Genomic DNA, 72,089 nt, shown 5'->3' on the forward strand with positions numbered 1-72,089 from the left:
GTTGTACGATGTATTACCTACCCGGCCCACAACTTAGAAGCCCAACAGGACAATGTATAGCCCAATAAACAACAATCCGGAGTGGCCCAGTTCGTCTTGTGCGACTGGACAACTCTTGTGCGATCAGTGTGGGTTTGTACGACTGGACCAGCTTGTGTGATCCAACAACCTTGTGCGGTTAAAACATCTTGTGCGGCCGGACAACTTGTGTGATCGGGTCAGCTTGTGCGTATGGGCCTCTTGTGCGACTAAGAGACCTTGTACGAGTGGGCTTGTGTATTTACTCTTGTGTGATTGATTAACCAACTTCCAAGATTTAAGCAAATTAGTTACACTAATTCAAGGTTTCCAAGTTTACTAAAAAAATCAATTAACAGTTTCTATCTAGCAATCATCGATCAAAACATGGCTGTTACATCCAAATCACATGAACCCTAATCAAACAAAACATGAACACTAATCCATACCATACCATTTAATTGAATTAACCCTAGAACTTTACACATAACATTCGGGTTCAATTCATATCACAGCCGATTGCTTGTTTATTTGGTAGTATCACAAGATCATCAATCCTTATGTAAATCATACATGACATTTAAGCAAATCAAATAGCAAGAACATCAACAGAAATCAAACATCATCACTCGCATGCAAGGCATAGCAACATCAAATCGGTTTTAATAAAATCATGCAATCACAACATCATTTAACAAGATCTCAATATTAAACACTAACCGTTATCAAAGAGGGTGAACAAGAATTGATCCAACTTGTGATCTTGGTGCCGTCGGCTTCCAAGCAAAACGAGAGAGAGAGAGAAAGTCGTCTAGGGTTTGTGTGTGTGTTGTGAGAATTGTAACAATGAGAGAATGACCTCCTAAGGTGTGTGTGTATGTTGTACGTATAAGATAAGTGGGCCGAAACCCCCTAATGGGCTGCCCATTGGTTCCGGTTACAAGGAATACGGCCCAAGGCCTTGTGCGTTCAAGTAGAGGTTGTGCGTTCGAGAGTCTTGTGCGGTCGGGTCACTTGTATAAATATACATTCACATAAAATAAACATAACATTCACATAAAATAACCCTAACATTCACCCAACATAGTTCACGTGAGCACGTAACATTACACCAAGTGGGTTTAAATTACGAGTTGTCACAAACTTCGTGTTGACCATAGGCTGGTCAACGCAGAAAGTCAACAAAACGTTGACTTTCGGACTCGAAAAGCGAATAAAAGAACGAAAGAATACTTACGGAGGGTCCCCGAATGCTAATCTAGATCAAAATGGCTCAGGTATGAAACAAAGGTTCCAACTTAGAGCTCTTGATCAGATTGTGTGGGTTTTTGCAACAAAGGGGGGGGGGTATTTATAGGAAAAGCATAACTGTTAGGATCGTTTATCGAATATCGTGCCACGATCTTGTGCGTACACTTGTCAAAATATTGTGGTAAGTCAGAACTTGGCCCTTGGCTCTTGATTGGGTGAAAGGGCATTGCCCCTTGATCGAACGAAAGGCCAACTGCATTGAATGCAAGCATTGAATCTGGTCTGATAGTCCCACGCGGCCCGCGTGAAGGTGCAAGCCAATCTTACGCGGGCCGCCTGGCCCCGTCTGATCTGCACCAAGTTTCAAAATTTGCAGTTTTGGTCCCTGTTGCGTGTTTAAGCCTTTTCCGACACTTCTAAGGCCCGTAAAGCCAACTTTAAGGCCCTAAAATGATGCCTAAACATTGTGGACATGAAACATGCTCAAAAATGTTCCGGATGTTGGTTCGTTTGGTCGTACGAACGCGACGTTCACTTAATTACGACGGAATGCGCATAAGCGCGAAAAACGGTCCAAATTGCGCGACGAATGGATTTTTCTCATGCCAAACACTAAGGCATAATATAAGGATGCTTACATAAATTTTTGGATGTCCGGATGTATTCAGAACGTAAGTTATGCGCGAAAGTGCAAACTTGTGCACTTTTTGACACTTTTAGTCCCTGAATGATCCAAAAGTTTGTTTTAGCATACCAAACCCTTCAAAGCCTATTTCTAAGCTATGTAAAGGATATTTATGGTATGTTTAACTTATGGACATGTTCCGGAATGTTCGTTACAGTTCAAATTGGCGTACTTTCGCAGTTTGTCAAGTTTAGTCCATGTAAGCGAATTAACTTGTTTTTGCTATACCAAAGCCTTCAAAACTTATTTCTAAGTTATGTAAAGGTTATTTAAGGTATGTTGAGTATATGTTGATGTCCCGGAGTATTTGTCGCATTAAACTGAGTACGTTTTCGCACCAGGTTGCGTATAATTCTCCAGAAAGTGATGTAAAGTTTGAAATTGAACCAGAATTTATATGTGCAATAGATACACATATTTATACAAGATCCCAAGTATGAAATACGATATTTCATCGGCTTGGTATTTGTTTGATGGTCGTGGTGACACAGGTGTCATAGTCTCCCCTACTTTAGGAAATTTCGTACCGAAATTTATTCGTAGGAGTCTATTTGTGACTTTGTGTCAAATAACCACCAAAGATATGCAAGGCAATATCCTGTCATTTTCTTAACGGAGACTTTTCAGAAATGGAAATGAAGGAAAAATTCAAGGATATTCATTTTCCCTTTGATGGAAAATTTTCAGAAACGAAAATGCACAGAATGAGTCATTTTCCTTAATGGGTATCCTTTAGAAACGAAAATGCACGGAATGAGTCATTTTCCTTAATGGGTATTCTTTAGAAACGAAAATGAACGGAATGAGTTATTTTCCACAATTTCTTCAGAAACGAAAATAAACGGAATGAGTTATTTTCCACAATTTCTTTAGAAACGAAAATAAACGGAATGAGTTATTTTCCACAATTTCTTTAGAAACGAAAATAAATGGAATGAGTTATTTTCCACAATTTATTTAGAAACAAAAATGAACGGAATGAGTCACTTTCCACAGTTTCTTCAGAAACGAAAATGAACGGAATGAGTCATTTTCCACAATTTCTTCAGAAATGAAAATAAACGGAATGAGTTATTTTCCACAATTTCTTTAGAAACGAAAATAAACGGAATGAGTTATTTTCCACAATTCCTTCAGAAACGAAAATGAACGGAATGAGTCATTTTCCACAGTTTCTTCAGAAACGAAAATGAACGGAATGAGTCATTTTCCACAATTTCTTCAGAAATGAAAATGAACGGAATGAGTCATTTTCCACTTTGTTCAGAAACGAAAATGTACGGAATGAGTCATTTTCCACAATTTCTTCAGAAACGAAAATGAACTGAACGAGTCATTTTCCACAATTTCTTCCGAAACTAAAATGAATAGGGTTAACTCTAGATACACGACAAAACTTGCTGTGATTTCTGTGCACTAAATTCCATAATTATGTATGCATCCATAATTACGTAATCCCTTGCACAGTCCGCACAGTTTGTTTTGTAATGTTTTGGGGAAGGATATCATACTTGTGATGAGGGTGACTAGACTTCCACCGGGCCCCTTTAATTAGATCGACAGGGGATCTTCTTAGTTAGGCCACCAAGGAGTCCTTTCAGCTATATCATCACATGATATTCCTAGCCAGATTTTTTGGATTAATCTGCTTAACTAGACCACTCAAGGGTCTAATTATGAAGTAGTATTTATAATCCAAGGAACTTAACTGTAACGTAGAAGTCCATTGAGGATTTTAAGTAACACCCTTGGGTATCCTACGATAAATCTCTTGTACAAGGATACGTAAGATTTTACGAGGATTTGGATAACATAATTTGGATTACACAACAACACATAAGGGAATACGTAAGCACAAAGTCACATAGTTGTTTAACTTTGTTATAATTTGTTATTAACTTGTTATCGATTGAATACGGATATGGAAACCTGTCGACGGGTCTCAATGTTCACTGGAATCTATCTGAGAAGATAGAAAGATCTCCCAAAATTCGATTTTTGATTACAAGGAATTATCATATTCGAATTAAGGTATACAACAATTAAGGACTTACAGGAAATCCTTAGGTACCCTATTAAGGATTTATAGTGGTACTTTGGGTATTCGTCACGTGTTATAACTTGCGCCTTGTATTTCGTTTTCTTTAGAAGAAACGGGTACTTAGGAATTTCGTGGAAGACGCAAGAGATCATAGAATGGGAGAATTTTGGGGGTAGTTTGTTCTTCAAGGAATATGGTTCTTTGATTGTCGGTATTGTAAGGGATATGTCGTTTATACATGCAACCACAGAAATACATTGCAATGTAAATAAAAGATTTATTTATAAACAATGATAACAACTGTTTCATGGACCTTGACAACAAAAGAAAATAATACACAAGACATGATTATTTATAAAGGGTGTTGTCTTCTAGTCGGTCAGATGCTCATCACGGTGCTGGATTAGCATTAGCAAGCTTTGGGCAATTTCTTCGGAAATGACCCATCTCGCCACAATTGTAGCAAGAACCTGGTGGAAAGCGAGCTTGAGCAGGATTGTTGTCAGCTTGATTTGGTGCAACTGCAGCTCGGCAAACCTTTGCTGTGTGACCTTTAAGTCCACAAATTTGGCATTCGCGGCACTTCACCCTAGCATGATGATGAAGGTTACATTGGTTGCACAAGGGTGAAGTTCCATTGTATGGCTTCCTAGCAGGGGGTTGAGCTGGTTGGTTGGGGACAACTTGATCATTGTGAGTAACCATGGCGAAGTTTTGAGAAGCCTTCCGCTTCTTTGACTTCTTAGGGGATTCAGTCTGTTCATCCATGGTCTTTGATTCCTCGATTTGTTTCGATTCCTCGACCGGTTTCTTGTCACCCTTTCGGAAAAACTTACGTTTCCTGATCTGAGATTCAGTCAAGGTTGCAGATAGCTCAATGGCCTGCCTAACCGTAGTGGGGTTACTACCAGTAACAATGTCCTGAACTGAGTCAGGGAGGCCATCAATGTATTTTTCGATCGCCTTATCCAAAGGCGTAACCATGGAAGGACACAACAGGCTCAGCTCCTCATATCGATCAGTGTATGCTCGATGTTCGCCGCTGTCTTGCTTAAGATCGTCGAATTCCCTTTCTAAGGCCCTGATCTCGTGACGAGGATAGAATTCCTTCATCATCAGTGCTCGAAGTTCTTCCCACGTTTGAGCCAGTGCCACTTCGGCACCCCTATCTCTCATCACACCGTTCCACCATGTTAAAGCTCGTTTCTCAAAGACACTAGATACAAAATCTACCTTTCGCTCGTTTGGACATTGAACATGTCTGAAGGTGCTCTCTAAACTCTCGAACCATTGCAGAAGTGCAGTCGCTCCTTGAGACACAAAAAACTTTAATGGCTTAGCCGAGTTGAACGTCTTGAAGCTGCAGGGGGCATTATTGTTGTTGAGGGCTTGGTTACATTGGGCAACGATGTTCGGGATTGCAGCAGTTATTTGCTGTGTAATCATGGTTGATGGTCATTTGTTTGAATCCACGAAGCAAACAAACAGTACCAAGGCTGAATCAAAGTAAATAGATCCTCATAGTGTATCGTGAAGACATGCTCGCCTATAAGTGGACACTCACCCCAAGAGTTCCCAGGTAAGAGTGACTGGTCCGATTATGTGGATTTGTACGAACACTCTAACCTTAGACAGAAAACCCTGGGTACAGGCATTCACTCTTCCAGTTTGCACGTGTTCACACTATTTAGGACCCAAAACTTCGACGAGAGTTTTGAAAATTCAAAGGGGTTCAAAACCTTATAACAGAGGGTTCAAAACCTAGTAATCAATCATCCTAGAATAGATGATTAGTTTTCAAAGCGGTTTTAAAATTTATGTTCTTGTTGTGGTCGTCGCCTAAGGATAGGCGACGGTATTTTTTTATGACTAAACGCAAGTAAACTCGCGTTAGGGTCCTAGGAAGGTTATAGACTAGGTCAAAGCATTACTAATAACCTAATTCCCTATAACCATTGGCTCTGATACCAACTTTTCTGTCACACCCCAACCGCGTAGAACATACAAAACGTGGCGGAAACGTCGGGGAGTGTTGTAACAGAATCAATTGTTTCAAATCCATGGCAATTGAAGTTTCGTTTTATTGATCAAATATGAAAGTATACATTGTTTAAACAAGAACCAAAGAGTACATAACATGAATTAACTAGTTCTTGTCTCGTTTTAAGTCACTAAGGCACAGGTCCGCCTAAGTATGTCTTGATAAGTCCTATGCATCATCTCCTGAAAACACATGTGAAAGTAGGTACGTCAGCATAAAAATGCCTGTGAGATACATTGGTTTTGTGAAAACGGGATTCATGATTTATGTTTGAGAAAGTGTTTAGTCATGAACCTTGTAATTTGCTTTGTCTTGTAAATCATTTAAAAAACGATAAGATCAGATGATATGTATAAATAAGAGAACACTGTATGGTTAAACGGATAACCATGTAAAATGAGTTTGTAAAACAATGTCTCATGAAAAGTGTGTTATTTGTATAAAATGTCACATGTCTCAAATTGAAATGATTCAAATAACGCTACGATATGTAATACCATACAAACACTTATATATAGGAAGTACCAGCGGCGTATCCACCATGCTTGTATCATATTACACACGCCTCGTTACTTAATCACTTACTCAAACCAAACCATCAAGATGAAATGTTTAACAACGGTAGAAATGTTTATGTATAGTCAAATGTCTATTGTCAAATGTATATCATGTCAACGGATACAACTGGTTCACACGGTTCAATGGTTACAAACGGTTCATATAATCAAACGGGTTTAGACGGTTCACATAGTCAAATGGTCACAACGGTTCAAAATGTAGCATAATGTGTTCATATACTGGATGAGCATATGCAACAGAAATGCAATGTAAAACAATGTACTAAGTACGCACACAATGGGCATACATAGCATGTAATGTAAAGCAATGTACTAAGTACGCACACAATGGGCATACATAGCATGTAATGTAAGACGATGTACTAAGTACGCACACAATGGGCATACATAGCATGAAATGTAAAGCGATGTACTAAGTACGCACACAATGGGCATACATAGCATGTAATGTAAGACGATGTACTAAGTACGCACACAATGGGCATACATAGCATGAAATGTAAAGCGATGTACTAAGTACGCACACAATGGGCATACATAGCATGAAATGTAATGTAAAGTGTTGTGCTAAGTATGCACACGATGGACATACATAGCATAAACACAATGAAATCATGTACTATATATGTACTATCGAACATAGCAAGTATATGATGTGAAAACAGGAAAGCATGAAAGTAACAGATAGGCACATGTGTTTCACTCCAAAACAGTTTGGAAAACAGTAAAAGAGGGGTTCAATGTACTCACATTGACTCCTCGAAAACATGTAAAAGATGGGTGATGTGTGTCGGTGTGTATATATTTTAGATATATATTTAAGCCCTTTTTACACTTTTAGCCAAGTTTTAAATTTATAAAACACGATATTTACTAACACTAAACACACATATGGGCAAGTGCACCCATCGTGGACGTAGTATAGTGTTGGTAAGATACCGAGGTCGTCCAAGGACACAAGAGCTTTTAATACCGGTTTATCCTCAACGTCTAATCAAATCAAAAAGGTTAGAAAAATGTTTTAAACTAAGAAAAATAAAAACTAACTAAATGCTGAAAATAAAAATAAAATAAAAACAGATAGACAAGATGAATCACTTGGATCCGACACGTGTATTAGTATAACCTTTGATTATTTTCGCACTTTTGCACTTGTTTAAGAGATTATCTTAGTTATTGTAGTAGGCCCCTCTTTTGAAGGCGACGTTACCCTCAACCCAGTAGTTTGAGTCAGCAAGGATACAATCCTAAAGGGTCGGATTATTGAAAGATAATGAATTAAGTTATTAATGCAAATTATGGTAGGCCCCGCTTTTGGCGGCGACGTTACCCTCGGCTAAGTAGTCTGAGTCAGCAGGGATACAGTCCTAAATAGCCGGGTTATAGTATTAATAGTAGTTAACTTATGAGGGGGTCAAAGAGTTTGGATCCCCACCATCCAATACCTATGGGCATTGAAGGAGATCCTACTAAATTTGACCCAGGTCCCAAGCAGGACCTCTAAACGCTGAACAAGGGCAAGACCCTTACCAAACCGTTCCCTTAACCCCCGACCAGGTAGCCAACATACCTCCATATAGACCGTGGAGATATGAATGGTGAAAATCTTTTATTTTATATAGACAGTAAAATAATGCCAAGACACCACGGACAAACGATAAGGAAAGATCACCTTCAACATAAGTAACTAGTTATTAAAGTCATTAATACAAAACCAAATAAAAAGTGCAAAAGATTAAAAATAAAAAGTTTTATACTAAACACTTGTCTTCACCAAGTGATGTAAGAGACTTAGGCAAACATGGCCTTGATTGTCAAGAACTCTTACGATCAATCTTGGATCCCGAGACGACTCACACACTCTACGATGGACAATGGATGCTGGTGGTGGATGATGGTGTTATGGTGGTGGTGGGTGGTGGATGAAGTGTGAGAGAGGTGGTGTGCCAAGGGATGAGAGAGAATGAATCCAAGCTCCTCTATTTATAGGCTGAACAGAAGGCTGGACACGGCCCCGTGTCCGCTGGACACGGCCCCGTGCCCGCCCGACACTCTCTCTCTTCATTAATTGTAATTGCGAATTACAATTAATGCGCCTGCTGTACTTTCACCACGCCCCCGTGCTCGCTGGACACGGCCCCGTGGTGGGCAATGGAAGCTTCTACTGGTTTGTCTTTTCTGCTGCTTCCTGGGCACGCCCCCGTGTTCGCTGGACACGGGGCGTGTTCAGACTCTGTTTCCTTCTTTTTGCCTTGGGAGGTGCCGTTGAGGGTCCGGGCAGTCCACTTTTGTTCCTTTTCTTGTATTTATGGTAGAATTAGTGGTCTTTTTGCTTCTTTTGTGATTTTGAGCTCATTTCATCCTGAAAATACAAAAGGAAGACAAAAACACTCTTTTCCAACATTAGTAATTAAAAAGGGTTAGTTTTATGCCTTAATTGATGTGTTTTATATGTTGCATTTTACACACATCAAATACCCCCACACTTGAACTTTTGCTTGTCCTCAAGCAAAACTCTTTAAATGTGGCTTACACTCCCAAATGGAATAGGTAGAAGAGAAGTTTTTTTTTAGCTTGTCCTAGAGTGTCGGGAATCCAAGGTTTTTATAGGTTTTATTTTTAGTTATTTACAATCCTATTCGTTATGATTTATTTTGAACTTTTCACAAGATAAATTACTTATTCGGGCATAACATGTTTTATTAAAATTCCATTTATATACAAGTTCACATACCTCACGGGAGATCACTCAACACTCGGCCGAAGGTGTATATTTTAGTGAATCACTCGAGAGCGGCACGGAACTTACGTCTTCCATAGGCTTGCCAAGCAATCAATCCTCCTCCTTTTTAACTTTTTACCTTTGTAAATATCAAGAGGACTTTTGGGGTGAAGGCTTGGGTTTAAAGGTGGGTGGTTGGTTAATGGTTAGTAAAAAGGGCGAAAATCGTAACAAGTGTCGGTTTTCGTAAAATACCTTGTTTTTAGTGACTTATTATTTTTGAAGTATTTCTCCAAACAAGCTTTTTGTAGCTTTTGTTTGTTTTTGACTTCATCATTTTTTTTATTTTTTTTATTTTTTTTATTTTTTTTTTATTTTTTTTTCGTCATATAAAAGGGTACGTTTATGAAAGACCGAGCTTGTTACTAAAATAAAGGTGAAAAATGAAAAAGGTTTTTGGTGGGTAAAAAATGTTTTGGGGGTAATGAAATGAAAGGTTTAGGCTCAAAGGGGGTTTCTAGGGGGATTTTGGGTAGGTAAAAAAAAATGAAAAATAATGGTTTTGAAAGAAAAATAGTTAGTCCTAATGCCTCCATCATTTACTTACTTGGGTTTAAGTTGGTAAGGACCGGGAATGTATCGTCGTGGCAAGTTCTAGATCTGTAAAGACCGAGCGGCTATTCACACAAGAAACGAAAAATGAGCATTTAATCTAAATATGTGTATTTTTATGCTCAATAAAGGCTCAAAACTCACTTTTGTGGGAATGGGTTTTTAATTGTGACCAAGCATATATAATCGAATTTTTAACTAGACTTGTTATGCCGTTTCATAATTTTCTTATGTTGGTTCCTTTTTTTATCATGACGCTATCGGTTGTAAACTTGTAAAAATATAACCTTTTTAGAACTTGTTCTTCCCAACTTAAACTAAGACAAGTAAATAAAAAAAAAGAAAAAGTTTTTTTTTTTGAAAAAATCTGGGGTGTTTAGCGGTTCCAATAGAGTTTTGTGTAAGGCTTGTGTTTAGGATTTTGCAAAATTTCAAGGTTTTAGCATCCCCCCCACACTTAAATTACACATTGTCCTCAATGTGTCCAAAAACAATATTTTTGGTTGATTAAAATGTATAAAAGTGTGTTAAAAAGCAAATATTTATGTTACTGGCACTCTGGACACGGCCCCGTGTTGACCGGGCACGGCCCCGTGGTCAAGTGCCAGTAACAAAAATTATAGAATTGAAACAGAAGCCTGGACACGGGGGCGTGTCCGCTGAACACGGCCCGTGTCCAGTTACCTGAACTGGGTGATTTTCTGCAGGGGGCTCAGCACGGGGCCGTGTTGGTTGAGCACGGCCCGTGTTGAGCCTTCTGTGACGGAGATTTTTGTCGGGTTGTTCTGTTCTTCGTGCATGGTTCCATTTTTCTCGTTCCCTTTTTCATCCATTACCACCAGGAGTGTGTTTTATTCTGCAAAAACTAAAAGATTAAACTAAACTAAGGATAGTTCCGCGGAATGCCTCCGTGGTGCGCCACGTTTATAAGGGTCCTTGGCTAGACCCGATTCCCGGTCATATGTCTTCAGAGTGGAGTGCCTTGCTTCCCAAGTTACACCGTCGGAGAGCGGCATCCAAGCTCGAGTCAATAACCTTCATGTAGTTGACCAGGTCGTCGTCCTCTATTCTCTTCCCAACTCCGAACTTCACCTCATCGTCCCCGTATCTCAAAGTCAGTGTCCCGTCATTCATGTCTACCACCGCTTGTGCGGTGGCAAGGAAGGGCCTCCCTAGGATAAGGGGGACCTCGGTGTCTTCCTCCATGTCGAGTATGACAAAGTCAACTGGATAAACGAATCTGCTTACCCTTACCAAGACATTCTCGATGACGCCTTGCGGGAACTTGACTGATCGATGAGCGAGTTGTATGCTTATTTTTGTAGGGCTCGTGGTTCCCAAGCCAAGCCTTTTGAACATCGATGAGGGCATGAGGTTAATGCTAGCCCCTAAGTCGGCCAAGGCATTGCGAACGGGTGATTCCCCTATTGAGCATGGAATCGTGAAACTTCCGGGATCGATCTTCTTTTGGGGTAGTTTATTGAGTACGAGGGCAGAGCATTCTTCGCCTAAATTAACTAATTGCAAATTTTCAATTTTCTTTTTATGTGTAAGGAAGTCCCTCATAAATTTAGAGTATTTGGGCATTTGGGTTAGGACTTCGATAAAAGGAATATTGACATGCAATTGTTTCAGCAAACTTTCGAATTTTGCGAATTGCTCATTGGTCTTTTGACGAATTAACCTACCGGGGTACGGAACTCGAGGAGCCTTGATAGGCTCTGGTGATGGGGGAGAGTTCTTTTCCTGCGGATGTGTTGGCGTTGTTTCTTCCGCCGCTGGAGGTACTTCTGCAGGCCCTACGGTGCGGTTTCGTAGTGTGATGAGGTGAACTTGCGCCTTTGGGTTTGTTTCGGTATTGCTAGGTAATGCGCCTTGTGGTCTCTCGGAAAAATTTTGAGCTAGTTGATTTATTTGTTTTTCTATGTTTTGAATGCTAGCTTGTTGATTCCTAAAATTAGATTCTAATTGTAGAAATCTTTCCGAGTTTTTCTTATCAGTGTCAGAGACGAGGCGAGATATAGTATCTTCGAGCCTTTCTCGTCCACCTTGTTGTTGAGTGAAATTTTGTGACTCATTTCTTGATTGCTGAAAGTTTGTTCGTTGGGTTTGTTGGTTACTACTATTGCCGGTTTCCCTCCAACCAAGGTTTGGGTGGTTTCGCCATCCTTGGTTGTAAGTTCCCGTTGGAGGACCCGACGGCCTAGGTCTATTATCAATGTAGTTTACCATTTCTTGTTGATCGTCCGTTTCTTTCATGCAACTCCAATTTTCATGTGACCCACCACACCCTTCACAAGCCATAACCGAGACTGTTTTTGTCATTTCTAGTTTTTTTATTTTTGAAGAAAGGGCCTCGATTTGGGCTTGTAAAGAGGTGCTTTCGTCGACCTTATGGGCGCCCGGGGCGATAGACTTATTTCCCCGGGGAGTGTGCCATTGAAAATTGGTTTGAGCAATTTCCTCAATTTGATTATATATTTCGTGTGGGCGTCGATTACCTAAAAGTCCCCGGAGCTAGAATCAAGTGTCTGCCTAGTGTGTGGCAACAATCCATTGTAGAAAGTGGATACTTGTTGCCATATTGCGAGGCCATGATGGGGACACTTGCGTAATAGCTCCTTGAACCTTTCCCATGTTTCATATAAGGATTCCCCGTCCTCTTGTGAGTATGTATTAATTTCAGCCATTAATTTAGCAGTTTTAGAAGGAGGGAAATACTTATATAGAAACTTTTGGGCTAGTTCATCCCAGGTGTTTACCGATCCAGCTGGGAGGGTGTTGAGCCAAGCTTTCGCTCGGTCTTTTAGTGAGAACGGAAACATACGGAGGCGTATGGCGTCGTTTGATGCTCCATTGATCCGAAAGGTATCACATATTTCTAAGAAATTAGTTATATGTAGATGAGGATCCTCGTCCGCAAGCCCGTGGAAGGTTGCGGAGTTTTGGAGCATTTGTATCAAATGCGGTCGGAGCTCGAAGTTATTGGCTTCGACATTTGGAGCATTGATAGCGGCGCCTAGATTACCTACGGTGGGCCGTAGATAATCCATAAGGGTACGTTGGTCCGCCATTGGGGGTGGATCACCCGAAACCTTCTCTTGGTTTTTGGCTTTTAACCTTTTTCTGAGAAAGCGTTCGGGTTCTTCTAGCGGTTCTTTTATGTCTTTATTGGAACTGGAGCTCATACACTACGTGAGGATGGTGTCGGGTTCCAAGTCCTGCAATAAAAACAAAAAAGAATGTCGGTCAGAAGGTTCACCACGGCCCCGTGTTGAGCGAACACGGCCCCGTGGTCGGAAATACAGTGAATGTTTTCCAGATCCCAGTTACTGGAAGTTGGACACGGCCCCGTGTTGCACCGGCACGGCCCCGTGGTCAACCTTCTGTAACTTGAAAAACAAAAACTGCCAGTAACTTTGCTGAGCACGGCCCGTGTCCGACCAGGCACGGCCCCGTGCTGAGCTCTGCAGAAGCTAAAAAATCAAAAAAAATCCTAAAAAAATAAAGAAAAATAAAAAGATGATTAGGCCGTTGATTCCTAACTTTCTTAAAATCCTTGTGTCCCCGGCAGCGGCGCCAAAAACTTGATGTGTGTCGGTGTGTATATATTTTAGATATATATTTAAGCCCTTTTTACACTTTTAGCCAAGTTTTAAATTTATAAAACACGATATTTACTAACACTAAACACACATATGGGCAAGTGCACCCATCGTGGACGTAGTATAGTGTTGGTAAGATACCGAGGTCGTCCAAGGACACAAGAGCTTTTAATACCGGTTTATCCTCAACGTCTAATCAAATCAAAAAGGTTAGAAAAATGTTTTAAACTAAGAAAAATAAAAACTAACTAAATGCTGAAAATAAAAATAAAATAAAAACAGATAGACAAGATGAATCACTTGGATCCGACACGTGTATTAGTATAACCTTTGATTATTTTCGCACTTTTGCACTTGTTTAAGAGATTATCTTAGTTATTGTAGTAGGCCCCTCTTTTGAAGGCGACGTTACCCTCAACCCAGTAGTTTGAGTCAGCAAGGATACAATCCTAAAGGGTCGGATTATTGAAAGATAATGAATTAAGTTATTAATGCAAATTATGGTAGGCCCCGCTTTTGGCGGCGACGTTACCCTCGGCTAAGTAGTCTGAGTCAGCAGGGATACAGTCCTAAATAGCCGGGTTATAGTATTAATAGTAGTTAACTTATGAGGGGGTCAAAGAGTTTGGATCCCCACCATCCAATACCTATGGGCATTGAAGGAGATCCTACTAAATTTGACCCAGGTCCCAAGCAGGACCTCTAAACGCTGAACAAGGGCAAGACCTTTACCAAACCGTTCCCTTAACCCCCGACCAGGTAGCCAACATACCTCCATATAGACCGTGGAGATATGAATGGTGAAAATCTTTTATTTTATATAGACAGTAAAATAATGCCAAGACACCACGGACAAACGATAAGGAAAGATCACCTTCAACATAAGTAACTAGTTATTAAAGTCATTAATACAAAACCAAATAAAAAGTGCAAAAGATTAAAAATAAAAAGTATTATACTAAACACTTGTCTTCACCAAGTGATGTAAGAGACTTAGGCAAACATGGCCTTGATTGTCAAGAACTCTTATGATCAATCTTGGATCCCGAGACGACTCACACACTCTACGATGGACAATGGATGATGGTGGTGGATGATGGTGTTATGGTGGTGGTGGGTGGTGGATGAAGTGTGAGAGAGGTGGTGTGCCAAGGGATGAGAGAGAATGAATCCAAGCTCCTCTATTTATAGGCTGAACAGAAGGCTGGACACGGCCCCGTGTCCGCTGGACACGGCCCCGTGCCCGCCTGACACTCTCTCTCTTCATTAATTGTAATTGCGAATTACAATTAATGCGCCTGCTGTACTTTCACCACGCCCCCGTGCTCGCTGGACACGGCCCCGTGGTGGGCAATGGAAGCTTCTACTGGTTTGTCTTTTCTGCTGCTTCCTGGGCACGCCCCCGTGTTCGCTGGACACGGGGCGTGTTCAGACTCTGTTTCCTTCTTTTTGCCTTGGGAGGTGCGGTTGAGGGTCCGGGCAGTCCACTTTTGTTCCTTTTCTTGTATTTATGGTAGAATTAGTGGTCTTTTTGCTTCTTTTGTGATTTTGAGCTCATTTCATCCTGAAAATACAAAAGGAAGACAAAAACACTCTTTTTCCAACATTAGTACTTAAAAAGGGTTAGTTTTATGCCTTAATTGATGTGTTTTATATGTTGCATTTTACACACATCAATGGGGTTCTATGTACTCACCTGAGATTGCTTTGAATTCCTTGTATAATAACCAGATAATGCTAAAGATCACGGGATATCAAACGGCACCTAATAGGTAGCTATGTTAATATACCGGACCTAAAGTGGGAGGAACGGATAGTATGCGGGTCCGTAAACCAAACGAGTATGGAGACTCGTGTAATATGGTTTAACAAAGCCTACATACTAAAATGAAACTTAACCTAAGTGCTTACGGCCCATCACGACCCGTTTAGGTAGCTTATGCTACCCTAACGCGTCGTTCGCGTAGAACGCGTTCGGAACGCCTAACATCGCGACCACAAGGTATAACCTTGGAAGGTTATAGCTATGGTCACCTAATGTGTTTGGTCGGATCCTAATGATCGACCAAATGGGTCGGGTTCGAAAGTATAAGCGATGGTTTAGATCGCTTACCTTACGACCCTATATAAGCACTAAGCTAAAAGTGACGAGCTAAGCATGTTAAAACATGCTTAACTAAGTTTAGAAAAAAGGTTTGGTATCAAAACAAACGGTTTTGATACCCACGAGTAGTTTGGTTACAAAATATGCAAGAACGCACATTTTGGCCGAAACTACGACTCGTCACTGAGCCTAGATAACGTGGTAATCAGTAGGTATAGTCACTACGGACTATAACCATCGTGATCACGCTCACGTTATGAAGTTCCATGAACTTCGTGTTGAACATAGGCTGGTCAACGCAGAAAGTCAATAAAACGTTGACTTTCGGACTCGAAAAGCGAATAAAAGAACGAAAGAATACTTACGGAGGGTCCCCGAATGCTAATCTAGATCAAAATGGCTCAGGTATGAAACAAAGGTTCCAACTTAGAGCTCTTGATCAGATTGTGTGGGTTTTTGCAACAAAGGGGGGGGGTATTTATAGGAAAAGCATAACCGTTAGGATCGTTTATCGAATATCGTGCCACGATCTTGTGCGTACACTTGTCAAAATATTGTGGTAAGTCAGAACTTGGCCCTTGGCTCTTGATTGGGTGAAAGGGCATTGCCCCTTGATCGAACGAAAGGCCAACTGCATTAAATGCAAGCATTGAATCTGGTCTGATAGTCCCACGCGGCCCGCGTGAAGATGCAGGCCAATCTTACGCGGGCCGCCTGGCCCCGTCTGATCTGCACCAAGTTTCAAAATTTGCAGTTTTGGTCCCTGTTGCGTGTTTAAGCCTTTTCCGACACTTCTAAGGCCCGTAAAGCCAACTTTAAGGCCCTAAAATGATGCCTAAAGATTGTGGACATGAAACATGCTCAAAAATGTTCCGGATGTTGGTTCGTTTGGTCGTACGAACGCGATGTTCGCTTAATTACGACGGAATGCGCATAAGCGCGAAAAACGGTCCAAATTGCGCGACGAATGGATTTTTCTCATGCCAAACACTAAGGCATAATATAAGGATGCTTACATAAATTTTTGGATGTCCGGATGTATTCAGAACGTAAGTTATGCGCGAATGTGCAAACTTGTGCACTTTTTGACACTTTTAGTCCCTGAATGATCCAAAAGTTTGTTTTAGCATACCAAACCCTTCAAAGCCTATTTCTAAGCTATGTAAAGGATATTTATGGTATGTTTAACTTATGGACATGTTCCGGAATGTTCGTTACAGTTCAAATTGGCGTACTTTCGCAGTTTGTCAAGTTTAGTCCATGTAAGCGAATTAACTTGTTTTTGCTATACCAAAGCCTTCAAAACTTATTTCTAAGTTATGTAAAGGTTATTTAAGGTATGTTGAGTATATGTTGATGTCCCGGAGTATTTGTCGCATTAAACTGAGTACGTTTTCGCACCAGGTTGCGTATAATTCTCCAGAAAGCGATGTAAAGTTTGAAATTGAACCAGAATTGATATGTGCAATAGATACACATATTTATACAAGATCCCAAGTATGAAATACGATATTTCATCGGCTTGGTATTTGTTTGATGGTCGCGGTGACACAGGTGTCACATGAAATGTCTATATACCCGGAATGTCTAAATCTATTTGGTGCTTGACTCCTTAGACTCGTGAAACTTGATCCTTGGTTGAACGAGAGACTGGAGCCTTGTCACTGGCGGAATCAGTCAATTTTGAAAACTCTCGATGAGCATGATATAAACTAGTTATTTTATTACCTATACGTAACGCAACGCCAAATCTAACGCGTAAACCAAATCAGAATCGGGGAAACGCGGAAGGATGGAATGGCCAGAGTGGCCATCCGATCGGATGACCAGCCGATCGGGTGACCATCCCAGCCGAACCACTTTTCCCCTCCTTTCCCTTTCACCTAAAAATAGGCTGTCACATCACCATTTCAAGTGATGTGACAGCTCTGCCCGAACCAGACGCACGCGCATGCTAATCTCTCATTTTCCCATTAATTGCGGTACGTTTCGAGCTAGATTCTTGTACTTTCTTACTCTACGCATCATTCTCTACGTGATTCTCACTTGAAATCACATTTTTCACCGTGAAATCTCTCGGATCTGAGATCTTGAGGATGATGTCATCATGGTGGTTGGTACAAAACGCCATATGACGTCATTCTTGGTGAGATCTAGCTAAGATCTAAGGAATTCCATGATTACTTCATCCAACCTAAGCTAAATCTAAGAGTTTTTATACTAAAACTTGTGTTTCTTCATTTCTACTTCAAATTTCTGAGTTTCTTCGGTGATAAACGTGACTGAACGGACTGTAGACTTGATCGATGGTCTAGAGTCGGTTTAAGAACGAATTGTTCACTGCTCAAGATGATCACGGGATGGATTCCAGCATAAACCCGTCGCTAACAGGCAACTGGTTGGACTGGGGTGGTTCCCGGCCGATCAGAATGACTATTAAACGATAAGTTACTGTAGTCTCAACACGTGCTGTGACGTCACCATTGATTTTCAAACTTAGAAATTTTACGAAAGTTGGTAAACAAGAACAATAGGCCAGACGATCGGACAATCGTCCGATCGGACAACCTTACTTCATGACAGGCCAGCCGATCGGACAGTCGTCTGATCGGACAGCCTTTCTTCACACTAGGCCAGCCGATCGGACAACCACTTTGATCTATTCTCATTCTTGTTCTCAACCGGACGGATGGCAACCCGATCGGATAGCCATCCGATCGGGCAACCATTGTCACTATGCACACACAACGCCACCCGGTCGACTGGCCATCCGATCGGACAGCCGTCCGATCGGACAACCATCCGACCCAATGACCTGTTAACTCTTTTATTCAACCTCGTTATGCTGCCCGACTCTTACCCTATTGAAATTTAATCAGGCTAATCCCAAAAGAGCTCCCTTTAATCTAATAATAGTTGCGACTGTTAAGCAATCACTGTGAGTATACTCGATCCCCTCTTACTTTAAACTTTTGGGGTGTAACATGTATTCTCTTAACCTATATACTTTTGGAAGTCTATACTCTATCCCTTGTGTTTGTGAAAACTCGTGCATTCTAGTATTCTATTTGTGCTATGTGCCGTTTAATCCAGGGTGTTTAGTTCCGCCTTAACAATAGTAGCGCTATAAGGGGTGCACCTCTCCCATTATTCTTCGGGGGTATTGTTAGGAGGATTCTAGTTTACCTTGAGTCTTGGGTAAACACTAAAGCATCGGGATACTTGGGCTATCACAGCGTGGACTGCGACACTAGCACGGCTGTAAACTATTTTTTATTGCTTACACTATGGATAAGAGTTGTTCTAATATACTATTCTAGTATCAAACTTGTGTACTCGCCAATAATTTTGTATTGATATTTTAATACATGTTGCAGGCTGATAGGTTGCTGAGGAACATGGAAATCAAGCTAGGGGAATGCCTAGAAACGTCACCTAGTGAACTTAGAAACTTATTTTGAATAATTTGAACAATCCTTGTTATGTTTTGGTACTTGATGTGACGTTGAATTTTGTTTAGACAAATTTATGCATGAAATCTATTAATCTCTATTGTCACAAATAGTGTTGTGGAAATCTCATGAGCAATCTGAACGCTTAGTGCTCGCACATCGATGTTTCCGCCATCGGTTGGGGTGTGACAGAAACAGTCTGTGAAAAAGGGACTCTGGCGCCCCGTGAGAGAATCACTTAATAAGGTCGCGCCCCGCCAGAGGCTATGGCGGCCCGCGAAAGAATGTTCAAAGTCTGTCGCGCCCCGCGACAGACTGCAGACTTGGGATTTTTGTGCAATTTGTTCGTTTTTGCAATTCAGACATGTTTTAACCAATTAAATGTTCATCAAAACTAATCTTAATGTTGGTTTTGATATTAGGTGTTGTAGGTGACATTCCGGATGGCGATCAAGCATACGACAAGAACCGAACGCACAACTTTTGAAGCTTCCGCGAATGATGTTGTCTAAGTAGTTTGTTTTAAAAACATGTCAACTCCTAAATGTTTTAAGTTACTACGAATTTTGTAATCTTGTACAACTTAACTACGAATGTGTTTTAACTTATCAAAGCTTTTATATGCACGTATTATATATAAATATATATAATTAATGCATATTTAATATAAATTTTGTCTATTATAAGACGGGTGTTACATCAACTACAAACTAACCTTCTTTAATTTACTCCTAACACTTAACCCTAATCCCCCACTATATATACACCCATTCTAACTCTCATTTTCACTTTCCATACCTCTCAAACACTCTCAAATCCTCTCTAAAACTCTCCAAATATTCTGATTTTGAGCAGAAAGTTTCAAGGATCTAAAAGTGAGTTCTAGCTCACTTCTTCCTTCAATCTTGCTTGTTTCTTCTTCAAACTTACTTGGATAACCTCTAGGAAGGTTTTCACAAGTTTTCCATGGCAAACTAAGGTGAAACCTCACCATATTTGAGGTCTAAAGTAAGATAAATTTTCTATTTTTGTTCATGTTATTGTAACTTCATTTTCTTTGCTAAAACTTGGTGGAATCTTGTACCCACCAAGCTCACAACTTAGCCTATAGTTGTGGGTTTGTGTTGAGGCGATTTCCATCAAGTTATGAGTTCAAAACTCTTTGCTTTTTAGGTCATACATATCATAATCAAAGTGTTGAAAACAGGCATGATTCATCATCTTTCATATGATAAACTTGTGACTTGTAAAGTGTGAACCGTGGGAGCTTTGGCTTTCAATCTAGTTCCACTACCTCACCTATGAACCTTGTGTATGAACACTCAAGTGACTTCCTAGTATCAAAGTAACATAACCCCGCCTAGCCCCCGTCACTTAGTTAACTCTTTCCATGTCGTGGTGGTTCACCCGGGTTAGGAATTACTTGGTCACTTGAACATGCATTAGTTAGTTTTAATTCTGGTTATTCATGACTCTCCGAATCATCCTTGTGATGATTTGAGTAGTGGTGAATCATACAAAGAGGTTAATCCTCCATGCTTGACTTATATGACAGTCTATGATGGACTTAGTTTTAGGTTAATATTATAACTATGTAAATAGATATCTATATAAACATGGTGGAATTTGTGATGATAATCGGGTCATTATTATTCGTCATGAACTTAGGCTATTATATCTACGAATCTAAGACTCTCGTTATTGATTCTAATAGGCAAACTAGGACCCATGAAATCACATATAACTTAGTGTCTAAAACGAGTACTTAGCTAGACTAGATAATACTTTTATACTTATATACTTTTGGTACTTTAAATTCAATCCGAATCTGCCGTTTAAATTCTATTACTTACACACCTTCGTTTCCCCCATGTAGGGTGACTTTGGTGTTCCATCCTCCAACTTACAAACTCTTCACGGGATTACAAAGGAAAGCTTTGCAAAACCGTGAGTACACTTGAACACCCCTTTTTACGCTTTACACTTTTTAGGTGCAATATGTTTAGCCTATTAAAATCACAAACACACTATACTTTATGCAATGCACAAACAATCCAATACATGCATACTTATTTGTTATACTTGATTCGTATATTTTGGGCGATTCTTATGTGATAAACATGTCATTAACTTCGTACGAGCATCCATTTAACATGTATAGGGCTATAGGAGTAACGCACCGCCCGTAGACTTGTGGTCATGTTAAATTTAAATCTTGCAGTAATCAGAGGGTTGACTTGAATATTCGCATGCCAATTGTACGTTAATCTTGATAACTTAGTTGCCATGTGGATTCGTTTAAACATTTTATCTTATGTTATGTATTAAAACTTGTGTACTCGCCAATGCCTTGTGTGTTGAACTATACTTTTATACATGTTGCAGGTTGATGATGATGATGATCTTGATGAAATCTAGTAGGGACGACTTTAGATACTCATAACGAAATGCTAGATTTGTTATCGTATTTTGATTAAACTTTGTTGTACTTTGAATTTCAAGTGTTGTATTTTGAGTTCTTTGATGTAATTGACAATTATTGTTATGAAATGAAATCGGTTTTTAATTAATTATTGTTACAAATAGTGTTATGAAGTCTCGAGCAATCTTGTTCGTCTAACTCTGATATTTCCGCCATCGGTTGGGGTGCGACATGTGGAGGGGGGTGATCCAAGTGAAGCCTCGGGAGCACCCTAAGACAAGCATCCGACCACACATTAAAAAACTCCTAGCACACCAACACCCTATCAATTTTACTTAACTTATTCTCAGTCATGTAAGTAAACCCCTTCATCTCGTATTCATGAAGACCCGACATAGAGATGAACTCATTGAAGTATCTATCATTGTCTAATTAAACTTGGGTTTTTTTTTCCTTTCCTCTTTGAACCAAACCGAGTTGAAATCACCCAGAAGAATCCACATACCCGGGGTTTAGGTTATTAGAGCCGAGATTTGGTTCCAGAGGTTTCTTTTATGAACCACCCCTTGGGAGGGGGGGGGGTAAGCACATTTAGAACATTTAGGACTATCCCACTTCCTTTAATTCTGTCTTTGACTAAAAGGAAGGACCTGTTTTTAACCGATTCAAGGTGCACAAACACATCCGGATCCCCCTACTCAGCACCCCCTGACATCTTCAAGTATTCCTACCATAAGTCGGAGCTAGTGTCGCATACAAGTTGTCGAATACCAGGCGTACATTTTTGTAACGACATGAAATCGGGTTTTTCTCTAGCGTCGCTTCTTTGTTGGAAAAAAATCAGAGCCTGCTCCAAATCGCCAACTATTCATACAAGTAGTTTGTGAATCATGCGAAAACGTCGCCTAAAATAGCTGCATCATGAACGTGATCTTTACAAAAATAGTCACATACTAGAAGTTCATTAGTGGCCTCACGAATGTGTTCAAGTGATGGTCGTCTGGTTAATGGTTGTGAACTACTTTCAGCGTGATTAGTTAAGAACTTCGTTGTTAATTTAGATGTCTCCATGAAAAACTCGTCTTTCTGCGATTCACCAGACAATAATGAGAATTCATTTTTTTTAATGGATATTATTAGCAGTGTAGAAACTTTGAGAACATTTTAAATAGGTTTTGAATGGAAGGCGTAGTGTACTAGAAGATTTAAGATTTAACTGAAATGTGTGGAGTTTTTTTTAATTAATATTGTAGTTTAAATACCTTTTCTAAAACGCGTGATCTTTTTTGGAACAACGATTTTTCGTAAACGGATTTTTAAAACAGCTCTGTTTTTAACGAGTGTAGCGATTCCCATGCACCCAACGATGATGATTCACTTGCCTAATGCTTGTGAGCTCACCCAAGCCCTGCCCCCCGCCCCCTCTAGTGCCACCAGTGACAGTGTGGCCACGAGCCCGCCCTACATGTCAACTTCCATGCCCTTATCGAAGCCTATTAGGGTGAGGGGGCACTCCCCTAAGAGGGGAGTCCCCTCTCTTACGCACACCCAATCAGGTTATGCCACGTCAACTCCCCTCTTAAACTCCCCTCACACCCCAATTTGATGGCGGCACTCCCCTCTTAGATGACTTGTTTTTTATTTAAAAAAAAAAATTCATTGGTTGATTGAATGGGGGGCCCACCTTCTCTCTCCTCCCCTCTTCGGTGCCCCCTCCCCGATCGTTCACCCCGATTTGGCCTCCCGCCTTGATGGCGGCACCGCCCCGATCGGTAAAAATGGTCCCCGCACGGGGTCACCGAGGGTGCCCCTCACCCTTAGATTTGTAGCTCTAAAAGGGTGATATGAGTTAAATAATGTTTATATTTGTAGAAGTTTAATAGATACATGTAATTCCATGTGTTAAATATTTATATACTACTTAAATAGTTAAATTAATTAAGATGTATAAAATTTCCGTTAAGGAGGGGCTTAAAATGAAGCTTAAAAATAATTAAAAAGCCATAGCCCTATTTTTGGCATGAATGAATGAATGATATCCTTTGAAAGTTGTCCAGAAAACATGGAAGCCACGGTTGCAAAATTTGTCTTCAAATTGATGCAACAATGGCCATTATTTCTTTGTCATCGTCCTTCAATTCTTATTGTTTGTTGCCTTCTTCGTTCTTTCTCCCGTTCGGATGAGACATAGCGTGACGCCCTGATCAACTCATATATAAACAACCCCCAAAGCGTTACGTTCATTGATCTCTCTGAACACCATCACCACCATCATCCTCCTCCTCATTCCTCATCTAAATCATTATCATCGCCATGGATCCCAACCCCAGCCCAAGGAAGATGCGAATCCTCAAATATGTCATGACCAAAATCCCCAGCTTCAAACGCCGGCAATTGCAGGAGCTTGAGAACGAAAGACTAGCTCGCCCATACGCCTTGCCAGAAACCTACACCGAGCTATCTGAACGTGAATCATATACCGAGTTAGCCGAACGTGTGTCTCATTTAACAGAAGATGATATTCTAGCCAACATCCGTGCGGTTGTTGTTGAGGTTAAACAGATCCGTTCGGTTATTAAATCTCTAGGTGACCGTCCCGACCCAGAAACCGTTGATCTGGCTAGGTTGCGGTACGCAGAAGCCGAATCTCCAGTCGCGGGTCAATTCGATGAGAATGCTGAATACGATATGGAGATGGAGAAGAGGAAGAGATTGGTGAAAAGAGAGAGGCAGATGTATAAGGCATTGATTTCTTTAGATGAGATGCATGAAACGTATAGCGATCTGCTTGTTGTCGCGGAGAGGAGGCTTCAGAAGCTTTATGATACGGCTAAATCAGCTGGGAAGTTATCCGCGCTTGATAAGAGGGTGTCTTCTATGCTTCCGACGATAGCTGAGGAGGTGAAGGAGGAGATGGCGGATATTCTTCAGGATGCGTTGATGAACGGTGTTGAACGGATTGATTTGTCGCGCAGGCGGTTGCCGTTTGTTCCTGAAGCTTTTGGGAAGCTTCATACATTGGTTTCTCTTGACCTCTCCTCCAATAAACTTACGGTTAGTTGTTTTGCACCATCAACGTTCTCAAAAGTTGAAAACGTTTTTTAGCTGAGGTAGCAGGTGACATGGGAAAATGACCATCTGCTGTTTAAGTAGCACGTCTCAAATTAGTTAATGTAATTAAAAAGTTCAATCTTCTAATTTGAGACATCCACTACTTCAAGCAGCGGATGTCGTGGTCACTTTTTGTCATGTCACCTGCTATCGGTCAGATTACACCTGCATGGTCTCATAAACCAAACATGTTTAGAAACTTGACCATAAACCATATAAAAAAACCTAAAAAATAAAATAAAAAAAGGATTCCATCTTCATATATATGTTCTTATATTTGAATTATTGACGTTTGCTTACAATCGTTGTTGCAGGCTATACCAGAATCACTTGCGGGACTTACGAGTCTCGAGGAGCTTAATCTTTCTGCTAATCTCTTTGAATCACTACCAGATACCATCGGCTCGTTGCAACATTTGCAGTTTCTAAATGTCTCAAGGAACAAACTCACTTCCTTGCCCGATGGCATTTGTAAATGCAGGTAATTGCTTAATCCGTAGGAAAACTTGTGTCAGAAATGCGTAGGAAAAGTTACAAAAAAAAAATAAAAAAAATAAAAAGGGGGTCGAAAATGCCTTTTCACTAATTTTTTTCCCGCAATGGTTTTTCCGACGATACTTCTTTTGTGAGAAAAGGGTGTTTCCTAGGCCTTATGACCTATTTTAGCGTAGAAAACGTCCCAGTTATCTATTAGTGTCAAGAACTAATTAAATATCACATGTTGGTGCAGATCATTATTAGAATTGGATGCTAGTTTCAATCAGATTACATATCTTCCTGCCAACATTGGGTATGGACTAATCAATCTAAAGAAGCTTATAATGCCTTTGAACAAGCTGCGCTCTCTTCCTACCTCCATCGGCGAAATGATATCTCTTCAAGTCCTTGATGTGCACTTCAATACGCTCAGAGGCCTGCCACCCTCAATCGGAATGCTTAAAAAACTCGAGGTTCTTAACTTGGGCAGTAACTTTAACGACTTTACAGCACTCCCCGAAACAATCGGGAGTCTAACTCGCCTAAGGGAACTCGATATATGCAACAATCAGATTCAACAGCTGCCCATTACATTTGGGCGGTTGGTGAGCCTGACCAGACTGGTGGTGGACCATAACCCGTTGACGGTTCCACCACCAGAGGTGGTGGCAGAAGGTGTTGAAGCTGTGAAGGTGTATATGAGCAAGAGGTTATATGATATGATTGTAGAAGAAGAGAGAAGGGTGATGTGGGAACGGGAAGAACAGGCACAACAAGCTGGGTGGTTTACGTTTTTGTTTTTCGGGCCGGCTTATGGCCCGGGCGCAACGTATCCTTACCTCACTCATCGACTTTGATCAAGTTATAAAATCCTACCATATATAGTAGCTTGGGTTTATTCTTCGTTCAACCTTGTTATTCATTGTTTTTTAAAATGTTATGTTTTTTCGGACCGGAAACAAACCTGAAAACATGTATGTAAAGGTTGCACGCAGGATGGATACATGTAACATCCTAAATTTTATTCCATTCCATGTGTTAAGGACGATTTATTGAAATAAATGGCCTCCTTTATTTGTTGATGTGTTTGATGGAGAAATTCTAATTGTTAATATATTTTATATGTTATTTTATACATAAATTATAAAACCACGTATCTAGGATTTTGTCCAGGGATAGTTAGCAAAACAATCAAGGTTGACCATAACTTTTCAAAAAGGGGAATTTACGAAAATCTGCGTTGACCAACCATGTTTTCGAATTTGTCACGCTAATGCGTTCGTGGAAGGACCTCTAAGTATGGGATGCGTCGACGTATCATGTTGAAAAGTCCATGTAGTAAGTATCTGACACGTGTCCGACAGACCACTCCCGTGCGTAGGCGGACCACTCCCGTGCGTCGCGGACCACTCCCGTGCGTCCGCTGACAACTCACAATGTCCGCGGACCACTCCCGTGCGTCGGCAGACCACTCCCATTTTGGCTGACTCGGAAGTGGTCCGCTGACGCACGGGAGTGGTCTATCGGACATGGACGCATCAACATAACATGCGGACTCTTCCGAAGCTCAGTGGTCCTTCCAAGGACGCAGGAGGGTGACAAAATTGAAAATCCTCTTGCTCAACCAACAATTTCGTAATTTTCCCTTCAAAAAAATAGAGATGTAAATTTAGCTTTTACCAAAGGAGTCGCCTCTTATTTCCTCTAATTAGATATCGCCACAACTCTGCCGGCTAAGAAAGTTAGGAAAGCGCCAACTGAGCTCCCGGCCTCTCTTTCGGTGAAAAGTGTCGGTTGAGCCTGCACTTTTGGAGACGACTAAATTAATTCAATGCTTGTTTTTGAGAAAAAATCAACTTTGAGTATTTTGGTGATTTTTCCTTTTTGTTTGTATTTTTGTTATTATTATATAATATTTAGTTAAGTTACATGCGCGCACCGGGCACAGAATAAACTACATGTAGGAAAACTATGTTGGCCCAGAGTCTGATGTTTATATTTTTAATTTCTAGATAGTCTTTATGAAATTGCTGATATATATTACAAGTAAAATATGATATCTTTGGTTTGGACAGCGTCTGATGTCATGACATACTTTTAGCATGGCATGCATAAATGCAGTCGGTTGCATATCAAATACACTGGGTCAACCTAACCCACCGTACTACTACATCTAAACATTTTTCAAGAAAATGGGTGTGTCACTTTGAGGGTATAGGTAGGTAGCAATGGATCAAGAAAACCCAACAAATCTTCTTCAAGTCCCTCTTATTGTTCAAAAATCTAGAGAAAGAAGATGGGTTGAGATCAAATCTAGCATTAGTTCATCAGAGCCAATAGTTGAACTGAAACAACAGTTGAAGTTAGCTGGACCTCTTTGTTTGGTTAGTTTTTTGCAGTACAGTTTGGAGATCATTTCTGTCATGTTCGTTGGTCGTCTTGGGGAGCTTTCGCTTTCTGTTGCTTCCATGGCGACCTCTTTTGCTTCTGTCACTGGCTTTAGCTTCATGGTATTAGTATTACACTTTTTAGTTTTCATCATTACTCTGTTTATGGGTCCTATGTTTTTTACTTTGATGTGTAAAAAACATGCCTTTGAAGTTTGATTAATGGTGGTTTTTTTGTTGTTGTTATTATATGAGACTGTTCATGAATCATGACATGCTACATATGGTCATGGGTTGTTGCAAAAAGTAGAATCTTGCCTTTCCTTTTTCGTTCAAGATATGATTTTCTGGTAGTATTCATGATGGACCCACAAATAAAAGCAAGCAAAATGTTATAAACCAACTTATATAATGGAAAGTGGTAGATTTGTGTTGAAGCTTTTTTTTTTTGGGGGGGGGGGGGGATTATGTTGACCATATTAGGTCAGGTCAAAATGGACCACACAAAGCTGATCCAAAGGGGTTGCAACATAGCTTGTTGCTCATTTACCTACCAATACCTTCTTATGTTATTTTTTTCTGTCGTTAATGAATATTAGGTATAAATAAATAAAAAATCTTTATCTGTGGCCCGATTTTGACTATAACGATTTCTCTCGATATACGTTTATTTGGAGAACACATGAATCATTGGTTCGCGCCGGCAGTCTAGTTTCCATTATATGTTGATAATATATTCCTAGTTTTGGCCATACATGTCAAATTATATATATTTTCCCTATAAAAATGGCATAATGTACTAATTATTTCATTTAGAAGTTTATTCACATGTCGAGTCAAAATTGGTCGGATAAAAGCAATAGAAAAATGCAGAATTGTGTTAAAAATAAGGGTTGTTTCTTGTAAGAAAATTATTTGTTTAGTAAATTACCTCCAATGCTGCAAAATTTACTAATTGTCAATATATGTTTGTGATTAGCTTGGAATGGGAAGTGCACTAGAAACATTATGTGGACAAGCTTATGGTGCAGAACAATATCACATGTTAGGCATACACACACAAAGAGCAATGCTTGTACTCATGCTCATGGCTATTCCTACATCCATCATATGGACCTTCACGGGCACTATCTTTACTTGGTTCGGTCAAGATTTGGAAATCTCAACTTTAGCCGGATCATACACCCGTTGGCTCATTCCGAGTATTTTCCCTTACGGAATTCTCCAGTGTCAGTTCAGATTCCTACAAACTCAAAGTAAAACAAAAGTGTTGATGATAAGCACCGGGTTCACGAGCTTTGTTCACATTCTTGTTTGCTGGATTTTCGTTTGTAAGATCGGGTTAGGGTGTCAAGGGGCTGCACTTTCGTGTGCTGTTTCATATTGGACCAACGTGTTGGTTTTATCGGTTTATATCAAGTTTTCATCCGATTTTGAGAAAACATGGACGGGTTTTTGTAAAGAAGGGATCACAAATCTTGGCGAGTTTTTTGTGTTGAGCATACCATCTGCACTTATGGTCTGGTTAGTTGATTATATATGATGATATATGATGTCACATAATCACTTATCCCTATAATTGTCTTGTTAAAAAAACTAACATGATTTTTTCTGTATGTGATTAAGCTTGGAGTATTGGTCTTACGAGTTCCTTGTTTTCATGTCCGGTCTTCTTCCAAATCCAAAACTTGAAACCTCAATGATGTCTGTCAGGTATATTATTAAGCGGCCTCAAGTAGATTACAAACGAAATGATGCAATCATCACATTATGTTGTCTTAAAGACTTAAACTGTTTTCATCACCAGTCTTACTACAAGTTCGGTGATCTTCAGAATCCCTTATGGTTTTGGGAGTGCGGTAAGGTACAGCTAATACCATAACTATCTTGAGATGTTCCTTTATAATGCATAGACTTTTGTTATTTATATGTTCATCTTATATTCGCAAAGCACAAGAGTTTCAAATGAGCTAGGAGCAGGGAAACCACGGGCTGCACGGCTTGCAGCGCGAGTTATGATGTTTCTAGCTGTAACAGAAGGTGTTTTAGTAAGCCTGTTTTTGATATCTGTTCGACATATTTGGGGATATTTGTTCACAAATGAAGAAGAAGTTGTGAGTTATATGTCTAATGTCATGCCGGTTCTTGCATTATCCAACTTCATGGATGGAATTCAAGGTGTTCTATCAGGTAAAGCTTCAACTTTGTGATACTTTATGCTTCAAAAGATATACATATACGATCGAAATCTTTTAAGTACTACTGATTGATGCACTGTATAAAGGTACTGCGAGAGGATGTGGGTGGCAAAAGATTGGTGCAGCTGTAAATCTTGGAGCTTATTACATCATTGGTCTTCCTTGTTCAGCCATCTTGACTTTTGTGTTCCATTATGGAGGAATGGTAACAAGAAATGTCATCTTATTGTTACATTTTTCTGGTGAATTATTCGGCATTATTTTTGTTTTTGATGCAGGGACTCTGGATGGGGATCATAAGTGGAAGTGGGCTTCAAGCGATACTTCTTTTGGTTATTACTATGCGCACGAACTGGGAGCAACAAGTATATACATAAACTCTATATAAATCAACTTTATTGTAAAATTATCGATGGGTTTTTATAATTTGTAAATCTTCTTTCACTTTTATTTCAGGCTATAAATGCAAGAAACAGGGTGTTTGGCACAAGTTTACCTAAGTGATGGATGCTTGTTTGGGCGGGTTTTGTAGCCAATGTGATTATGTCTATGGTTATGCTGATATTCCTTCTTGAAGTGGAACAGAAGTTAGTGATGAAAAATGTAAAAAAGTTTGATCAAAGTAACCATGTTCTGTTATTTATGTGTGTTAGTTTATATATCTTACCACTTACTACCCAGGAGGCTTTATATTCTGTTTTCTTTTAGGAACATTTTGCGCGCCGCAATTAAATAGGTTGTCGCACCTATATTGGTAACTAATCAAGATTGCATAATTTCTAGTTTTCAATCATTTCTCCACAATATATTGTATATACACAATTCATAAAGGAACTTTTATGCCTAGAAGCTTTTCCAAGTGGTTGGTTCTTTTCCTTCAACTTCAATAATGCGATATATATATATGGAAAAGTTACAAGATGGTTTAAGTTTAAATAGACATACTAGTGCTAATGACTGAGTCACCAACAGTATAAGCCTAGTCATTATATATATCTATGGAACCCATTAAGTCTAACCACCATCCAAGTTAATATCCACCGTTGGATCATGCTGAGATGAAATCTCAGCCGTTTAAACTAGCAAAAATAACCACTCTGATGGAGGTTATTTGCAGTTTTCTGCTGGTGGTTTTACTCCAGAAATTTAGGCCCATGATCTCCACTCCTTTTACAAATTTTCTCCAGCAAGTCCTGATGATCGGAGCAGTTTAAAGTGGTTAAATTAGCAGCAGTTCATGTCAGTTCCACGCTCTCTCTCCTAGAATACAGCGGTTGGCGACAGTTTTACTATATCAGCGCTCCCACTTCCGGCGAACTGCACACGTTATCCTCCACCCACGTTTGCCGCTTTATCCTCCCAACCACCCTAGCCCACCCATTATATAAACCCTCCAGGCCAACACCAACCAGCATCGCCGAGTTCATATTCATCTTTCTCACCCACTACCAGTAACGTTGAAGAGGGCTTTGATTCTTCCGGTGGATTTATCGAGTTCGTAACTGATGACGCCGATTGGAAGAATACCCTTCAGGAACCCGTGTGTAATTAGCAGGTTTCATCTCATCTCACCTCAATTAGAAATTAGGTTAAGTTTTTCTTTTCATCAGTGTGATTCTTAATGTTTGTAAATCAATATTAATGACCAATTTCTTTTCAATTATCATAGCCCCAAATCTCGCTTCTGTTGCATTCGAGTTCCATACGGACACCACTGCCTCCCAACCATGAGATTGAAGAGCGACGAAGGCGAAATTTAATGAACAAAGGTCCTCTATCTGATTGATTTTAGTTTTTTTGGGCTTTTAAGCAATTTATTTGGGTTTTATGGGTTTAGTTTATTGTAGTCTATTTGCACATCGTAGGTTTTTTATTTCATTTGCAGATCACTTTGTTTTGCATATTTGTAATAAGTAAACAAATAACCATAGAACATAATAAAGAAAACAATAAACGAGCTTATAGGATGAACGAGCTTGTGATCAGATCACTCGTATCTCTCATTCTTGAATCTTGACAACATGTTTAGTTTTTCAGCTCTTGTAGTACCTTATTCAGATATCCAGTTAGTTTCACGTCTATAATCCTAAAAGTCATTTCATTAGATGCAAACACAGAGCATTTATTTTCAATTTTAGTGCAAAAAGACGTTCTTAATTATCAATTATTTTTATCTTACGTGTTGTCATGCATATTTTGTTCAGTCAGGCAGGCAGGAAGGAAACAGTTTTGGATTTAGCCAAGTTTGTTGACAAGGGTATCAAGATCAAGCTCACTGGGCGAAGACAAGGTTAGCAAATACATATCTGTCTTTTACTATTTTGTTTTATATTACTTACAAATGAATGTAACTGAAGTAGGATGAACGGATGGAACTGCTTGAAAATGATTATTAGTTATGAAGTATTAGCCATTAGGTGTTCCATCTGTTCTTACAGAGTATGAACTTTAACTGCTTTATGAAATCTCAATCTATCAGGTATAAAATTTTTCTTTATCTTTCAAAAGATAAGTTGGCATGTCAATACAATGCCTACATGCTTTCTATGTTGGTAACCTGCCAAAAACGGTTAGGGTCGAAACTGGTGAATTTTCATGGTGATCGACAGGGGTCCAAACACTTTTTGTTAAGTTTTTTAAAGTTGGTATAATTAGAAATTTTTATCTTCAATAACAAACTAATTTTTTTATATAAAAAGATATACACGGTTTTAAGTACTATAAAATACACTTACATCACTCTGAACATGTTTGACCTGTTACCGTTAAGTTATTATTTTTACCTGTTAAAACGGTAAGAGATATAACCTAACCCGAATCGACCCATTCATAAGTAAATGGGTCAAAGTTACCAACTCGAGTTGTCACGGATACGTGATTTACCTTATATACATGCAATTCAATTAATTATCACAAAAAATATGTACCATGGTTTTTATTTTTTATCTTTTTTTTTTTTTTTTGTAAATAGGTTCCAGGTGAGTCAATTTATAATTTTGATTTCTTTTTAAGTTCAGTTTTAGCAAATCTAATAATATTCTCAGCATAGTTTATAGTTTATTCTGATATGTAAATTACCTGCAGAAAGGTGAAAGGGAAGAGAATGCATTGACAAGTGAAAGTTTCGAAGAAAAAGTAACCGAACTTCCTGGAAACCAAGTGAAGCAACTTGAAACTAGCAGCCTAGTGGCAACAACTGTATATACACCACTAGAAACCGGTACCAGTAAACCAACCGATGAGAGTGGAATTTTTTATCAAGCACTCTCAGTTACCATGGTCATTGCTGATGAACACAGCAACACACCAGAAAGTTACAAGGCTGCAAAACCAACAGAACCTGAAGAAGAAACCATAAAGATTGGAGAAAAGGCTATTGAGAGTGAAGTATGTGGAAACAGTGTCCCCGAGAAGTCTGAAACCGACAGCGTCGAGCAGGGTAAGAAAGAAGCTTTCAACGTGTTGGAGAAGAACCAAGGTGATGGTTATGGTGTTACAAGCTCACAAGATGCTGCGTGTGAGGATATAAAAGAAACAACAGAAGAACATGCGCTCGTAGTGGCTGATTTCAAGGAGCAGGATCTGAATGAAACGCCTAGAGAGTTTGTCAAGGAAGAAACAGATGACAAATCAGTTGATGCACAAGAGGTAAATAATGTTTAACCCAAGTAATTTCTAATTATTCCAAAAGGCTGCTATGCTGGTGTTATAAGAGTGCGGGAATGGGTCAATCGGGGTTGTATATATTTGATACCGGATAAAATATATAACGGGTGGATTTGTTTAATATAAAGAAAAACATAAAACAAAAATTTCCAAGAAAGGTAACCAGAGATTAAAATGACCAACGGTGACCCCTTACTCAACCCAACCCAACAGACCATCCCTTTTGCCATTTTTACCTATCAGTATGACATTTTTACCTTCAACAATAATAAATTACATCAAAAATGATAAATGCTTAGAGAAAATGGCATTGTGAAGAAGACACCATTTATAAAAATTGTGGCTAATATTTGGATGAAAAAAGATGAATCCAAGCTGCTACAAATATTGTTGCTACAAGCTTTGAGCTTATTCATATACATTATTTTAGATTTTCTTTCACTCTACCCATAAACTCAAAATATAAATAATTTCATATAGGCAAGTGAACTGAGTGAAATTGGATCAAGGGACACAGAAGAACAAAAGTATGAGGAAAGTGTCAAGAAAATTGAGCAAGGTGTAGAGATTGAAGAAACCAAGCCGGATGTAGAAATTGCAAAAAGGAGCAAAATGGGTTATTACAAGCAATCACCCCCGATGCTTGCGCCTCAACACAAACAATACCTCAAGTAGAGACGACAGAACATGAAGAAAAGGAACAAGTTGTCAACGTATTAGAAAAAGATCAAGATGAGGATGACGTTACACGCGCACAGGAGGTGACGGTTGAAGGAGGCTTACAAGAAAAGACCCACCACAATGACAATAATGAACGTGAAGTTGTTGAAGCTAAAGAAAGTGTAGAGGAAGATGTTGCGGATGTTTGTGTCTCAACACATGTCAAGGAAAGTACAAATATTTAGTTCCATTAAGTATGCTCTTTTGTATTGTTCATTTTAATGTTTGGTTATTTGTTTAGTGACATTATAAATACGTTTTATTGTTTTCTTTATTATGTTCTATGGGTTTTTTATTCCTTTTAAGTTTTTGACTTCTTAAAAGTTAATAGCTTGTAGTGTTTGGATAATGTGTTTTGAGAATGAGTTTTAGTGGATTGAAAAGAAGAAAAGGAAAAGTTAGATGGTTTTAACTTTTTCAAATAGGAGATGGAAAAGAAGAAAAGGAGAAGCAAACCGAAACACCATCAATATACAGTATTTTTGTTTGTTACGTTGTGAGCGTAACCCGTCCAACGGACGGGTATTAAACTAGTTTCATTTGTTATTATTAATCACTAAAAGGTTATGGGATCTTTATGGCCCAATCACAAACATCCAGTGTTGTTTATCTCTTTATTTCTTAACACCAGATCTCAAAAGCAATTGGTATTACATGCCTTTCTTAAAGTCATTGTCTTTGTTCTCAAAGGTTTCAAAGTTGGTGCACTCTAAGCCAAAAAAAACATGTTGAATATGATATGGAAAATCTGTAGGTTCTTTCTTTGAGAGTTATTGTCACGAAAAGGTCCATCGATGTCACGTTCCAGTGTTTTTCCTTTGCAAGTGCGCCTTTTTCCGCTATCAATCAAACGACTGGCGTGTTCTTACATATCTTATTATCCATACATACCTCATTGTTGATTTTTCTAGTTTAGTCCAAAATCCAGGAGAGAAAGCCCTAAAAAATGGATCAAGAACAGTACTCGAAACCACTTCTCAAGTCTACTCTTACAATCCCAAAATCGAAACACATATTGGAGTTTGATATACATGATATTTTTGCAGAATTGAAGCTTCAGCTGATGTTAGCTGGACCTTTTATTGTGGTTAGTTTTCTTCAGTATAGTTTTCTACTAACATCGCTCATGTTCATAGGCCATCTTGGAGAGCTCACCCTTTCTGGTGCGTCGTTGGCCACTTCGTTTGCCGGTGTCACCGGTTTCTGCTTCATGGTAACTAAAAAGATCTATAGAGCCATTAGGAAATGCATAGTGCAACTTGCATATCCATTTCTTGGTGGCCTTTAGTGTGATTCTATTCAAGGCTAATTCTATGAAAGGTTAACCAGTTTTACTAAAAAGTTATGTTCTTTTTAGGTAGAAAACACCATCAACGTTTCATAAATGTTGGTTTAATGTAACATAACTTCCAGTAAATTTGATTTAATGTAATCGGTCGATAATTTTGGTCATAAGTTGGTTCTGAATAAGACTGATGTTTGAGTAAAGTTGGTTATTTTTGTTATATAGTTTGCCCTTCTTGGGTCAATTTCTTAAAAGTTAGTTGCTTTTTTGTTCAGATGGGCATTGGGGGTGCACTGGAAACATTATGTGGGCAAGCTTACGGTGCAAAACAGTATCAAATGCTTGGTGTACACATGCAGAGAGCTATGGTAGTACTAATGCTAATGGGCATACCAATTTCTATCATTTGGGCATTCACAGGACAAATGTTTACAATATTTGGACTGGATTTGGATATCTCAAAAGAAGCTGGAAACTATGCGCATTGGCTGATCCCAAGCATCTTTCCATACGGTTTACTTCAGTGCCAGATCAGATTCTTGCAGACTCAAAATAACCTGAAACCATTGATGATAAGCACGGGTTTTGCGAGCTTATTTCATGTTGGGTGTTGTTGGATCTTGGTTTCAAAATTTGGGTTTGGTAGTTCGGGTGCTGCTCTATCAGTTGCCATCTCGTACGGGGTTAATGTGGTTATTTTATGTATGTATATCAAGGTGTCACGTACGTGTGAAAGAACATGGGTCGGGTTTTCTAAAGAGGGTGTTCGTGATCTTGGGGGGTTTCTTGCTTTAGGCATACCTTCGGCTCTCATGGTCTGGTCAGTTTTTTCTATGCTCCTTATCTTAATTTTGCCTTTTAGCTTCTTTGTAGCTAAAATATACCTTCTTTTGATTTCATTTTAAATGTTTAAGCCTGGAGCATTGGACTTATGAGTTTTTAGTTTTACTCTCTGGATTTCTTCCAAATCCAAAGCTAGAGACATCGATGATGTCTATCAGGTGCTTTTTCCCGATTTTTTTTTTTTTTTTGTAGTAGATGGTTTAGGAACGAGATCGGTACTTCTAGGTGTTTTCTGAAACTTCTTGTATTTTTAAGCAGTTCACTACCCCCTGTAAGCGATCGTAGTAAGTTCACTTGGGTGGCAAGCGTACTCCATGGAGTTTTGTGAAAAAAGTGGTCGAGTTTGGTGAAAAACTCTATGGAGTTCGCTTGCCAGCGAAGCTAACTTGCTAAGTTTGCTTACAGTGGTAGCAAACGGCAAGAAGTTTCAAAAAGCATCTGGAAGTACCATTCTCGTTCCCTAGACAACGGAAGTTTCATGCTAACTTCAAATTTACTTTCCTCAGCCTAAGTACGATTTCATTGGCCTACAGAATTCCCTTTGGCTTTGGGAACACAGTGAGGTACGGTTAAGTGCAGAATCTCTATCCTTTAAAGATAAATGTAGATTAGTATCATAATATTTTGAGAAAATAGACAACATATTATCGATAAGTCACGACACGTGACATGAGTTGTGACCATGACTCGTTTTGACATGTCATCCCACCAGCCCAAACGCCCATGTTTCCACCTATGTGTGACATTTTCCATAATCAACAGCACAAGAGTTTCAAATGAACTTGGGGCAGGAAAACACGAATATGCAAAAATAGCAGTATGGGTGGCCTTATCACTAGTCATCACAGAAGTACTAGTTATTGGCCTGGTTCTAGTGGCAGCCCGTAGAGTTTGGGCAAATTTGTACACGAATGAAGCTGAAGTCGTTAGTTATGTATCATTAGTTATGCCGGTGCTAGCTATATCTAACGTCATGGATGGACTTCAAGGTGTATTATCAGGTAATTAGAGCTCATGCATTTTTTTATCATTTCAATGAGCCAAAATTAACATTTTAACTATTTATGTGGTAATAATAAAGGTGTTGTGAGAGGGTGCGGTTGGCAGAAAATGGGCACGTTGGTAAATCTAGGAGCTTACTACCTTGTCGGTCTTCCTAGTGCCGTCATTTTAACATTTGTTTACAATCTAGGAGGCAAGGTGAGGTTCGGTTTCTTGTTCATTTCTCCTCTTTGGGAAGTTGACCTTGTTAAATTTCTTCACAGGGTTTGTGGATCGGGATCATTTGTGGGAGTGGGGTTCATGCGTTGTCGCTTTTAGTAATCACAACACGAACAAACTGGGTACTAGAAGTAAGACATTGAGTCATTAACTTTGTTTGCTTGTTTAAGTCTACCATCGATTAGCAAGTCATACGTTTTCTAATGTCGTTGCAGGCGAAAAAGGCGATGAATAGGGTGCATTCTAGCACCATTACGCTGACCACTGTGTCATGAACGAACATTGCAGCTTTAAGTGGTAGTTGCTCTATGATTTTGATTATATGTTAAGAACTCTATGGATAAATGAGTATTGTTTGGTCTATGAATTCTAGTGGTTGAGTATGTAAATCGTACCATACAATATCCTTAAGATAAGTTGGAAGTGTTGGATATAATGTTCAATTGTCGATTATAATTCAATGTTGCCGTCAAGGTACGACCCAAAGAGTTACACTTTGGGCAATGAACATTTAACGGTGTTTTAATCGTTAATCACCGGATCACGAAATAATAAGCGTAATAAAAGAAGCCGGTAATTATTTGGAATAATTACGTAGAGCCGGATTTAAAAAGATATATTATAATTAATTTGTTAATTATAAGAAATTATATATAATATATAATATATATGTATTGTATTATATTATATATAATGTTAATGTTAGTTATGAGATAATTAATAGATGCATATTGTATTTGAATTCAAAGGATATTTTTTTTGGTATTTGAATTCTATTGTGATGCAAACATATCAACAAAAATTGGCTAATGGCTTAACCGACATATACTGACTTTGGAATAAAAAGAAAGGAGTTGTAATTTATCTAATATAGATCTCAACAAAAAAAAAAAAAAAAAAAGGAATTCGCTTTTAATTCTCGGTTCCCTCCTGCGACGTGAACAAGGAGAAAAGTGAAAACTTTTTGGCTCTTTCTTTTTCATCACTAAATCAGAGACGATAACCCGGAGATTCGAGATACCGCTAACGAGTATCATCAGTCTCTTTTGTTTCTTCGATTACGCATAAGGTAAACCTTTTGAACTTTTTCTTTAGTTTAAAGGTTTAGTTTGAAATCGTTTCAAACGAACAAATATGATTTCGTGGTCAACGATCATCTAGCGAGATCGTTCGTTGAACCAAGGTGTCTTTCTTGGATGTCACGATTCTTTTATTTTATTATAACCTATTTTGATTGTAAAGAGATCACTGGTGGAAACGGTTTAGAACCGAACCTCGTGTACATGTTTTCCGCTGCGTTCAGTTTGTTTGACAAATTGACTAAAAATTATTTTCCAATAGTTACACGAAATTTCCAACAGTGGTATCAGAGCCACCTTACAAATCAAAATAGGTTATTTTATACATGTGTTTGTAGATCTATAAAATAGTTATAGGATTGCATGCTTAAAATCGAGTAGATTTGGCATAGGATCCTGTCACGTATAATAGTTATAGGCAAGTTTTATTAAGGCCAAACATGAACACTTGTCAAAGTTCTCTTTGACAAAATACTTGGCCTTAACCTATTTCATTTAGCTTAATGATCGTACGATGCAAATCCGGGTAAAGACTTATTTTTATAACACACGTACTAAATTAGTTTTTGAAGCTACGCACGTTAAAATTAAAGAAAATATGAAATATTAAAATAATGATTTTAATATAATCAAACTTTAAGCATTAGACAAAAATGTAACAAACTTTATTGTTAAGAATTTTCGTATAGAATATTTGAAACAAATTTATATTTTCTTTTTATTAAAGTTTTTTTTATTGGATTGGATCCAAGATTAAGTGGGAGCACAAAAGGGTTTGTGCTACACTTAATGGGCTCGGTTCACGTTCTTGGGCTCGAATGAACCGAACATATTATGAACCCGGAATTGCATATTTATTTATTTATTTTGCGTTTTGCCATGAGATGTTTATTACGCCATAAAATTAATAACTAATACACGATCATTAAAACGACAATTTTAATAAAAGGTTTATTAAGTATTGGATAGGTAATTAAAATAAACAGTTTATTTTAAAATACAAATATCAAAATTGGTTTTTCAAAAATTAAAAGTTAATTTGAAAACCGTTATTAATAAACGTTATTAATTAAAATAAATTTGCGACACGACCAACTTAGATTAAATAGGGTATTTAAAATTAATCGGTCGAGTGATTGAAAGGTGTTAAAGTCGTCACAAATTGAAACGTAAAATTGATTTTTACAAAGGAAATGTATAGCCTATGTTCATGCCATAGGCCGTACAAGTATTTTAAAACGACCCGAACTGGTAATTTTAAAATATAACCCAAATAAAAACGATATTCTACGCCACCCTAAATTAAGAACACCCGAACTGATCTATCCGAACCCCTGGTGCTAGTGTTTACCCTGCATCCAGGCCTACGGTTTTGGTTAGGGGTAGTTCCGCGATTTCCATGCTTACATGGGCCGGGCTACGGTTCTTATTTGAGGACAAATATCACTTTTGCGACACGAGAGCGAATGTTAGTGTTTACCCTGCATTCGTCTTCTACGGTTGTGAAAGTGGGTGTAGTTGGGGTTAACGTACCAATGCTTGACAACACTCGTCATGCGACCCCAAACCGAGAATTGTGTAGTTGACACAATTGGTGATCGTCACCTACCCTTCAATCTATGCCAGTGAAGAGTGCTAAGTCCATTCATTGAGTTATGGGGAGATGGGATCTCATCCTAATTCCTAAAATTTTGTATATCTTGGGTCAAAATTGAATTAGGTTAATGCATGAAAATTACTAATAAAATTTTCTTCTAAATTCTACAGATGTCTACAAACAATTCTGATAACACCAAATTCTCGCTTAAGTCCATCCTTGAAAATGCTAAACTTGATAATTCTAACTTCATGGATTGGTACCGCAACCTGAAAATTGTTCTCAGGGCGGAGAAAAAGGCTTATGTCCTTGAAGGACCAATTCCCGAAGCACCTGCTGCTAATACGGGTGCAGCCCGTAGGACATGGGAAAAACATGTTGATGATTCCCAAGATGTGACATGTCTTATGCTTGCTATGATGATTCCAGAACTTCAGAAGAATCTGGAAAACTTGGGAGCATATGAGATGAGTGAGCAGCTGAAAAACATGTTTCAGCAGCAAGCTCGTCATGAGCGTTTTGAGGTGATGAGATCTCTCATTACATGTCGCATGCAGGAAGGTACTTCGGTCAGTGCTCATGTACTGAAAATGAAGTCTTTCGTTGATCAACTGGAGCGTCTGAACGCACCCCTTAGTAATGAGTTAGCTACGGATGTGATCCTTAACTCGCTACCCAATTCATATCATCAGTTCGTAATGAACTATAACATGAATGGGTGGGAAAGAACGATCCCAGAGTTGCATCAGATGCTAAAAACTGCTGAGACAAACATCCCAACTAAGGGCAATCCAGTGCTGGCGATCAGGGAAGGAAGAATTACCAAGAAGAAGCAATCCAAGGGAAAAGGCAAGGCGAGTAAGCAAGACAAGGGCAAAGGCAAAAAGGTTGCCACTCCGAAGGCAAAGCCTCATAAAGATGCCAAGTGTTTTCACTGTGATGAGATCGGGCATTGGAAGAGGAATTGTCCCAAGTACCTGGCTGAGTTGAAGCTTAAGAAGCTGCAGATTGGAGAATCCTCAGGTATACATGTTATTGATCTATTTTCCTTTTTCGAGCAAATCTTCGGTGTTTGACACTGGATGTGGTTTTCACATTTGTAATGATTTGCAGGGACTAAAAAGGATTAGAAAGCTGAAGCAGGGTGACTTAGAGCTGCACGTTGGGAACGGGCAGAATGTTGCTGTGAAGGCAGTTGGAGAATTTATTCTTGAATTACCTTCTGGATTGTTTATTTCTTTAGACAATGTTTTTTATGTTCCTAGTTTGACTAAGAATATTATTTCTGTTTCTGCTTTAAGAGAACAAGGTTTTAATTATGCTTTTGATAATGTTAATGGTAGCATTTCTGCATTTTTAAATGGTGTGTTCTATTTTGAGGCTAAGCCTCACAATGGTGTCTATGAAATAGATACTTCTAACAGTAGATCAAATAATATAGTATGCTCTCTTTCCTCTAAACGTGTTAAAACTAGCTTTAATCAAACATATCGTTGGCATTGTCGTCTTGGCCATATTAACATCAATCGCATGAGGAAGCTCCAGACCGCAGGGATTCTAGAATCCACGGGTCAGGAGACTTATGATTTATGCGAATGTTGTCTAAGTGGCAAGATGACTAAGGCCCCTTTTACCGGAACTAGTGAAAGGGCCAAAGACCTGTTAGGACTCATACATACTGATGTATGTGGTCCATTCAGGACTATGTCAAGGAATGGGGAAAGATACTTCGTTACATTTACTGATGATTATAGTAGATATGGATATGTTTATCTTATGAAGTTTAAACATGAAACCTTTGAAAAGTTCAAAGAATTCCAAAATGAAGTACAGAATCAACTAGGGAAAACGATTAAGGCACTTCGATCCGATCGAGGTGGTGAATACATTAATCAAGAGTTTGATGAACATCTTAAGAAGTGTGGGATTATATCCCAACTAACTCCACCCGGAACACCACAACTCAATGGTGTGTCTGAGAGGAGAAATCGAACCTTATTAGATATGGTTCGATCAATGATGTGTCGTACAAACTTACCACACTCCTTTTGGAGTTATGCTCTTGAAACTGCTACACGTCTTGTAAATATTGCTCCTACTAAAAAGGTAGAAAAGACACCATATGAGATGTGGCATGGTAAACCACCTAAAGTCTCTTACCTTCGCATATGGGGATGTAACGCTTATGTTACCAGTGAGTCTTCGGACAAACTTGATCCTCGCGGTGAAAAAGTTGTTTTCATTGGATATGCATACCCGGTTGGTTATTATTTCTATAATCCTACTGAAAATAGAGTTTTCACTAAGCGTCGAGGAACATTCCTAGAGGATGAGCTTATGGCGCGAGGAATTGGAGATAATCTTGTGGATCTTGAGGAAATTCGAGAACCACAAATTAATCAACCAATAGTCGAATCTGCCTCTCAACAAAATGTTGTTGGATCTGAACCTGATAGGATTCAGGAATCTGATGTAACACTAGGCGTCCGCAGAAGTACGAGGGATCGTCATGAACCTAATCGGTATTCACCTGATAGGTACGTCTTGATAATTGATCAAGAACAGCCCTCAACCTACAAAGCTGCGATTTCAGGTAATGAATCTGAAAAGTGGCTCGAAGCCATGGGCGTCGAGATGCAATCCATGTATGACAACCAAGTCTGGGATTTGGTTGAACTTCCTCCCGAATGTCGGACTGTAGGAAGTAAATGGGTTTTCAATTTGAAAACAGATATGGATGGAAATGTGCAAACCTATAAGGCTCGATTGGTTGCTAAAGGTTTTACTCAGACTCAAGGAGTTGATTATGAGGAAACCTTCTCGCCAGTAGCCATGCTTAAGTCTATTAGGATTCTACTTGCCATAGCCGCGTATTATGACTATGAGATATGGCAAATGGATGTCAAGACCGCGTTCCTAAATGGACACCTTACAGAAGATGTCTATATGGAGCAGCCTGAAGGTTTTGTAGATCCTAAGAATCCTAAGAAAGTTTGCAAGTTGAATAAATCCATTTATGGATTGAAACAAGCATCTCGAACCTGGAATCTTCGTTTTGATCAGAAAATCAAACAATTTGGTTTTATCAAAAATGAAGATGAGCCGTGTGTTTACAAGAAGGCAAGTGGGAGTTCTATTACTTTTCTAATCCTGTATGTAGATGACATACTTCTCATTGGAAACGATATCCCAATGTTGCAGGACGTTAAATCCTGGCTTGGTAAATGTTTCTCAATGAAGGATCTTGGAGAAGCTGCTTATATTCTAGGAATAAAGATTTATAGAGATAGATCTAAGCGGCTACTTGGACTTAGTCAAAGTACGTATATTGATAAGGTCATTCGGCGCTTTTCGATGCAAGATTCCAAGAAGGGTCTCTTGCCAATGGCAAGTGGAACCGTACTAAATAGTCATCAGTGTCCCAAATTGGACAAAGATAAAGAGGATATGAAAAAGGTTCCATATGCCTCTGCTATCGGTTCCATCATGTATGCCATGTTATGTACTAGACCGGACGTATCGTTTGCTTTGAGCTTGACTAGCAGATATCAACAGAATCCTGGTAAAAGTCACTGGATTGCTGTGAAAAATATCCTAAAGTACTTAAAAAGAACTAAGGATATGTTTCTGATATTTGGCGGTTTGGAAGAAGAGCTGAAAGTAAAATGTTACACTGACACAAGCTTCCAAACGGATCGTGACGATTCACGATCTCAGACGGGCTATGTTTTTACTTTAAATGGTGGTGCTATAACTTGGAAGAGTTCTAAGCAAAGCGTGGTGGCCCAGTCGACCACTGAATCAGAATATATAGCGGCTTCAGAAGCTGCTAAGGAGGCTGTTTGGATGAAAAAGTTCATTGCTGATCTCGAAGTTATACCAAGCATACAGAAGCCTATCGAGATATTTTGCGACAATACAGGTGCAATTGCTCAGGCAAAGGAACCAAGGTCGCATCACAGCACGAAGCATATTCTCAGAAAATTCCACTACATACGGGAAGTTTTGGAAAGAGGAGACATCGTAGTAGAGAAAATTGATACTGATCAGAATCTAGCGGACCCGTTTACTAAGCCTATACCTCAAGTGAGACACGAGAAGCATGCTGATTGTATAGGTCTTAGATATGCTAGACAGTGGGTCTGATTTTGTAATTTAGTAATTTGGTGCATTTTGAACTGTAAACAGTATTTTATGTTTATTTGAATTTAATGGTTGAATGTCTTTTAAACTATTATATCTGTGTTCAAATATTAGTGCGTTAAGTATCTATGAATATTGTATTCTAAAATGTCCGTAGTCTATCAGATTCGTGAGAACCAATCTGGTAAAAGACTATTTTGAATTAGATGGTTGATCCATATAATGGATACTCAAAGTGTTGAGAACCATATTCACTGATATGATTAGTTGAATCATATTGGGCGTAACTCGTTTCAAAATGATCTTCATGGATCTTAGTCATAAGACATTTTGAATAGGTACGATCATTGTATCCTTAGACCTGCGGTACATACTAGAACTAACTTAAATGAATGGTTGCTCTTTGATTCTATCTAACGCTGTACGTAACTGGCAGTAATAAGGATAGTTTTGGGAATGATCTGAAGTTTAGTGGGAGTTGTTTGTAGCCAAAGGGATCTGTGCTTCTATACTTAGAAGAAAAACACTCTGGCGCCTTTCGTTGATTTGAACTGGTGTTAAATGCGTGGCCACGCTCGAACTAGTAGTAGTTTGATAAACCACTTCAAATCAGGAACGAAATTAGAAATGGTTGAATGATATATGAGAATGAATTGGATCCATGTCTCATGTTCAACAAGTGTTCAATACAGAGGGATAAATGAGTCGATTACCAGGGCTATAGTATTTGCATAACCATAGGTTTGATTACTGCAAAGAATTAGTTGACATAAGTATGTCATACCTTGCCGGGGGCAATATGATGCAGCTAGGCACCCACTATTGTCTACATTGAAACTTAATCGGCCAATCGACCAAGTGGGAGATTGTTGGATATAATGTTCAATTGTCGATTATAATTCAATGTTGCCGTCAAGGTACGACCCAAAGAGTTACACTTTGGGCAATGAACATTTAACGGTGTTTTAATCGTTAATCACCGGATCACGAAATAATAAGCGTAATAAAAGAAGCCGGTAATTATTTGGAATAATTACGTAGAGCCGGATTTAAAAAGATATATTATAATTAATTTGTTAATTATAAGAAATTATATATAATATATAATATATATGTATTGTATTATATTATATATAATGTTAATGTTAATTATGAGATAATTAATAGATGCATATTGTATTTGAATTCAAAGGATATTTTTTTGGTATTTGAATTCTATTGTGATGCAAACATATCAACAAAAATTGGCTAATGGCTTAACCGACATATACTGACTTTGGAATAAAAAGAAAGGAGTTGTAATTTATCTAATATAGATCTCAACAAAAAAAAAAAAAAAAAAAGGAATTCGCTTTTAATTCTCGGTTCCCTCCTGCGACGTGAACAAGGAGAAAAGTGAAAACTTTTTGGCTCTTTCTTTTTCATCACTAAATCAGAGACGATAACCCGGAGATTCGAGATACCGCTAACGAGTATCATCAGTCTCTTTTGTTTCTTCGATTACGCATAAGGTAAACCTTTTGAACTTTTTCTTTAGTTTAAAGGTTTAGTTTGAAATCGTTTCAAACGAACAAATATGATTTCGTGGTCAACGATCATCTAGCGAGATCGTTCGTTGAACCAAGGTGTCTTTCTTGGATGTCACGATTCTTTTATTTGATTATAACCTATTTTGATTGTAAAGAGATCACTGGTGGAAACGGTTTAGAACCGAACCTCGTGTACATGTTTTCCGCTGCGTTCAGTTTGTTTGACAAATTGACTAAAAATTATTTTCCAATAGTTACACGAAATTTCCAACAGGAAGTTGTGTTTTGGTCAAAAATTACGAGAAAAACCCTTGATCGTTGAGGATCACCGACATAAAACCTTGGACGCCGACTAAACGTCATACAGCGATGTTCTTGATATTTTATTAGTAAAAAGTAAATACAATGAGCTGAAGTGGATCGTGTTCTAAGTGTTAGTGAGAGAGTGTAGTGTCGTTCCTATCGATCCACTATCGCTTAAATACAAAAAATATCTAATAACTAACTATCCCGGATTTCCGGGATAAACTCGGTCTTCTCTTGTGACTGTAGTGGACTTGATCAACGCTTTTTTCCACGTGCTTTTCAACTACTGAAACGAATATACAGACCATGACTTAATCATACGATTGTTCCTGCAATTATTGAACAAAAATGAAGCAAAAGGTAAGTTGGTAAAAATTTGACAAATAGACTCAATATTTAACCTATTCAGGATCCAGGATCCCTAACTAGTACTCGGATATCGGACTTAAAATTTCACCCACAATAATTCTCCCAAAAAATAGGACACGTGGGAGTTACATGCATAATTATATTTCGCCAAAGTTAACAAGTTAACGGTCCAAGTACATGCGAAAGTTGTTTACAATACCAAAAAATGCTTTATTTTACCAAATATAAACGTAAAATAAAAAAAGGAAATTAATATATACTCTTCATCATAGTCAAAGTTATTGATTCAAGCACGCACAAGAGCCGTTTACAATACCTAAAAAATTTAATCTGAAAACAACCTCAATTTCAATAAAAGTTATATAAGAATGTTGTGAAAAATAAACATAATTGTATATTTATAATTTAGAAAAATTAATGAACTAAATATAATAGAATAAAATCAAATTACCTACATCTTAAACACAAAAGCCGGTGAACCTTTTTCTTTAGGTCCTCAACTTTTGGAAAATTACACATTTAGTCATTACACTTTAACTCCTTTCAATTTTCATAGATTACAATTCTAATCCTAGACTTTTAATTCTTTCACTTCACACCCTCAAACTAAGTAAGTTAGACATTCACTCCTAACTTTTGGTAATTGACAATTTTGACCCGTCAACTTTTTCTACTTAGTAACTTGACGTCTCATTTTATTTGAATTGTTTTTACGACTTTAAACCGTAGCGTGTCAAACATTAATATATTTTCTTTTATTTTTACACGGTTGTCTAAAATATTGTTACAACTTTACATCGCAACGAGCGAGTCATACTCTTTTTTTTATCTATATCTAATGACGTTAATGTCACGAATGTACCATGTGTAACAAAGTCAAAAACGTGTAATGTAACGTGTGGGCATCACACGTTAATGCCATCATCGTACACTATAACCACAATACTTATATAGGTTACACTGAGTTAGATCGGATACATGAATACATGTGTTTTATATAGGTAACGCATCCCATAACGTGTTGTTAGCTATATAAACAACTAAGGTGCCGCTGCCATAACGCACGACGTATGACAGTTTTAACGTACCTATCATTTTAAATTCACGTTTCAATGTGAAACGACTCACGTTTTGATATAAACTTTTTGTCAAACGAGTCTAGTAAAGAATAATACATTTTATACTTATTTTGGGTACTTTCGTAAACTGTGTTCGACAGAAAGTCGGGTAAAATATAATACGTTTTCATTCGACGATGACATAATTTTTTTTCAGAAATGAGTCAGATCAAGTATACAATATAATACGAGTTACTTTATTTTTTTATGCCGCTGCAATGCGCAACGACTCAAAATCCTAAATAAAGCATAATGAAACAAGATTAAAATACAAATTAAATAAAAAATGATCAGCGGTTATATTGAATATTCTTTTTTTTAAATTAACAAAATATCCTATTTTTAATTTTTTTAACATAAGTTTGATTGATATTATATATATATTAAACCCATTAAGTGTAACTACCTTGCAAATCCATCTACATCATCAGATCATGCTGAGATGAAATATCAGCCGTTTAAACTATAAAAATAAGAGTAAATTGCCAAAAATGTCCCTGAGGTTTGGGCATTTTGGTCATTTTCATCCAAAATAACTTTTTTTTTTACAACATAGTCTTTCACTTTTAGAATTTTTTGCCATTTTCATTCAAACATATAATATGATTTATTTTTTCTATCAAACATTTGGATGAAAATGGCAAAAAAATCTCAAATCTCAGGGGCGATTTTGGCCAAAAAAAAGTCAGACGATTGGATGAAAATGACAAAAAATCACAAAAATGAAGGATTATATATGATACAAATAAGTTGTTTTGGATGAAATGGCAAACATGCCCAGAGATGAGATGGGATCAAATACAAACCTCAATATGTGTAAGAACTATAAGAACCAACCACTATTAGACATGTGTCCATTAAAAAACAAACTAAACAAGGGTATTTTAGACTTTATCACTCTATTTTTTGAATTTAATTAATTCCAAATTTTAATTATCCCCTATATTCATGCACTATTTCAAATCAAAATTTAAAAATTTCCAACAACAGGCACTTTGTAAATCAGCACAATCTTCACAAATCGCAACAATAGGCACTTTGTTAATTAGCACAATCTCCGCCAACAACAGGCAATTTGTTAATCAGCACTTTGTAACAAATTATTACAACTATATGATTGTTTTAAACTAAGATAAAAGTTAATAAAGATAAGTAGCAAGAATTCAAATAAAGAAATAAACAGATAAACTAAAATAAAAACATGAAATTAATTTTCCATTACGCAGTTAGCATGTGTATTTAAACAAATTTAGTTTCCTGTTGTGCTTGTTTTTCAAGTGCAGCAAAAAACAAATTTAATTCCCTGTTGTGCTTGTTTTTCAAGTACTGCTAAAACATGTGCTACTTATTTTTTTCAGTATGTTTTTAATGTGTTGTTTACACATGTGCTGGTATGTTTCTAAAGTTCTGTTAGCACATGTACTGATATGTTTTTAAAGTGTTGTTAGCATATGTGTTGGTATGTTTTTAAAGTATTGTTAATACACGTGTTGGTTAGTTTTCAAAGTGCTGATTCAAATCACCTTCAAGCAGGATGAAATCTTATGGGAAGAATATTTAACAAATTTTATGAAATATCTCGATGGGCAATTATATTGTAATTAACACATAATCAGCACATTATCAGCACAATTATAAAACAACTTTTGGTAACTTTTTTAAAAGTTACTTTTATAAATAAAAAAAGGATAGCAATATGGTACTCATATTAAAGATAAAAAAAACTTGATTTTATGGTATATTTTTTTTAAAAAAATAATGAAGTATATAAAAGTTATTTTAGTTTAAAAAACCTTGGTGGAATTTGTATTTAATTGAAAATGTCAAATGACTAGCAATTTTACATAATTACCCCTAACTTGTTAGTACTAATTTTTAATTATAAGGGTTTTATTTATAATCAACCATAACCCTTGATTTAAACTATCAATGGTTCAGATCTGTTCTTACGGTTTTTACAGTTAGCACTGTTTGTACAGGATCTCAACCCAACATGCCCAAACCTCAGTGACAATTTTGGTAATTATATAATACTCTAATTTTTAACATTTCTAAGCATAAGAGGTTATACTTTGTGCTTCTTTTGTGGTTTGTGCTTTGTGATGTTGTAGGTACAATTGTTGATGCATGTTGTAGGTACCTGTTTTTCTTCTTTTCGTATTCACACAACACCAAAACCTAGAGAGAGATGGAGACAGAGACAGAGTTAGAGAGAGAGAAGTGCGACGGTGAAGGTGATGTGGTTTGAACCACCGCACGAACACCTGCCACTGCCGAACACCACCACCAGAGTTCCCTGCCGCCGCACGAGCACCACCGGAGTTCCCTGCCGCCGCACGAACAACAACAGAGTTCCCTGCCGCCGCACGAACACCGTCGGAGTTCCTAACCGTTCACCGGAGCACCTCCAATGTTCACCTAGGTATGGGATTTGTTAATTTGCTGCTTATATTGCATTTGCAGAGGTTAAGGTTTGATTTCGTGGTTGTTGTGGTTTACTATAAGATGATCTTCATGCATTCTTTGGGTTTGATTTTATGGAGGTTTGATATGTCGTTGTTGATTCTATATTGATTTTGAAGTATTATAGAGTCCACATTTGAAGAATTAGGGTTCTTACATAGTGTTTTTGAGTTTTTTTTTATTTTACTTTTAGTTTTATTATGAAAGTAAGAAACTGATGGTGGTTCCGGTGGCTTATTCATCCGTCATCGGTTATTGACGATGGTGATCGGTCATAGCCGGGTGTAATTTATGTTTTTCAGGTTAGTTGGATGTCAGTTTGTTGTTCTTTGGTTTCAAGTATTTGTATTTTAACTAGGGTTCCGGCAGTTTGCAAACGTTCTACGTTTGTCTTTCTTCTCCGGTGAGTAGTTTAATACAACTTTCTTAATGTAATGATCGTAATCTGATCCTGTAGGTTGATGTTGCTGAGAATGGCAAAGATGATTCTGAAATATCAGGTATCTTGCTAAAGAACATTAACTTTCATACATCTCACATTTGCATGTCTATCAGATTCGTGAGAACCAATCTGGTAAAAGACTATTGTGAATTAGATGGTTGATCCATATAATGGATACTCAAAGTGTTGAGAACCATATTCACTGATATGATTAGTTGAATCATATTGGGCGTAACTCGTTTCAAAATGATCTTCATGGATCTTAGTCATAAGACGTTTTGAATAGGTACGATCATTGTATCCTTAGACCTGCGGTACATACTAGAACTAACTTAAATGAATGGTTGCTCTTGGTTCTATCTAACGCTGTACGTAACTGGCAGTAATAAGGATAGTTTTGGGAATGATCTGAAGTTTAGTGGGAGTTGTTTGTAGCCAAAGGGATCTGTACTTCTATACTTAGAAGAAGAACACTCTGGCGCCTTTCGTTGATTTGAACTGGTGTTAACGCGTGGCCACGCTCGAACTAGTAATAGTTTGATAAACCACTTCAAATCAAGAACGAAATTAGAAATGGTTGAATAATATATGAGAATGAATTGGATCCATGTCTCATGTTCAACAAGTGTTCAATACAGAGGGATAAATGAGTCGATAACCAGGGCTATAATATTTGCATAACCAAAGGTTTGATTAGTGCAAAGAATTAGTTGACATAAATTTGTCATACCTTGCCGGAGGCAATATGATGCAGCTAGGCACCCACTATTGTCTACATTTAAACTTAATCGGCCAATCGACCAAGTGGGAGATTGTTGGATATAATGTTCAATTGTCCGATTAAAATTCAATGTTGCCGTCAAGGTACGACCCAAAGAGTTACACTTTGGGCAACGAACATTTAACGGTGTTTTATCGTTAATCACCGGATCACGAAATAATAAGCGTAATAAAAGAAACGGGTAATTATTTAGAATAATTATGGAGAGACGGATTAATATTATAATTAATTTGTTAATTATAATTAAATATCAGATAAATAAATATGTATATCCATATTGTTAGTTATTAGATAATTAATAATAATGAGAGATATTATTTAATTATGAGATAATTATGGAGGAGTTGTGATTAGATTACAATTCCTAATCGTTATATATCTTTAAACTCAATAAGATCTCTATGATAATTATCTATTAGAGTTTGGTATCTATTAAAAATAGGTATACGGAACTTTTAGTAGATTGTGAAAAGATTTCAAAAGCTCCAATAGCAATAGAAAGCATAAAAAAAATATATTGGTCTGTTTTGTTTTTGGCTAGGCCATCGAAAAGAAAAAGAGAAGAGGATACCCACTTCATTGTTCTTGTTCGTTGCAAAAGAAAATTGAAGTTTTAATTGATCCCAATTTTTAAGTTCGTGTTTCTTCGATTACGCAAAAGGTAAGTAAAGTTCTTGAACTTTATTTTTCTTAGTTTAAAGGTTTCGTTTGAAATTGTTTCAAACGAACAAATATGATTTCGTGGTCAACGATCATCTAGCGAGATCGTTCATTGAACCAAGGTGTCTTTCTTGGATGTCACGATTCTTTAATTTTATATAACCTATTTTGATTGTAATGAGATCACTAGTGGAAACGGTTTAGAACCGAACCTCGTGTACATGTTTTCCGCTGCGTTCAGTTTGTTTGACAAACTGACTAAAATTATTTTCTAAAAGTTACACGAAAATTCCAACAGTGGTATCAGAGCCACCTTACAAATCAAAGTAGGTTCTTTTATACATGTGTTTGTAGATCTATAAAATTGTTATAGGATTGCATGCTTAAAATCGAGAAGATTTGGCATAGGATCCTGTCACGTATAATAGTTATAGGCAAGTTTTATTAAGGCCAAACATGAACACTTGTCAAAGTTCTCTTTGACAAAATATTTGGCCTTAACCTATTTCGTTTAGCTTAATGATCGTACTATGCAAATTCGGGTTTAGAATTTTTTTTATGAAACGTGCACCTAATTAGTTTTGAAGCTATACGGTTAAGTAAATAAAAAAATCGGAAATATTGAAATAGTGATTTCAATATAAAACCGATATATTTAAAAGAAATCAGATGTCATTAATTTTTTTTCTTCTTATCGGAAATTTAATTTATAAAAAAAAAGAAGTTTTTTTTTGGATGGGATCCAAGATTAAGTGGGAGCACAAAAGGGTTTGTGCTATACTTAATGGGCTCGGTTCATGTTCTTGGGCTCGAACGAACCGAACATATTGTGAACCCAGAATTGCATATTTATTTATTTTATTATGCGTTTTGCCATAAGATGTTTGTTACATACATAAAATTAATAATTAATACACGATCATTAAAACGACAATTTTAATAAAAGGTTTATTAAGTATTGGATAGGTAATTAAAATAAACAGTTTATTTTAAAATACAAAAATCAAAATTGGTTTTACAAAAATTAAAAGTTAATTTGAAAACCGTAATTAATAAAAGTTATTAATTAAAATAAATTTGCGACACGACCAACTTAGACTAAATAGGGTATTTAAAATTAATCGGTCGAGTGATTGAAAGGTGTTTCAAGTCGTCACAAATTAAAACGTAAAATTGATTTTTACAAAGGAATTGTATAGCCTATGTTCATGCCATAGGCCGTACAAGTATTTTAAAACGACCCGAACTGGTAATTTTAAAATATAACCCAAATTAAAATCGATATTCTGCGCCACCCTAAATTAAGAACACCCGAACTGATCTATCCGAACCCCTGGTGCTAGTGTTTACCCTGCATCCAGGCCTACGGTTTTGGTTAGGGGTAGTTCCGCGATTTCCATGCTTACATGGGCCGGGCTACAGTTCTGATTTGAGGACAAATATCACTTTTGCGACACGAGAGCGAATGTTAGGGTTTACCCTGCATTCGTCTTCTACGGTTGTGAAAGTGGGTGTAGTTGGGGTTAACGTACCAATGCTTGACAACACTCGTCATGCGACCCCAAACCGAGAATTGTGTAGCTGACACAATTGGTGATCGTCACCTACCCTTCAATCTATGCCAGTGAAGAGTGCTAAGTCCATTCACTGAGTTATGGGGAGATGGGATCTCATCCTAATTCCTAAAATTTTGTAAATCTTGGGTCAAAATTGAATTAGGTTAATGCATGAAAATTACTAATAAAATTTTCTTCTAAATTCTACAGATGTCTACAAACAATTCTGATAACACCAAATTCTCGCTTAAGTCCATCCTTGAAAATGCTAAACTTGATAATTCTAACTTCATGGATTGGTACCGCAACCTGAAAATTGTTCTCAGGGCGGAGAAAAAGGCTTATGTCCTTGAAGGACCAATTCCCGAAGCACCTGCTGCTAATACGGGTCCAGCCCACAGGACATGGGAAAAACATGTTGATGATTCCCAAGATGTGACATGTCTTATGCTTGCTATGATGATTCCAGGACTTCAGAAGAATCTGGAAAACTTAGGCGCATATGAGATGAGTGAGCAGCTGAAAAACATGTTTCAGTAGCAAGCTCGTCATGAGCGTTTTGAGGTGATGAGATCTCTCATTACATGTCGCATGCAGGAAGGTACTTCGGTCAGTACTCACGTGATGAGATCGGGCATTGGAAGAGGAATTGTCCCAAGTACCTGGCTGAGTTGAAGCTTAAGAAGCTGCAGATTGGAGAATCCTCAGGTATACATGTTATTGATCTATTTTCCTTTTCGAGCAAATCTTGGGTGTTTGACACTGGATGTGGTTTTCACATTTGTAATGATTTGCAGGGACTAAAAAGGATTAGGAAGCTGAAGCAGGGTGACTTAGAGCTGCACGTTGGGAACGGGCAGAATGTTGCTGTGAAGGCAGTTGGAGAATTTATTCTTGAATTACCTTCTGGATTGTTTATTACTTTAGACAATGTTTTTTATGTTCCTAGTTTGACTAAGAATATTATTTCTGTTTCTGCTTTAAGAGAACAAGGTTTTAATTATGCTTTTGATATTGTTAATGGTAGCATTTCTGCATTTTTAAATGGTGTCTTCTATTTTGAGGCTAAGCCTCACAATGGTGTCTATGAAATAGATACTTCTAACAATAGATCAAATAATATTGTATGCTCTCTTTCCTCTAAACGTGTTAAAACTACCTTTAATCAAACATATCGTTGGCATTGTCGTCTTGGCCATATTAACATCAATCGCATGAGGAAGCTCCAGACCGCAGGGATTCTAGAATCTACGGGTCAGGAGACTTATGATTTATGCGAATGTTGTCTAAGTGGCAAGATGACTAAGGCCCCTTTTACCGGAACTAGTGAAAGGGCCAAAGACCTGTTAGGACTCATACATACTGATGTATGTGGTCCATTCAGGACTATGTCAAGGAACGGGGAAAGATACTTCGTTACATTTACTGATGATTATAGTAGATATGGATATGTTTATCTTATGAAGTTTAAACATGAAACCTTTGAAAAGTTCAAAGAATTCCAAAATGAAGTACAGAATCAACTAGGGAAAACGATTAAGGCACTTCGATCCGATCGAGGTGGTGAATACATTAATCAAGAGTTTGATGAACATCTCAAGAAGTGTGGGATTATATCCCAACTAACTCCACCCGGAACACCACAACTCAATGGTTTGTCTGAGAGGAGAAATCGAACCTTATTAGATATGGTTCGATCAATGATGTGTCGTACAAACTTACCACACTCCTTTTGGAGTTATGCTCTTGAAACTGCTACACGTCTTGTGAATATTGCTCCTACTAAAAAGGTAGAAAAGACACCATATGAGATGTGGCATGGTAAACCACCTAAAGTCTCTTACCTTCACATATGGGGATGTAACGCTTATGTTACCAGTGAGTCTTCGGACAAACTTGATCCTCGCGGTGAAAAGGTCGTTTTCATTGGATATGCATATCCGGTTGGTTATTATTTCTATAATCCTGCTGAAAATAGAGTTTTCACTAAGCGTCGAGGAACATTCCTAGAGGATGAGCTAATGGCGCGAGGAATTGGAGATAATCTTGTGGATCTTGAGGAAATTCGAGAACCACAAATTAATCAACCAATAGTCGAATCTGCCTCTCAAAAAAATATTGTTGAACCTGAACCTGAGAGGATTCAGGAATCTGATGTAACACTAGGCGTCCGCAGAAGTACGAGGGATCGTCATGAACCTAATCGGTATTCACCTGATAGGTACGTCTTGATAATAGATCAAGAAGAGCCCTCAACCTACAAAGCTGCGATTTCAGGTAACGAATCTGAAAAATGGCTCGAAGCCATGGGCGTCGAGATGCAATCCATGTATGACAACCAAGTCTGGGATTTGGTTGAACTTCCTCCCGAATGTCGGACTGTAGGAAGTAAATGGGTTTTCAAGTTGAAAACAGACATGGATGGAAATGTGCAAACTTATAAGGCTCGGTTGGTTGCTAAAGGATTTACTCAAACTCAAGGAGTTGATTATGAGGAAACCTTCTCGCCAGTAGCCATGCTTAAGTCTATTAGGATTCTACTTGCCATAGCCGCGTATTATGACTATGAGATATGGCAAATGGATGTCAAAACCGCGTTCCTAAATGGACACCTTACAGAAGATGTCTATATGGAGCAGCCTGAAGGTTTTGTAGATCCTAAGAATCCAAAGAAAGTTTGCAAGTTGAATAAATCTATTTATGGATTGAAACAAGCATCTCGAAGCTGGAATCTTCGTTTTGATCAGAAAATCAAACAATTTGGTTTTATCAAAAACGAAGATGAGCCATGTGTTTACAAGAAGGCAAGTGGGAGTTCTATTACTTTTCTGATCCTGTATGTAGATGACATACTTCTCATTGGAAACGATATCCCAATGCTGCAGGATGTTAAATCCTGGCTTGGTAAATGTTTCTCAATGAAGGATCTTGGAGAAGCTGCTTATATTCTAGGAATAAAGATTTATAGAGATAGATCTAAGCGGTTACTTGGACTTAGTCAAAGTACGTATATCGATAAGGTCATTCGGCGCTTTTCGATGCAAGATTCCAAGAAGGGTCTCTTGCCAATGGCAAGTGGAACCGTACTGAATAGTCATCAGTGTCCCAAATTGGACAAAGATAAAGAGGATATGAAAATGGTTCCATATGCCTCTGCTATCGGTTCCATCATGTATGCCATGTTATGTACTAGACCGGACGTATCGTTTGCTCTGAGCTTGACTAGCAGATATCAACAGAATCCTGGTAAAAGTCACTGGATTGCTGTGAAAAATATCCTAAAGTACTTAAAAAGAACTAAGGATATGTTTCTGATATTTGGCGGTTTGGAAGAAGAGCTGAAAGTAAAATGTTACACTGACGCAAGCTTCCAAACGGATCGTGACGATTCACGATCTCAGACAGGCTATGTTTTTACTTTAAATGGTGGTGCTATAACTTGGAAGAGTTCTAAGCAAAGCGTGGTGGCCCAGTCGACCACTAAATCAGAATATATAGCGGCTTCAGAAGCTGCTAAGGAGGCTGTTTGGATGAAAAAGTTCATTGCTGATCTCGAAGTTATACCAAGCATACAGAAGCCTATCGAGATATTTTGCGACAATACAGGTGCAATTGCTCAGGCAAAGGAACCAAGGTCGCATCACAGCACGAAGCATATTCTCAGAAAATTCCACTACATACGGGAAGTTTTGGAAAGAGGAGACATCGTAGTAGAGAAAATTGATACTGATCAGAATCTAGCGGACCCGTTTACTAAGCATATACCTCAAGTGAAACACGAGAAGCATGCTGATAGTATAGGTCTTAGATATGCTAGACAGTGGGTCTGATTTTGTAATTTAGTAATTTGGTGCATTTTGAACTGTAAACAATATTTTATGTTTATTTGAATTTAATGGTTGAATGTCTTTTAAACTATTATATTTGTGTTCAAATATTAGTACGTTAGGTATCTATGAATATTGTATTCTAAAATGTCCGTAGTCTATCAGATTCGTGAGAACCAATCTGGTAAAAGACTATTGTGAATTAGATGGTTGATCCATATAATGGATACTCAAAGTGTTGAGAACCATATTCACTGATATGATTAGTTGAATCATATTGGGCGTAACTCGTTTCAAAATGATCTTCATGGATCTTAGTCATAAGACGTTTTGAATAGGTACGATCATTGTATCCTTAGACCTGCGGTACATACTAGAACTAACTTAAATGAATGGTTGCTCTTTGGTTCTATCTAACGCTGTACGTAACTGGCAGTAATAAGGATAGTTTTGGGAATGATCTGAAGTTTAGTGGGAGTTGTTTGTAGCCAAAGGGATCTGTACTTCTATACTTAGAAGAAGAACACTCTGGCGCCTTTCGTTGATTTGAACTGGTGTTAACGCGTGGCCACGCTCGAACTAGTAATAGTTTGATAAACCACTTCAAATCAAGAACGAAATTAGAAATGGTTGAATAATATATGAGAATGAATTGGATCCATGTCTCATGTTCAACAAGTGTTCAATACAGAGGGATAAATGAGTCGATAACCAGGGCTATAATATTTGCATAACCAAAGGTTTGATTAGTGCAAAGAATTAGTTGACATAAATTTGTCATACCTTGCCGGAGGCAATATGATGCAGCTAGGCACCCACTATTGTCTACATTTAAACTTAATCGGCCAATCGACCAAGTGGGAGATTGTTGGATATAATGTTCAATTGTCCGATTAAAATTCAATGTTGCCGTCAAGGTACGACCCAAAGAGTTACACTTTGGGCAACGAACATTTAACGGTGTTTTATCGTTAATCACCGGATCACGAAATAATAAGCGTAATAAAAGAAACGGGTAATTATTTAGAATAATTATGGAGAGACGGATTAATATTATAATTAATTTGTTAATTATAATTAAATATCAGATAAATAAATATGTATATCCATATTGTTAGTTATTAGATAATTAATAATAATGAGAGATATTATTTAATTATGAGATAATTATGGAGGAGTTGTGATTAGATTACAATTCCTAATCGTTATATATCTTTAAACTCAATAAGATCTCTATGATAATTATCTATTAGAGTTTGGTATCTATTAAAAATAGGTATACGGAACTTTTAGTAGATTGTGAAAAGCTTTCAAAAGCTCCAATAGCAATAGAAAGCATAAAAAAAATATATTGGTCTGTTTTGTTTTTGGCTGGGCCATCGAAAAGAAAAAGAGAAGAGGATACCCACTTCATTGTTCTTGTTCGTTGCAAAAGAAAATTGAAGTTTTAATTGATCCCAATTTTTAAGTTCGTGTTTCTTCGATTACGCAAAAGGTAAGTAAAGTTCTTGAACTTTATTTTTCTTAGTTTAAAGGTTTCGTTTGAAATTGTTTCAAACGAACAAATATGATTTCGTGGTCAACGATCATCTAGCGAGATCGTTCGTTGAACCAAGGTGTCTTTCTTGGATGTCACGATTCTTTAATTTTATATAACCTATTTTGATTGTAATGAGATCACTGGTGGAAACGGTTTAGAACCGAACCTCGTGTACATGTTTTCCGCTGCGTTCAGTTTGTTTGACAAACTGACTAAAATTATTTTCTAAAAGTTACACGAAAATTCTAACAGTAGGCTATTGAACGTGGCCTGTTACCTGCTGATTTCTTGGATGATATACCATGCAAATATATTAACGGAGCGGTTGCTTGCGATAATGACACTTGATCTACCACACATCAAAATCCATCGCCCCTTCTCACTCCTCCATTTTCTTATGATTTTCCACAGATAATGACACTTGATCTTTGACCGGCCATTTTGTTACGACGAATCGCTGCAACATAAATGGTGGTTTCGCAGCGGCGATGACAACGGCAGGAAGAATTGATGGCGGTTTTGGGGTACCGTCTACGGCGGCGGCGCAAAGGTGCAACTTTTGCAGATGACTTTTTTTTGTAAAAGGTGATATATCGATGTAGATGGTTGTTCCAGGTCTAGAAAGGCATCGACATTATGTTATTGTGAAAACCTAGGGTTGCAGTATCATTTTGAGCTGCATAAAGGTGAGTACTTTTAAGTTTTTCATCGGTTTCTTGGAACTTTTTCACTTGGGTCTGATAGATTTATGATTTTGTTTGGTTTTGGGTTCTTCAAGTTTGTTGCAAGTTTTGAGTCTTGATTATGTTATATTGTGAATAACATAAGGTTATAGAACAATAAAAGTGTTTGATTGTTTCAAATTGCCTGCTTGAAATTCTGTCTTAATCACAAACAATCTTTTTGCAGATGATATGTTATTTGCAATTGAGCATGCTTGATTACATGTGTTTATTAAATAAACTGAAATGAATAGTGGCGGGATTGTGATTCACCTACCTGCCACTCTGTTTCATCTTCTTAGAAGATGAACATTTGTCTTGTCTTGCTAGGTGGCTGATGGTTTTCACAAAACCATTTACACACTCCCACATAAAATCCTAAACCACTCATCTGCCCATCATTTTACACGCATATACAAATCCGAGAGAGATACACGCCCTAGAAAGAGAGGTCAGACGGAGAGAGAGTGGGAATTGATGGTGGTTAGAGCAAGAAAAGGCGCCGCTAGGTTTAAATCGGTTCGGTCGGAGAGAGAGAGAGCAATGAGGGAACCGATGCAGCTCTGGCTAGCTAAGGTTCCGCTACATTAAAATCGGCTCAACTGATAGAGGTGGAGACAAGAGGCAGTGTTTGAAGACTAACAGCCGCCGGCGATGAGCCAGATTTGACGATTTTCGATCTCTGGCGAAGTACCGGTGAGCAGATTTACTTCTGCATGTTCTTTTTTTTTGCCAAACTATTGGATTCCAAATTTAGTTTTCAGTTTGTAGATACACTCGGTTCGTTCGGTTTTATTTTAGATCATTAGATTCCAATCTCATTCCCATGTCTGATGTTAAAAACTTTTGTTTAAATGGAAGTTGGTGGTGAGTAGTCGCCGGCGGCATAATAGACCACAGATGGTTGGAACCGAAGTTGGTTAGTTGCGGTTCACGGTGATGGTTGCAATGGTGATGGATTAGTGGGATTAGTGTTATGGGATTCACTTTCGGAACAGATTGTTGATGATTATATATGCAGCTCAACCAAGTCAACATAGTCAAATTTAGTCAACTCAGTCGACAAACGAGTCGAGTCAAAGCTGGCCAGAAACAAGTTTATACCGAGTCAAGGGTTATACAAATTCGATTACGACAGTGGAGGTAACTTTCGGTCACAAGTTAGTTTTGTTGTTTGTGTAATGGTGATAGTTGGGGTGATGTTTGGTAACACTGGCTTAGATCTGTATTTTTTAAGTGCTTATATACATTTTCTAACGAAGAGTTCCATCACCTGCCTGTCACGTGTTGATTGGGTAACTTGGTAACGGGTCGTACGTGTTTAATCTTCATCCTTTGATAATGCTCAGTTGGTGAATTTTTCATCTATGGATCACATGTTTAGTTGTTCTTGTTAATCTACTTTGATCTTAGCAGAAGGCTTTTGAGCTAGAAAGAATGGTGGACTCATGGAGAACATGATCATCATGATAAAGGTTCTAAGTTTGAAAGTTCCAAAAATCCTTCTCTTATGGGCTTTAGTATAAACCCTTAGGAGTGACAAACTCAAACAACCTATGAAGTGCATAACACGCAACGCTTTGGTTAAATGTTATCTTTACTAGATAGTAACCAACTTTGCACTCGCGCAACGTGCGATGCTTTGGTTAAATGTTATCTTTATTGCCTCATAAAGATTATCAGTTCGGACGGATATAATCGTTGATTATTGTTGAATTTTAATGCCATATCATGAGACTTTATGGGCATGTTTGGATATACACTTCGCATTCGCAAGTAATGAATGATGTTATACAATGTAAGGAATATGTAATTAAATTATTTACATCAGGAAGGCATACTTGTCGACTAAAAAAATTGGATTCATCTTATGTTGCTCTTATCAGTTTTAAAAAGTTGACATATACCTTTAAGCAATTCACATTTTCTGCAAATGGAAGTTTAATCACTATTCCCTTTATTTTAGCAACATGTTTCAGTTCGTTTGTAGGAGGCTTCTAAAAGACATCAAGTCTGAATTTAAGCGTAAGATCCTTGTCTCTTATTCAGTTTTGGCGTTTAGCTTCTCATGCATAAAATACTTTAAGTTCACTTTGATGTTATCATATGTGTTCTTCAATGCAGCTTAGGTTTCAACAGGTATTCTAAGATATACTGCTACCAAGGTGCTGACAGTGAAGTATGTTCCAGGTTTCATTATGAACTCTACATCTCGACCCGTATCTGTTATGCCCAAGCCTGTTATGACAATTTTCTAATACAAATTGCCCTGTCATAAACTTTTTTCTCAAGCGATTCTGGTAAAAAATAATACGTTTATACTTATTTTGTGTATGTTCGTAAAATGTATTTGAAAGCAAGTCAGGTCAAATATAATACGTTTTCATTCGATGGCGATGTAATTTTTTTAAGTAAAGAGTCAGGTCAAATATACAGTATAAATACTTCGACGTCGCCGCAACGCGCGGCGGGTCAAAATCCTAGTTTACTCTAAAAATAATTGCTATTGTAGTTGTTGAGGGCGGTTCATTTCGGTTTTTCAGCGGCTCAACTTTTTTCTGCACACGTCGCCCGTAAACCTTCATGTCTCCTTGAGTTAAATGCTTGGTTGGTCCCTGTGGTTTGTAAAAATTGCAGACTTAGTCTTAGTGGTTTACTAATTACATGTGTGGTACCAAAACTTGTCAAAAATGAACTCGCTTGATCTCCAGCCCTAACATCAGTTAAATATCTCTGTTAAAACACCTCATGTGCTTGGCACATGATGGTAGTTTGGTCCAGTCCAACCCATTATAAAAAGAGTTAAATACCACCCCCACCTCCTTCTACTTCCCCAAACCACCACCACCATCTCATCTCCTCCACACCACCACTGAACTTCCACTCCCCACTTCCAATCGAACTGAAAACCTAGAGTAGAAGTTCAACATATCAATATATTAATAATAATAATAATAATAATAATAATAATAATAATAATAATAATAATAATAATAATAATAATAATAATAATAATACATAAAACGTTTGCAGATTGTGATGAGTAGCATAATGGTGAATTGTTTTCGAAAAGGAAACCTATGTAATGTCGGTCGGATCAAATAGGTCGGCTATTAATACTACAACCTTCTAATCTTGGCTTCTCACATATATCTACTGGTTAGCAAACAATTATCTTTTTATTTCATATGTTTATCATCAGCAAATAAACAAAACTGTTTGGCAGAGAAATAAGGAGGGAAAAAATAGAGGGAGTATCGAAATCACAGAATTCCGTTCATCGAGCTAATGAAACATGAGTTGCAAAAGTAAAGTAAAAACTTACGTACCAATCTGAAAGGGTCAAAATGGAGATTTACGATTTGTCGAAATTCATCGTCTCCAATCGCCAGAAAACAACATCAGCGCCGGTGTGTTTTCAGTTCGATTGGAGGTGGGGAGTGGAAGTTCAGTGGTGGTGTGGAGGAGATGAGATGGTGGTGGTGGTTTGGGGAAGAAGAAGGACGTGGGATGATATTTAACTCTTTGAGTAAACCGCAATTTTACACCCTGTGGTTAGTGGTTAGGGATGATTGGCACCCTTACCCCCCTAATGAAATAATTGCAATTTTACCCCCCACTGTTCACTGTTATGTCTCAACTTTACCCCCGGCCTCAAATTTGTTGACTAATCTGTTGACTAACAACTTGAAATGACTATAATGCCCTTTCATATTACCCCCTGTGTTTTGTGCACTCTGTGATATTACCCCCTGCCACCATTGCCACCGCCATTCACCACCACAACCACCACTGCCATCGCCAGTGTAACACCTCGAATTTTTGTGTCCAATGATGTGTTAACACGTGTCATTTGATTACACGTGGCATTGATATTAAATAAAGGACTAATTTTGACAAACCTTGAATGTATGTAAATTCGAGGGTTATAGATGTCAAGCAAGGGTAAATATACTGTATGGTAACCCTAGATGGTGCTTCTACCTTCAAACGAATAAATCATGGATCGTACGGAAGCGAAACGCAGAAGAAAGTGAGAGATTACAAGCTACAGGGGTTAACTGTGTCAACATGTTTAATTATACCTCTGAGTGACCCTTTAACGCTCCCGAGGCTTTGTAACAGTATTATACGCTCACTAGAACATACTGTATAAATTCCGCGAAGTTCCGTTTTAAAACGAGAAAGTTATGATCGAATTCGTATAAGCAGGGTTAAAAGCGTCAATAATGAAAGTTAAGGCTTTCAGAATAATTAAATAAACTAACCAGGGACTTAACAACGCGGGTAAATAACACGAGGTCCTTAGTTGTAATTAACCGAGGGCCAAACCGCAAAGTTACCCCTTCAAACCCGAAAGGTCAGGTTAATAATTACGAAAGATTTCGTTATTAATTACCAGATTCTGTTCATGATTATAAAAGATTTTAAAAACCTGAAAATCTACCCACTCGCGGGCCGCATTAGAGTTTGGGTTAAGTGAAAGCGGGCCGCGAGCCACCTAATATACGCGCCTGAAGTTTGAGTCTCAGGCGGCCCGCGTTAAAACATGCATGGATCCTCCATGCGGGCCGCATGAGACACCCAGATGCAGAAAGTTTGTAATTGCATGCCTTTTGAGCTTGTGAACGATCAAACATCAATAAATGAGGCATGGGCACCCTATACCCGACCCATAGCTCTATGGGACACCTGCCCATCATCCATGATCAGTTGTAGGTGTTGTGTAATGATCTTGAGTGCCTTGTTTCACTATAAATAGCCATCCTTGGTTCATAACCAACACACAACTCAAACTCACTCATCTGATCACGTTCTAAAGCTCTCAAGCATTCTTCTCTGCTCTCTAAGCAAGACACAACTTCTGTAAGTCGTTCACATCCATTGTGGTCTTGTATTTCCATAGATTTAGCTTATAAACCCAACCGTCGTAACTAACGGTTGTCATAGCGATAATTCACAAATGGTCCAGTGAATTGTCGGATCAAAAGTAGTTATGAGTTGGTATTTATGTGGGTAATAAACCCCTAAAAGGGTTCCCTCTGATCACCACTCTAACTATGTCAAATGTCGAGTCAAACGTGCACTTAAAAAGTCAACAGAAAGCTATTTTGCCGTTCTATACATAATCTGTAATGTATATGCTATGAAATCTGTTTTGACACTCATAAAACATGATATTGAGTATATAAACTTGTTTACGCTCATTTGAATCGACCATTTGCTATATTGACCCGGTTCGGAGCCGAATGTCGCAAAAGTTTGACTTTTGCTTTGACTTCAGTTCTGACCCGCTTTAGTGAGGTATAGATATGCCTTAGGACTCTCTTAGGACCAGGTTACATGATGGTATAGACCTCTGTGATCGGTTCATGATTGTCCGAGTCTTTTACGCATTTCCGTTAATCGCCTAAAAGTTGACCGTAACGGCCTTTTAAAAATAAAACGAGTATTTCGGACACGTGAACGGACCATAACCTTGCTTATTAAATTATAAGCATGTCCTGAAAGTTTCACGTCAATCCGAGGTCTAGAATGAGAGTTATGCTAAATAGCGCATTTATAAGAAACTTTTGTAATAAACGGCGCAATTAGCATAACCCCTATCTAAACCAAGATTTCGTCACCAAAACTTTTACCCACTGTTATAAAATAATATTTTTGGAATTTTAAAGATTTTTAATAATTTTTACCTTGCTCATAACCTGCGGTTATGGCTACGGTTCGGTAAATACCGAATATGCCCTTTTCGGCCAAAACGTGAGTTCTACAAGGTCTTTTGACCCGATTCCAGTTGCTACTGATTTTAAATAATAAATAAAGTATTTTAGACTTTATAAACTGTTCGGGAAACTCAGATTTCCTGTAGAACTCGAAAAGCTCTTTAAAAGTCTTTAAAATGACCGAAAAGCCCCTACGGGGCGTAATATTAACTTAAACTCGTTACGGGCATCACGGTAGGTATCCTACTGATACCACAACCTCTTTAAGGCATATTGACTTAGGAAATAAGAGTAAGACTCCCCTGTTTAACCGTTTCGCCTATTGCGCGCACGGTTCGGCTTATGAAACTAGTTTTCATAAGTTAGCCGATACGGGTCAAATTATATTATTTGGACCCCAAAATCCAGAGTGTGAACCTTGAACCCATATAAAACAAGTCTCTGAACTTGTTTGGGGCAGAATCACATTCCATTCTCGGTTTTCGCCTTTTCACGCGATTAAGCCATATTTATATTCCGGAACCAACCGGTCTAGGCTACGGCCAATATAAGACCCGTTAGGATTCTAAGAGGTTAATTAAAACCTTCGTTCCAGATTAGGAGCCCCAGTAAAAGCTATCGGTGATTTAATCAAATTAAGGAATATACTTGCAAAGGTAAATACTTTTAACTTATTTCCCCTATACGGGCTTGGGATACGGTATAATAATACCGCTTGATTGAGCATCATATCTTCCATCGCTGAGGTGGTTAAATTGTGTAATGTGATCGGCTCATTTAAACAGTTTTGTTTCTTAAAAGCCTTTGGGGGGTTAATGACCGTTGTCCCGGATATCCTTGGCATCATTTTACGAAATGGCCACGACCTCGACATCCCGGTGTAGGCGTACACCCGGTATATATTGTCGACATTTAATTAAAAGACGTAGCCGTTGGTTTCTATACTACGGTTTTACGCAATGTGGTGTGTCTATTAATCTTTAACCCGGCACGATCCGGGCTACTGAACGCATAAAAGAACATGTAATACGTTCACAAGATTTTAATAATTTTCCCAAGTTATAAAAGAGTTTGTGCCTTGTGCATTCAAATCAATTTTAATAAACATTTTCAAATGTGTCAGTTGAATGTATTTACCAGTGTAAACTGACGTATTTTCCCCAAAAAGATTAAGTGCAGGTACTATACGAAATTGGCTGGTATTAGCTTCCTAAGCATCACGAATAGTCTCGCAAACTCGATGCCGTATCTGAATGAACAATATTTTATTATTTTGATCCGCTGTGGATACATTCGACTTCTGTAATACATTTGATATTACCACCAGAGGTTGAAGTATATATTTATCTTTAAAGCTTCCGCTGTGCATTTATGTAATTGTGTGGTTTGACTATATTGTTGCCAACTACGTCACGGTAATCCCCCACCGGGCCCACCGGTGATACACGTGGAAATCGGGGTGTGACAGGTTGGTATCAGAGCCAACATTGAGTGAATTAAACACTATCCTATTGTGTTTAATCTCAATGACACAATTGCACATACTTGAGTCTAGACAAGAACTTAGGACAAATTCGAATTGTTATTCCAATTTTGTCTTTTTCTTTTATCATTGGTATTTAAAGTTTTATAAAGCAGGAAAAATGCCACCTGTTATATTTCGAGGAAGAGGAAGAGGAAGAAGAGGCAGAGGAGATATCGTGACACATCACGATCACGAAGCTGGACCGTCAGGTACAAGACCTCCTTCAATGACAAGGAGCGAAGAACCACAACGACGAAGAGATCTTTACGAACCTGCGAGGCATTCCACCTCGCACAGCTCGACGCCATCATACCGGCACTCCTTTGGGCCAAACTCGGAGAATGATCCCAACAACCCACAACCTTCCTTCATACCTCTACAACGTTCGGTATCACACCGAAATTACGACGACCCTACTCCATACTTCATAGGTCAGTTTAATCCAGCTGACTACATACAGGAACCTTCAGGCTTTGTTCCATTAGGGCCACAAGATCACTTCTCCGAAGACCATATGGATGAAGATACTGATCCAACAGAACCTGCTCGTGGTACGCCCACGCATCCGATAGAAGTCTCTGATGGGTCATCCTTCCATGGCACACCCTATCAGGGACCAGATAGTTTCCAAGCGTTGTTCGACCGACATGAGTGGTACTACACACCACCTCAACAGACATCACAACAACCGCGACATCCACAGGATCCCTCTAAGGATTCACGCTTTGTGGCAGTTACGCCACCACCTCCGCCACCGGCGCAACCAGTAATGCCTGATCCGCCAAGGCGTAGAAGGACAAATGCTTGTATGTCCACACGAGGAGGAGGGGGTATCCACTTCAGCACCCCTCGACACTCTAGTAGTAGCCACTATCCGCCACTACAAGAAGAAGGACCTTCAAGTCCTATACAGGAGGCGAACTCCGCACCAGCTGCACCAAATTCGCCACCATTTGGGTACGACCAACCCATACCTGCTTACACGGGTCCAGCGGCTTACAACCCGTTCGAACCGTCTCAGGCACATTACAACTACAATTATGAGCGCGACCCATATGTGGTGTCGGCTAGATATAATGCACGCTACCCTGACGGAGCTCATGGGAACATGGGAGCACCGGACTACTCAGCTCATGGGTATCCAATACCTCCCAGACCTCCAGTTCCGCAACAAGCGCCACAACCACGTTTCTCTCCTCCTGAACAGGAAGAGATACTCCATCGACTAGATCGTGTGGAGAGAGAGTTCGAGGAAGAGAAAAAGAGCCACCGAGGATTTCTCAAAGGCTTGGCGAACCTACTAAAGGGCAAAAAGAAGAAACGTGACCCCTAGCCCTTAATAGTTGTACTAATGTAATCTCTACTTTGAAATAAGTCCCTGCGTGGACACTTATCGTATTTCAGTCCCTACATGGACTTATCTTTTAGTCCCTGCATGGACACCTATCTTATATTAGTCCCTGCGTGGACTTGTCACTTATTTTAAACCTCTATGGAGGTATGTACTATTTGAAAGACCCATTTAGGGCAATGTGTGATTGTATTTAAGATTATGGAATGTATGTTATGAATTTTGTTTTAATATGTATGAAATAAATCAAAACTATTCCTTTTAAATTGATCTGCCTAAATAAAGAATCTTACGAGTGAAACCTAGCCTGGTATCTTTTAAGATCCGGCCAAGATGGTAGGACTTAATTAAAGGATTCAGATTCCCTGTTAACCGCTGCAAGCATGTTAACAATCATGGCAGATGTGATTCGTTAAAAATCACGCGCGTCATTCTTATACAATAATCCTTTAAGGATTTCAAAACTCAACTAGATGATTTATAAATCATGGGTTAAATCAGCAATAGAGATGATCACTTATTAAAACATCCATTAGTGATGTAGTGCCTACGGGCCAACCTTATTTAAAACATCCATTAGTGATGTAGTGCCTACGAGCCAATCTTATTAAAACATCCATTAGTGATGTAGTGCCTACGGGCCAAATCTTATTAAAACATCCATTAAGTGATGTAGTGCCTACGGGCCAACCATATTAAAACATCCATTAGAGGTGTAGTGCCTATGGGCCGTAATAATTGTCTTATAAAGACAAAAGGCAGTGGTGGTCTATGACTCCCTGTCAGAAAGAGATAAAAGAACTACGGTTCAAATCTCTATGCCTTTGATTCTCTGAAATCTCGGCTAATAGCATAAAACATCCTCGTGATTAGGCTTTATGCCGCCAATATTATAGATATAGCTAAAATAGGATATATTCAAATCCTAAGATTAAATAAGTAATAAGTTAACCAAATATGGTCTCTGTTACCATGGTTGACAAATTGTCATAAAAGACAATTATATAATAATCTCCTGAATAAAATTTTGTTATCTTCTGTAACAGATTCAAGTTACAATGGCGGGTCCCAATGGAGAGAATAGCCATACAAATGAAGATGACTACGACAATGCGCCAGTGCATTTGACAGGCGCACAGTTAAAGGCTCTAATTGACAATGCTGTTCAGGCAGCTCTGGATCGTCAATATACTGAGTCCCAAGGCAGAACCGTATCAAAACCACCCTCCAAACCAAAGTCACAATCCAAACTACTCTCCAAACCCAAGAAAGATGATGATAACCACTCGTCCGCTGAGAATAGTATTCGTCGTGAACGAGAATATACTGATGCATCCGGTGCCAAGGGTTGCACCTACAAGTACTTCGTGTCTTGTAAGCCCCGGGAATTCACAGGGGAGAAGGGTGCTGTGGATTGTATCACCTGGCTGGATGAGATGGACACTATTGTGGACATCAGTGGGTGCGCAGAGAAGGATGTGGTGAAGTTTGTGTCCCAGTCATTTAAGGGCGAGGCCCTGGCATGGTGGAGAGCGTTGGTGCAGGCATCAGGTAAGTCTGCTTTATACAAGATGACATGGGAGGAATTTATTGCTCTCATTAAGGAAAACTACTGCCCTCAGCATGAGGTTGAGAAGATCGAGGCTGACTTTGTGTCCCTGGTGATGACGAACCTGGACTGCCAGGCTTATTTGACGATCTTCAATACGATGTCTCGCCTGGTTCCGTACCTTGTGACACCAGAGTCTAGAAGAATCGCCCGTTTCATTGGGGGCTTGGAGCCTGCGATAAAGGCTAGCGTGAAGGCCTCTCGGCCGACGACCTTCAGGTCAGTTACTGACCTCTCCTTGTTTCTCACTTTAGATGTTGTCCGTCTGAGGACGCTAAGGAGCAAGGAGGCTGAGAAGAGGAAACGTGAGGATGATACCTCACGAAGGTCAGGAAAGAAGCACCGTGGAAACGGTGATGGCAAAAGAGGGTCGGAGACGAAGAAAGATGGGCAAACTGGTGAAAGACCCAATTGCAAAATCTGCAAGAAACCCCACTCTGGGAAATGTAGGTTTGGGTCGAATTCACAGTCTCAGCCAAAGACTTTTGCCTGTGGACTGTGCAAGTCCAAGGATCATAAGACCGTGGATTGCAAGAAGATCAAGGATGCAACCTGCTACGGTTGCAATGAAAAGGGGCATATCAAGAGCAACTGCCCTAAGAATGCCAGGAAGGCGGAGGAGACCAAGAAGAAAAATGCTAGAGTCTTCCGCATGGATGCAAAGGAGGCTGTGCTGAACGACAATGTGCTTACAGGTACTTTTCTCGTAAATAATATATTTGCAAGAGTACTTTTCGATTCAGGCGCCGATAAATCCTTTGTAGACCAAAAATTTTGCAAACTATTGAATATGCCGATCAAAACCCTAGACGTAAAATACGAGGTAGAGTTAGCAGACGGCATGATAGAAACCGTCTCTACTATTCTAGAGGGATGTGAAATGTCCATTAAGAACCATTATTTTCCTCTATCTCTACTTCTCTTCAATCTAGCGGGTTTCGACATAGTCCTAGGCATGGACTGGTTATCCCGTAATCAGGCCCAAATCATTTGCGGCAAAAGGCATATAGTATTAAAGACTCCGAGTGGTGAATCGCTTACCATTCGAGGAGATACGCAGTACGGATTGCCCGAGGACGTATCTATGCTCAAAGCTTCTAAGTGTTTGAACAGAGGCTGTGTCATTTACATGGCTCGGGTGATAATTGAAGAACCTAAGCCAAAGATCGAGGATCTTCCTGTCATTTCTGAATATCCCGAGGTTTTTCCTGAAGAACTACCTGGTTTGCCACCAAATAGACAAGTGGAATTCAGAATAGATATCATTCCTGGAGCAGCTCCGATAGCAAGAGCACCTTACAGGCTAGCTCCTACTGAAATGAAGGAACTAAGAACCCAGTTGGATGAACTGTTGGCAAAAGGTTTTATCAGACCTAGTTCGTCTCCCTGGGGAGCACCTGTCCTATTTGTAAAGAAGAAGGACGGATCGATGCGGTTGTGCATCGATTACCGAGAGCTAAACAAAGTTACCATAAAGAATAGATATCCTTTGCCAAGGATCGACGATCTGTTCGATCAGCTGCAAGGAGCAAGCTATTTCTCGAAGATTGACTTAAGGTCGGGCTATCATCAGCTAAGGGTCAGAGATGAAGATGTACATAAGACAGCATTTAGGACTCGCTATGGTCATTACGAGTTCCTAGTGATGCCTTTTGGGCTCACAAATGCACCGGCTGCGTTCATGGATCTCATGAATCGCGTCTGCAAGCCGTATTTGGACAAATTTGTCATCGTCTTCATCGACGATATTCTTATATATTCCAAAAGCCAAGCTGACTACGAGAAGCACCTCCGTTGCATTCTCGAATTACTACAGCGTGAGAAACTCTATGCCAAATTCTCGAAATGTGAATTCTGGCTACGTGAGGTTCAGTTTTTAGGTCACGTTGTAAGTGAGCGTGGTATCCAAGTGGATCCCGCTAAGGTAGAGGCAGTCATGAACTGGCAAGAACCAAAGACGCCTACCGAAATTCGTAGCTTCCTGGGATTAGCAGGATACTATAGGAGATTTATTGAGAATTTTTCAAGGATTGCTGCGCCCCTGACTTCCTTAACCAAGAAGAAAGAAAAATTTAATGCCTTTTGGGCTCACAAATGCACCGGCTGCGTTCATGGATCTCATGAATCGCGTCTGCAAGCCGTATTTGGACAAATTTGTCATCGTCTTCATCGACGATATTCTTATATATTCCAAAAGCCAAGCTGACTACGAGAAGCACCTCCGTTGCATTCTCGAATTACTACAGCGTGAGAAACTCTATGCCAAATTCTCGAAATGTGAATTCTGGCTACGTGAGGTTCAGTTTTTAG

At 38.5% G+C, this 72,089-nt stretch overlaps 4 protein-coding genes and 1 non-coding gene across 6 annotated transcripts; all 5 read left to right on the forward strand.

Moving 5' to 3' along the window:
* The first annotated feature begins 12,537 nt into the window (after window positions 1-12,537).
* On the forward strand, window positions 12,538-12,644 carry LOC118482353. Its single transcript, XR_004868396.1, has one exon. It is a non-coding gene; the product is annotated as a small nucleolar RNA R71 (small nucleolar RNA).
* An 11,013-nt stretch (window positions 12,645-23,657) lies between these two features.
* On the forward strand, window positions 23,658-26,201 carry LOC110885213 (plant intracellular Ras-group-related LRR protein 9). Its single transcript, XM_022132900.2, has 3 exons — window positions 23,658-24,585; window positions 24,957-25,123; window positions 25,373-26,201. The coding sequence occupies exons 1-3, from the start codon at window positions 23,845-23,847 to the stop codon at window positions 25,974-25,976; spliced, it is 1,512 nt and encodes a 503-aa protein (XP_021988592.1). The 5' UTR covers window positions 23,658-23,844; the 3' UTR covers window positions 25,977-26,201.
* Window positions 26,202-27,193: 992 nt separating this feature from the next.
* LOC110885212 (protein DETOXIFICATION 16) lies at window positions 27,194-30,384 on the forward strand. Of its 2 annotated transcripts, XM_022132899.2 has the most exons (8): window positions 27,204-27,629; window positions 28,486-29,030; window positions 29,133-29,219; window positions 29,314-29,370; window positions 29,458-29,696; window positions 29,791-29,909; window positions 29,983-30,069; window positions 30,161-30,384. In XM_022132899.2, the coding sequence occupies exons 1-8, from the start codon at window positions 27,348-27,350 to the stop codon at window positions 30,206-30,208; spliced, it is 1,464 nt and encodes a 487-aa protein (XP_021988591.1). In that variant the 5' UTR covers window positions 27,204-27,347; the 3' UTR covers window positions 30,209-30,384. The 2 variants fall into 2 exon arrangements, with proteins under 2 accessions (XP_035833821.1, XP_021988591.1); XM_035977928.1 differs by lacking the exon at window positions 29,791-29,909 and having other exon boundaries at window positions 27,194-27,629.
* A 1,539-nt stretch (window positions 30,385-31,923) lies between these two features.
* LOC110885211 lies at window positions 31,924-34,389 on the forward strand. The gene is made up of 3 exons (XM_022132898.2): window positions 31,924-31,994; window positions 32,789-33,352; window positions 33,851-34,389. The coding sequence occupies exons 2-3, from the start codon at window positions 32,981-32,983 to the stop codon at window positions 34,043-34,045; spliced, it is 567 nt and encodes a 188-aa protein (XP_021988590.1). The 5' UTR covers window positions 31,924-31,994; window positions 32,789-32,980; the 3' UTR covers window positions 34,046-34,389.
* A 624-nt stretch (window positions 34,390-35,013) lies between these two features.
* Window positions 35,014-37,714, forward strand: LOC110881922 (protein DETOXIFICATION 16). The gene is made up of 8 exons (XM_022130051.2): window positions 35,014-35,303; window positions 35,651-36,195; window positions 36,290-36,376; window positions 36,725-36,781; window positions 36,981-37,219; window positions 37,300-37,418; window positions 37,484-37,570; window positions 37,655-37,714. The coding sequence occupies exons 1-8, from the start codon at window positions 35,037-35,039 to the stop codon at window positions 37,712-37,714; spliced, it is 1,461 nt and encodes a 486-aa protein (XP_021985743.2). The 5' UTR covers window positions 35,014-35,036.
* Window positions 37,715-72,089: the final 34,375 nt, after the last annotated feature.

Source organism: Helianthus annuus, chromosome 9, assembly GCF_002127325.2.
Source record: "Helianthus annuus cultivar XRQ/B chromosome 9, HanXRQr2.0-SUNRISE, whole genome shotgun sequence".
In the NCBI taxonomy this organism is placed as follows: Eukaryota; Viridiplantae; Streptophyta; class Magnoliopsida; order Asterales; family Asteraceae; genus Helianthus; species Helianthus annuus.

Coding starts and splice junctions, on each gene's coding strand:
- LOC110885213 (XM_022132900.2), top strand. CDS start 23,845: ATGGATCCCAACCCCAGCCCAAGGAAGATGCGAATCCTCAAATATGTC. Junction 24,586..24,956: donor TCTCCTCCAATAAACTTACG/GTTAGTTGTTTT, acceptor TCGTTGTTGCAG/GCTATACCAGAATCACTTGC. Junction 25,124..25,372: donor GATGGCATTTGTAAATGCAG/GTAATTGCTTAA, acceptor ATGTTGGTGCAG/ATCATTATTAGAATTGGATG.
- LOC110885211 (XM_022132898.2), top strand. CDS start 32,981: ATGGTCATTGCTGATGAACACAGCAACACACCAGAAAGTTACAAGGCT. Junction 33,353..33,850: donor AATCAGTTGATGCACAAGAG/GTAAATAATGTT, acceptor AATTTCATATAG/GCAAGTGAACTGAGTGAAAT.
- LOC110885212 (XM_022132899.2), top strand. CDS start 27,348: ATGGATCAAGAAAACCCAACAAATCTTCTTCAAGTCCCTCTTATTGTT. Junction 29,910..29,982: donor TGTTCCATTATGGAGGAATG/GTAACAAGAAAT, acceptor TTTTTGATGCAG/GGACTCTGGATGGGGATCAT. Junction 30,070..30,160: donor GCACGAACTGGGAGCAACAA/GTATATACATAA, acceptor CTTTTATTTCAG/GCTATAAATGCAAGAAACAG.
- LOC110881922 (XM_022130051.2), top strand. CDS start 35,037: ATGGATCAAGAACAGTACTCGAAACCACTTCTCAAGTCTACTCTTACA. Junction 36,196..36,289: donor CCTTCGGCTCTCATGGTCTG/GTCAGTTTTTTC, acceptor TAAATGTTTAAG/CCTGGAGCATTGGACTTATG. Junction 36,377..36,724: donor ACATCGATGATGTCTATCAG/GTGCTTTTTCCC, acceptor TACTTTCCTCAG/CCTAAGTACGATTTCATTGG.